The sequence below is a fragment of the Calidris pugnax genome, unplaced genomic scaffold, assembly GCF_001431845.1.
Source record: "Calidris pugnax isolate Ruff unplaced genomic scaffold, ASM143184v1 scaffold32, whole genome shotgun sequence".
Classification (NCBI taxonomy): Eukaryota; Metazoa; Chordata; class Aves; order Charadriiformes; family Scolopacidae; genus Calidris; species Calidris pugnax.
This window is the reverse complement of record NW_015090783.1, coordinates 4724853-4779637: the sequence shown is the minus strand read 5'-3', so window position 1 is coordinate 4779637 and position 54785 is coordinate 4724853. Positions and strand designations below refer to the sequence as shown.

General features: G+C 38.9%; 2 protein-coding genes across 5 annotated transcripts; one reads left to right on the top strand and one right to left on the bottom strand.

The window, feature by feature from the left end:
• Positions 1 to 12358: 12358 nt before the first annotated feature.
• On the bottom strand, positions 12359 to 17953 carry RAN (RAN, member RAS oncogene family). The gene is made up of 7 exons (XM_014962550.1): positions 17836 to 17953; positions 16858 to 16900; positions 15923 to 16007; positions 15704 to 15829; positions 14468 to 14655; positions 13744 to 13914; positions 12359 to 13638 (listed from the first exon to the last, which is right to left on the bottom strand). The coding sequence occupies exons 2-7, from the start codon at positions 16891 to 16893 to the stop codon at positions 13594 to 13596; spliced, it is 651 nt and encodes a 216-aa protein (XP_014818036.1). The 5' UTR covers positions 16894 to 16900; positions 17836 to 17953; the 3' UTR covers positions 12359 to 13593.
• Positions 17954 to 21483: 3530 nt separating this feature from the next.
• Positions 21484 to 39570, top strand: STX2 (syntaxin 2). 4 transcript variants are annotated; one of them, XM_014964517.1, is made up of 11 exons: positions 21484 to 21734; positions 28118 to 28189; positions 28672 to 28771; positions 30101 to 30175; positions 30788 to 30861; positions 31064 to 31172; positions 32871 to 32944; positions 33055 to 33192; positions 34561 to 34671; positions 35945 to 36072; positions 37481 to 39570. In XM_014964517.1, exons 1-10 carry the CDS (start codon positions 21705 to 21707, stop codon positions 36026 to 36028), a joined length of 867 nt encoding a protein of 288 aa, XP_014820003.1. In that variant the 5' UTR covers positions 21484 to 21704; the 3' UTR covers positions 36029 to 36072; positions 37481 to 39570. The 4 variants fall into 4 exon arrangements, with proteins under 4 accessions (XP_014820003.1, XP_014819992.1, XP_014819995.1 ...); XM_014964506.1 differs by having other exon boundaries at positions 21484 to 21740; XM_014964509.1 differs by lacking the exon at positions 35945 to 36072 and having other exon boundaries at positions 21487 to 21740.
• The last annotated feature ends 15215 nt before the right edge of the window (positions 39571 to 54785 follow it).

Genomic DNA, 54785 nt, shown 5'->3' with positions numbered 1-54785 from the left:
GAAGGGGGGCAGACTTTTGAAGACAATAGTTCAACAAAAAAAAACCCCACCAATCGTTATGATACGTGTTGGTGTTGGTGGTTGTAACGTTCACAGCAATGCGAGCATGACCTATCATGCAATAATTAAAGTTAACTTTCAGTTTCAGCTTTCCTCGTTCACCTCCTGTTCATTCAGGATAATATTATTGAAACAGAAAATTAGCAACTGCTGTAGCCTAAGTTTACCAGGAAATGAAAAATAACCTGAAGCTAAAAATTTTATTGCTAACTATGCAAATATAAGCAGAGAAAATGATCCTTTAAAGAATGTTTTATACTGCAGAAGACAAATAATCTGTAATAGAGTTTTCTTCCTTTGTTTTCACTGGAATCATTAACTTCCCACAAAAGAGCTGGTGCATAACTGGGATCGAAATGTTTTAACAAGCATCTTGGACAGTAGTATTTTAAGAATAAATCTAACAGCTAGATTTTGTAAAACTTCTCTAATATCACAGTCTCTACTAATAAACAAGTAAATATTCTGGATTAAAATGACCCTCAGTCAAACTATTCCTCTGCCAGTAATAGACGTGATTTACAAGGTGGTTACAGCTGATATATCACCACCCATCTGCTTAAATTAGAAATTTTAGTGCTAACTTGGCATGTCATGGCCTTGCAAGGTGAGCAGTCAGAGAACTGATTTTATTTAACTTTGCCTAGACAAAACCACCAAACCCAACCCATAGTTTTGCAAACTAATTCATCTATCCTTTGCTACAGGGAGCAGCCAGGGCAACTCTGCCAGCTCTCCTGGAACTATTCAGATGTACACAAGTGCAATTTGATTAGATTTGCACAGCTGCAAGGAACCAAAACAAGATCTTGTGTAAAACTTACCACCTTCTCAATACACACCTTTGGGATGAAAAACTTTTTCTAAACCTATGAAATTGGCCCGGACTGTAGCAGTGGGAAGGACTTGCACTAGCTCTCAGACAAAGTCTGATACTGTCACTACAAAGGCAGCACATTGTTGGTGTATTTAGAAACTCTTGCTGTGAACAGCAAGGTCAAAGACTTGGTGAACAGAGTCCTTTCCCTCTAGTTACTGTAAGGGATGAAATACAGTGAGGGACAGGGTGAAGAAGCTGTCCCTGCAGATTGCTTCTCCATCAAATGTTGGGAGTGCAGCTATCTGTGTCATTCATCTGGTCCTTCTTTGACTTGTGCATCCCTGTCCCACAACTTCTGTCTGGATTCTGCAGTCACCTTCCTAAACATCAGCTGCTCCATTAGCCTTTTCCCCCCACATTGTAAGGTTTCGCTGGATGGAACCGAAACAACTTTACCATAGTTTAAACATAAACACTCAGGACCCAGAATTGAATTGACAGTAGTTTTCAGACAAGAAAGGGAGTTCAGAACTCTCTTTCTCCATGTGTTCAAAGGCTGTGGGTATCAGTACCTACAATGCAGACTCAAAGCTGCCTCTTCCAGTGTGGCTCATTTCAGCCTTTCCAAGGAGCAATGGCTTGGTCTACACCAGCTCGACCCAATTCACCAAGATTAGGACTTCTCTGGTTTTTAGAAGAAGCTATCCCCATGTCGTGACAGACAGATCCATCTTGCATTTGGCAGCACTTAAACGCTGTAGTTTGAAGGGCTGGGTTTTGTTTTTCTTTTCCAACCTCTCATTTTTCTTTGAGCAAGGCAACTGGAAAAGATCATTAGAGTGAATTGGCTGAAACTATTTCTCTCTAAGTAGTTTGTATGTAGGCAATGCCTTTTAGCACTTAGTTAACTAGCTCTCATTATTATAATGTGGGCAATTTATCTCTATATTGTAAATGAAAGTTTAAAACAGAGGCAAAAATTATGCAATTGAAAGAGAACTGTCCATCCAGGTGAACTGTTTTTCTAGAATAAAATACTATATATTGGTTAATATTTTGATTAGTGGTTCCAGCACATTTGTTGTATTCTCACAATTTTTGCTTATTTAAAACAGCTACTGCAGCAAATAGACAGCATTTGCTACAGTCCCTGTAACATTCTTTTAAATGGTAAGCATCCACTGAACTGTAGATGCCTTTATGTGAACAACAGTTTGAAGTACATTGTACCCATTTTCTTGGAACATTAAAAAAATTTAAATATCTGATCCCTTTTCTTTTAGCACTTTCCCAATCAAACAGCTAGCAAATTTAACAGAAGGGGTTGGGGGTTTTTTTGGTCTGTAAGTTTTCTCTAGGACTGCAAAAATTGGCCAGCAGCATTAGTTACTTCTTTGTACATCAAACCTTTGAAATTAATAAATCATGTGTGAAAAGGCATTTTAATTAGAAAAGAGGGCTGTATAGTTGACATTAAGGATAGGTTTTCATAACAGCAAAAGTGTGGCTGTGGCCCTTATATTAGCAGAAACAAAACTATTATGGGTGGCACAAGCCAGCAAACATGATCTATTATGTCCATACCTACCTTAGGTCATATATTACAAAGACATTGGGGTGGGGTTTTTTGGTTGATGTTTTAGGCTTTTTTTAATCAGAAATTAACTCATAGGCCTGAAGTTCCCTGGAAAAAGCCATCCTTTATAAGTTTCATACACTACCTAGACAAATAACAGTCTCTTGTGGATTTCAAACTTAGGTGCAACTATCAAAATAGTAAACATGAATGGATGTGTGTTCAGTATTTACACACAAATAACTCACTACATAAATGCAGGTTAAGAAAGATGGCTTAGCAGGCTGCCCTTGAGGGGAAAAAAAAAAAAACCAAACTACAATTTGGTGTGCTTAATGGGAGTCACCAGCAAAACAGGAGTCAAGAGTGACAAGCCAGGAAGTACAGAGGGATTTGGTCATGTGAAAAGAATCAAATCTGTTTTTCACACTCATTGCAGAGGAGTAAGAGGTAGCAAGGCTTGGCATTAATGTAGAACATATTGCAGGAGTGAAGGACAGAGAGAGCTGTGCAATTTCCGTTATTGGCTGTCTTGAAGGACAGGCAGGACAAACACTTGTCAGGGATACTATGAAAACAGTCAGTCTTACCTTGCAGCATGAGGATGAGCTAAATTAGTTCTTTTGGTCCATTCCAACTGCATTTTACCATGATTCTGTGATTTATGAGATCATTGATATATTTCTATATTATCTTTTTTCCTTTTTTCCCCCTCACAGTTAAACAATATTGACTTGAACTACTAGCAACACTAAGATTTTCAGTGCAAGTCCTGAAATAATAAATTTGAATTGCCAATAAATAGCAAAAAATATCTAAACTAAATCCCTCAAGGCATTATAAAGAACAGTTTTTATTAAAAAAAAAAAGCAAGACTTTCTAGACCTCGTGGTAAAGGATTGTGTATAAAGATTTTGTACAGGCTATACAAACTAGTACTGCCTTTGAAAAAATGCATTATATGGGAGGGACATAAAAGTTTTACGAGCATGAGAACCGGTTATAAATACATATGGATTTTATTAGTATCTGTATTACTGTGATTAATGGCAGGATGATTCTTGACAAAGTGCAGCTTCTCAGAATTGTGACCTTCACAAGCACAAACAATGCTGAATGAGCAGCTATCAGGTGTGATGGAGCAAGCTACTTCATGAGGACTTAACTGGGCCCCTGTCTGTGGGAGGAATCCACCTGCAAGAGAGCTGCTGCTGAGCCACTCAAATGCTTCTCAGATCAAAGACGTAAAGCAAAGGACCACAGAAAAGCTACGAAGAAGGCTCCATAGGTAGAAGACTTTCAGGCACTACAGTTATTTACTCAATGCCATCCAACAAAAGACAATCAAAGTGTGGCAGTGGCCATTGCATGACTCCAGTCCCTAGGGCACATGGAGAAGTCAATGATATTTTGGCAAAATTACTGAGAAAGTAGAACACACTTATCAAAAGAGTGCATGAAATTTTCTTTTAGTTGATTATACTAAAAAGGACAAACCGAACAGTTCAGATGGAAGAAAAAGCAAACAAACAAAAATCCTGGAGCTAATTCAACAAGGCTAACACTATCCTGGAAAAATATTTTTCTAATTAAGAAAATGAGAAGTTGCTGGTCAATGCCAGAAAACAAAATACAGCTTTTTGGCAACACAATTTAGACCTAAATCAGATGAAAATACTTTTATTATGCTATATAGGCATTGTTAAGCTGATATAATTTATATATTATTTTCTGAAAACATAAAGAGCTTGATGACTCAAAGACCAAGTAAGCAGGTGAATAACATCACACAAAAAATTATAGACTTAAGTTTTCTTTGGATGAGGTCCCATATGCTAATTAAGAGTTGTTGGATTACTCTTTTTATTGTTTATTTACTGCATCATCCCATTCATTAGACTTTTATTGTGGTAGTGCCTTGAACATCTCGTTCCATACAGTGAAGAAAACTTTTTTTTTTGCAAAAATAGTTTGGGCTTTTGTGTAAATCCCAAAGATTTAATAAAATCAGATCTTTGATTATCTGAGCCTTAATGTCAAGCTTACATAAAAATGGATAATTGGATAAATAAAACATTATAGAAATTCTTTTTTATGTGATTAAGCCTAATCTTATTTGCCAAAACACCCCTGCCTGCAACTACATTTTTTTTTTATCAGTTAGGTAGTCAGGTTTTCTTAATTACAGGACTATTTCACCATGATGAAGTTTTGCCTTTAGAATTCATGCCAGTTTTTCTCTGAAAGTCTTGCTTTGTTCCCTCTTGCTCTTCTGGGTAAAAGCAATTCCATGAAAAGTTTCACTGAATGGCTTTGTGAAACAAGTTTACTAGCACAAATGGAGAATACACCCAGAAGCCAATCTGCAAATTACTTCTCAGTAAGAACATCTGAGCCTATTATAGATGTACATATTAAAGACTTTTCGTTCTACAGTGAATAACAATGTTCTTGTCTTTTGTAGTTTTTTTACTTTAGATCTAAGTGGCAAAAGCAATGAGAGGATGGGGACAGAAGTCAGGGAGCTGGCTCAAACATTGGCAGCAGCTTCCAAATCTGTGCTCTGAATGATCTGAAGAGTCATCAAATCTGAAATGCAACCCAATAATTTAAAAGCATGAAAACCAAATTCCAGAATGAAGACCCAGACTAAGCCCCACGTTTTCAGGTATGGAGTCTTGGAGATTGATAGAAAAGTGCCAAACCCTAGCATAAGTTCTCCTCCATGCACTTGACCACTGTGACTGCTATTAGTTTGTTCCTCACTCTGCTGTAATGCTTAATAATCTGACTAGAGAAATCACATCTGTTGGCTGCAGCAGCCATCCCGGGGATCCTAAAATCACAGGACACACCCTGGAATCATGGAACTGGCTAAAAGCTTAACATCTTCATAACAATAAACAAAAGAAAAAAATAATCACATTTGTACCTGGCACTGTTCTTAGTGCATACTGCAGAAAAGCAAACTAAGATAAAAATCAATCATTCAAAATGTGATTTTGACTATGAAAATGTATAATACAGAGATAAAAAATAGCCTTTTCTTTTTCTAGAGGATTTGTCAATCTCACAGTGATTTTCATAGGCTCCTTAACTGTCATTTTCAGATGTCACTTGCAGCTAAAGGCAACTGATGTGACCTTCTTCAGATCCTTTTTAATTAGTTAGAAATACTGACTTTTCAAGAGATTATTTTAAGTATTTCCCTTCTTTCTCTTGGGCTCTAAGCCTGTTTTTAGCATATGCAAAGTCAGCTGGGGTGAAGAGCAGCTGACAGAATCATCAAGGAATACTGACCATATCAACATTCACACGTGCAGAATTAAACAAGGAAGGAACGGTTCTGTAATCAAGCCAGTACCTGTGAAAATGGCATTACAAAGCTGAGCATGTCAGATTTTAAATAGCCAGTGATATACACCATGCATTTAGAAGTAGGATTTATCCACCAGAGAGTATAAAAGTGTTAGTCCTCTGCTAGCAGTAAACCACTAGTAGCAAGTATCTACTCCATAGAGGCCAGCAGTAACTGAAATACAAATAAATTTTGAAAGCTAACTAACCCAAGCAGATAGCATTATTTTCTTCTATCAGTTTTACCATTACAGAAAAGTAAGTTTTATACCTGTATGTTTCCATTTTCATTTATTCTGCAAGGCTGATATAGAGTATTGAAATGAAAAAGAAGAGTATCACTTCACATGTGTTGTGCTGAAGCTTCCACAGGCATAGTTGTACAAGACACTATATACACGTGTATCAAGATGACAGCACCAACCCTATAACCAAAGCACTTGAAGAGCACTAGTCAATTGAAGTAACTGAAAGGAGTAATAAAAGACGTAATAGAAAAATTCTTGCCCCAGGCTACAAGTCTTTCAAACTGCAACACAGAATGTTATGTGCCTAGATCATATTTATCCTTTACATGTTACTAAGAGTCTCTACTGTTTACTGAAGTACTGCCTGATCCAGAAAGATCCAAGTTATTCATCTACAAGGATGCAGCAAAACACTACCTGACAAGTAATCTTCAAGTCGCAGAGTGTTAAGGTAGATTTTCTCAGACAGCTTCCATTTAAATCCCAGAAGTTCTAGCAAAGTCAACTGACCTGTGCACGACAAAGATTAGTGGTGGAACAAAGTCAATTATTTTCAGTTGGGTCTATTGCTTTAAAGTTTTTTGCTATAGCATCCCGTCAGCACTACCTGAAGTGCTTTCCAGCAAAGCACAGGAGAGATCAGCCTCTCTCATGGGTAGGCACAGGAATTCCTGCAACCTGTTGGGTACCAAACCGGTCTTATTTTAAAGTTCTCTGTAGTGGAGAACCATCTAGTGAAGTTCTCAGTCATGAGGAGAGTTTTGGCATTTTTCCTCCCTCTCCAATCTACATCTTTTTTTCCCCACTACTGCTTTCTTCTATTTGGTTTGATATCTAATAGCAACTTCCATTAAGTATAATTGCTACTAATTAGTTATGCTTTGGAATGTTGCAATCACTATCATATTACTAGCACATGAGCATTTCACTAAGATGCTAAAAAAAAAAAAATTGGTTGTTTTACCTCAAACCAGGACAGTTCTCTAGTCATAATTTATGTCTCTTCATCTATTCTCCATACTTTTCCCGGTGGCCCAACTTGTGTGCATGCTTTCTTCTTCCTGCTTTTTTGTTCTCTCATGTTCCTTCTCGTAGGCTCAGCCCCTTACAACAGAGGTGTCATCTCACTGCCTAAGGCAACATTTTGCTTCTTGCTCTGCCTTATTGACAGTCTAGGCTACACTTCCAAAGATGCCACGCTGGTTTTGTGCCAAGCCATAGGCTTCTCCTATGCAAAAGCTGCCATGAGTCCCACGAGTAGAGCATCAGCCAGGGATTTGCCTGCATAGAGAGTCAGAATTGGGACCTCAGACACAGCACAGATGCAGTTTATCACCTATGAAACCTGCAGATTGCATTTAAGGAACTTTTTAAAGTTGGTATTCTCCAGCATAACTAGAGAAAACTGTCACAGAGCAGTTCTTCCAGACATCCTAATTTCTATCTCAGAGTCTTAAGTGGAAAAATATCTTCCTCCTTTATTTACAGCTCTCCACATCAAAACAAGAACTGTAATACTCAGGACACCATTCCACCATGCTTTCTGCTTATCTCAGTATTCATACAGTAACTTGACTGCAAGATCAAACCATGAATTACACGACTGTGCTAGATGCAACTACTGCATATTCCTCACCAGTTTTGGTTTGCATCAATGTTAGGTGATCAGTACTTAATACACTTCCCCCCCCATAAAGTTATACTTTAATTCAATGTCAGTTATCAAGATGTTGACTGGTTCCATATAGTAAGATCTGATTCTTAATTTTTATTTTTTAACCTAAATTTACTGAAGAGTAGGAAAAAATTGTGAAGTACATGATGGCAGTGCCTAAGCTTTGCTATGCCAACAACATTAGGATGACAATCCTCCTGCAATTTAAATTTACTGTCTTGGTCTATTTTGCACTTAGTGGATTTAATTTAATGAAAAATTAACCCTATTAAAAGTCCGATTATTTTTATTTTGCAACAAATATTGTACAAAAAACCTAACCTGCCCTAAGTTTTTATCACCTAGGATCAGTACTGCACGCGCATTATAACCATTTCCTACTATTAATAAACCCAAAATCATCCACGCTGCTTCCTTCTTGAATACACGACTCTTGTGCAACCCCAAGAGGTACCTTTCAGTTTAACACCCTCTCCCTGGTGCAAAGGCGCTGCACGGCCGGGCTGCGCCACCCTGTGACTGAAGCTGGTACCGCAAAAGCCGGCATTTCACCTCCCATCAGGGGAGTTTCATTCCAGCCCGAAATTACCCCTTTTCTCACAGTCTGGTCTCTAGCGAGAGAAAAGAGAATTATGTAGTAACGCCTCGGTTTCCATTAAAAAAAATAATAAGCTGTGTAAGATTCCTTCAGCTGAGGAGCTAAGAACTACTCGCTTTCATCTAGTTAAAGCCTTACGTACCTGGCAAGAACTTCTGCACTTCTGAGTGGCAGATGATGTGTCTCAAACAGCTCTTTTATACACGATCCTTGAAGAATTACTGTACTCATCTGCTACAGCTTGAATTAAGTTTTATAAGCAAACATCAATTTAGGTATTCAAGCGAAACAAAACACCCAAACAAAATATATAAATGAATGTTAAAATGAATAATGCCAGAAAATGTAGAGATTTGTTTATTATGACCCACCTTTTTATTTCTAAATAAAGTAAATCTCTGAGTTAAGCTATTTCCCTAAATACTTGCCCTGTGAACCCAACCTGATATCTGGAAGTTTTAACACTTATTTTTTTATAATGTAATCCATTGAAAAGACCTGACAGGAAAGTTAACTTTCTTTTATACTCTCAATATAAGCAAAACATACATTAGTTCCCTCCAGCACTACTTTCAAAAGTCACTAAAACACAAAAAAAGTCATCAGCAGTTACCACTGGGTTTGAGTAGTGAAAAGCTTATGAAGTAGCAGCAACAGGAGCTGGCATTACAACTGGGAAATCAGGCTGCGGTGCTGGCTCATGCAAGCTAACTCTTACCTGAAAAAGAAGTTCAAAGCAAACATGAACCATTTAGTATTAGTCACTTGATTTGCTGTCTTAAGCTTAACACTTTGTACAGAAGAATTGAATAGCTGTATCAAGAGAGGTCTTGATGCTTCAGAGCATAATCAGTGATTTTGTCCCTTAGACAATTATAACAGGAAGGACACTGGTTAAAGTGTTCTTAGATGTTATTGATCATAACAACCTTATAAGCTTCCTGGTTTTGAGTCTACTTTACACTTTTTTTTTTTAGCTGCCCTTTTCAGACCTCATAAACAGTCAACAAAGAAATAGGCAGAGCAAACCAACCTCCTTGCCTCCTAGTAACCTGGAACTATATTAATTAAACGCCATTTTGAATGCTTGCATTAAGCATAAAACCCACGACTTCAGAGATAGTGGCTCAAACATAAAAACTTTTGGTAGTATTATATAAAACATGATATTATAACACTATTTTGGGAAATCTGTCCTCACAGTTTCAATTTTTTCCCCTCCCCTCAATCAAGGATTAGAATTATGGGAATCCAATTCTTTTAATCACAAAATTCCAAGATCACAGCAAGACAGACATCAATTATGACTACCCAAAATAAACAACCTGTACTGAACTAGTGCCCTAATGTGAACAGTGGCCCATTTCAGTGATGCAGCTTGTAGCACGCTAGAATTTTGGGGAAGTGTCCTTCACCCATTAAACAACTTGTTCACTTTGTGAACTAGAAGTTACCCACACAACCCAATTAGAAGTATTTGTCTTGTACACAGAAATCTGCAACCCAAGGAGATTCAGGCTCTGTGCTAGAGCATTGGTATAACTAAGATGCCTTATGGTTCACTATTCCTACAATTATTCAGTAACTAGATCTCTAAAGAGGTTATGGTTTGGCTCATGAGTAAGTCCCACTAAGTCTGCTAAAGAGGTTATCATCTTAAGCCTTCCTTTCGCATGCAATATTACTCCAAGTTTAATAGTACATTGTCAGGCAGCCGAGTGAGCTCTAAAACAGAAAGAGAAATCAGTCTTTTTGCCTTCTTTGCTGGAAAGGCAGTTGCTTGCACCACAAGGAGTTACACACAAGCCAGAAGGCAACAAAGACTCAAAATCACTACAGCTGTTCCCAGCGTTATGAGCCAAGTGTGGCCTACTGGCCCAGGACAGCAGTCATCTTCTCCCAACCTGAGTTTCCAGCTGAAAGTGTCTCCCAATTTTGGGCACTCGCAGAGAATGTTACAAGACACATGCAAGGAAGAAATCCTTCATGGGACGTTCACAGAACAGCTTCAGCTCAGCACAAAAAAAAAATAAATCAATGCACACACAAACAACCTACAAATTGTACCCAAATGAAAACAAACTGATCAAAGCAGCAGCAGATTTAGCTTTTCAATTACTTGTAAGACATTGCTATCAATCCTGGTTTAAGAGGGCCCAATCAACTGTTGTCAAAACTCAGGTGAAAAAGTGACCAGTACTACCAATCCAGGTCAGGAAAACAACTGGTTTCAATTAAGTCATGTATTTGTTTCAAGGTGGAAGGCAGATGAACAATTTGACTCAGCACCATTTTCTCCACTAGTTCAGACTAAGACTACGTATTAGCAACACAACCGAACAATTTCCAAATGAAAAAGACAAAAGATAAATTGAGGCACAAGGGTAGACTTCAACCTTCTTGAGATACTGATTTCCCATTTCCAGCTGCAGAGAGGTGTTCTCCAATCTTTCAAAACACAACTTTGTTGAAATCCTGAGAGATCCAAAGGCAACCCCAGCTTTTCTAAAGATGCCTTAATACTCTTTCACTTGAAGGCTCAGTCAGAAGCAACAAAACATTTCCTCCACCAGTTTCTTGAACTAATGCTTTTGCCTTGCCTATTTTGCACATGCACTAGCTCCTCAACTTTAATACAACCCTCTGGGCTTGGACACTGGAAAACTCACAGCTTTATCCATGGAACTAGGAACAGTAAATGGCCCAGCACCTCATCCTGCTTTTCAAAGTTAAAGCTGAGCATGGTCTGTAGTGACAAGTTACTAAAAATGAATCTGAAACCAGAGACCTTAATGTGGGAGAACTCACCAAATGGCGTGCAGGGAACACTAGAACTCCTACAATTAATCTGATCCAGCCATAGATCAGTCAAGCAAGTAGAACCAAGTATGTATTGCAACAAAGGATTTCAGTCTCATCAATTCAGCCCTGAGAATGGTAGAGCGCTCATACAGACCAATAGGACTATTTAGTGCAGAGGTTCTTAGAATACAAGTTTTATTTTCCTCATTACTTGACTAAATAGATAAAATTATTTTGCCTAATCCCAATTAGTGAAAACCTTCTTAGTGTTATAGTTCAGGAACTTCAACTGAGGAATTTGCACATGCATACTAAGGCCACCCGCACTATTTATAATCAACAATTAACAGGGACTAGATGTGACAAACCAAGCATAATGCTGCAACAAGAAGACTTAATTCCACTCCCAAAAATATTTCAGGTTGGCAATTACTTTAGAGCAGGACTAGTATTACTGCCTACTTCAGAGATGAGTTTCTGTGGACTTCGAAGTAACACCGATAATTACAAAGCTCAGCTCAGAACAGTCTTCAAACAGCTATTTAACTTTCCATAATCTTTTCAGCTCTTCCATAGGAATTCATACCAAGGCTAGTACCTGTGCACAGCAAGCAAGTTGTAAAGATAACACCATACGCACACTACAGAACAATACAACTGTAACTTCAGCACTGCTCTTTCATCTTAAGGCACATCAATTCTATAGAACTATTGATGCTTTCTAAATCAATTTATGGGTGTTGTATGTTTTTTCTTTGAACTAGTGCATTTTCAGAAGTGAGACAGCTTGAAGACAAAAAAAAAAGCTACCACACCTAGTAAAGCAGCAGCAGACAGTCAAGCTAGCAATATTAACCAAGATATGCACAGGTAAATTAGTAAACATTACAGGCAAGAACCTACAATATGAAGTTAAAGCAAGATTCATTGGAATGTTAAGTGGGAGTTTGTCTTTTTGCAAACTAAGTGTATGACATTGCTTATTTTCATTTAAGAGTTTCAGGTCCTAAATACCCCAATTCAGCTTCTCACTGACTAGCTACAAGAAAGGGAAAAAAAAAACCACACACCCCACCCTAGAACTCTTGACTTGCACTCACTTAAAAGTGATTCCTTTACACCATATTGCAGAAAAATCATAGTCCACACTTTTTGCTATCATGTACCAGAACAGCTGAGTAGTTAAATATTCAAGTAAGAGTTACATACACAAACATGCAAGTTAAAAGGAATAAATGAAATGCTCCACTTTATTAAGAAACCAAAAATACAAAACTGAAGAGTTCAAGGCTTCATGTACTCAAACACTACTGAAAAATGGTATCTTAAGTTTTGTTTACTAGCAGTACTAATATTGACCAAGATTAATCTCTACAAGATAGTGTTAAAAGTTGATGTTTTCCACCATTTGTGCTGTAATAAGCCAGAGTTTCAAATTAAGAACTTGGTGCAGTTACAATAAAGTCTAGATATTTATTAAGTGTGGTTTTGGTTAATATGTTGTTTTTGTAGCCAAGAGCTTTTTAGCTCTAACTACAGCTGTAGTTAGTGAACTTTAAGATTCTTAGAGAGTTTGTTTTATCAGCTATAGCTCTACTGAATGATGTTCCATGCAAAGATACAGCTTTAGAGTCACCTAACAGACCTAGATGCAATTTGTTTCTGGCTACTAAAAATACAGAGCTCTGTGAAGGCATGTTGTATGAAAAGTTAAGAGTTGAGATCTTATCTAATGGTAGCATATGCAAGCTGAACTACACACTTTTCTCTCAAGCCACCCTGCAGACCACAAACATTCCCATTTGCATGGGAATGCTAATCCAGTCACTTACCAGTCAAGTGTTCACTGCTTTAGTTTTACCTGGCAGTTAGTTCAGCTTTCCTCAATTATGCTTCTGGCAATCAAGAGAAGGTTAACTGTTAGCTCTGATTTAGCAAGAGGAGCATAACATGAGAAGCAGGAGGGAAGACAGAGAAAGGCAGTAGACAACCAAGTATTAGCCTCGACTGAAGAACAGAAGACACTTTGAAGAGTTTTCCTAACAATTCATGAAAGTTCGCTTGCTTAGAGATACTTGAAATACAACTTTATTATCTAAACAAAAAAGAATGAAAATGACAGAAACAAGATTTACCACTTAACACTCTGATGTGACTGCAGCAGTCTTATATTTGAAACTCAAAAGGGGAAGTAATTGCAGTCCAAAAAACAGCTAAATATGCAGGTCCAAAATATGAAGTTTTTTGTTTTGGTTTTTTTTTTCATTTTGTTTTGTTTGTTTTTTTTTTAAACTGCCACATTCACTCCGAAGCCCATTCATCTCTTTCAGCATCCCAAAGATTAAGCACATGTTCTGCTCAGCTAGATAATAAAGTGGCAAACACGCTGCACCACTGACATCACAGGACAGTTGCCTATAAAACTAGACTTCTGACGCTGGGCTCCAGCTTCATCCCTCACAGGTCATCATCTTCATCTGGCAGTGCAGTGGTTTGAGCAATCTAGAACAAAAAAGTTACACTTAAGAACTGTTCAGTTATTTGCCCCAAGAGCCAGAACACTAGTTACCAGTCAGTCATTTGACCTTTATGTCCTTTTTCACTTACCTGTAAGTCTTGCTCATACTGTGCTGCCAGTGCTGGGTCCATAACAACTTCAGGCGGTGCAAGAGCAGGCATGGCAACAAACTCCAAGTTAGGGTCTCCAATTAGCTTTCTAGCAAGCCAGAGGAAAGGCTTCTCAAAGTTGTAGTTACTCTTAGCTGAAATGTCATAATACTGCAAAAAAGTATGTATTATAGATTAAAAAGACATCTGTAACTGGTGTTTAGGGCATACAAAAATTAACATGCACATTATTGCTCCACTTTTACCTCTGCATACCTTTTGACCACAGGACTTCTGTTTATGCTTTCAGAAACAGCTATGATCTAAGTGTCTAGAATTGCGGAGTTTTCAGGCATATAGGCAGAAAGTGATAAAAGCAAAGCATCCAGCAGTCTGATCAGATGTAACTTTCAGGAGACAATAGTGCATCTCTCTTTCTCCTGTGACTTGATCTACCTTAGTCTCACTTCTGTGTCGTCTGATGAGATTCTAAGCAGTGAAAGTAATACGCATACAAGCTCTTTTATGAACTTAACACAGTTTCTGCTGCATCTTTAACGTCATAATTTCCCCCTTCCCTAAAGTTAGGTTGAGACAGCCAACAGAATGTAAAGTTGAAATATTCTAGCCTGCACTGACAAAGGCAGAAAACTCCATTACTGCACAGAACCCAACTGCAGTCAGACCCAACAAGTTTGACTCCCAGAAGTTCACACCAACATACCTGGAGATTCTTCTTCCTGTGGAAGACAATGGATTTTGCCTTGACTTTTCTGTCCTTAATATCCACTTTGTTGCCACACAACACTATAGGGATGTTTTCACATACTCGTACCAGATCTCTGTGCCAATTAGGTACATTCTTGTAAGTAACTCTTGATGTTACATCAAACATAATGATGGCACACTGAGCTGCAAGGAAAAAAGACATCAGAAGTTACATCAGGAGAGTAAGCACTTGCTTTTAAGATAGGAAGAGAGAAGAGGTACCCCTAGAAATCCCACATTAGGGTTAAGCCTCTGCATTAACTTTTCCCTTCTCAGCTTCACAGTTCTGAGATCGCACATTAACAAATTCAATGCACAGCTCCACAGAACTCAGCCCATGGGCACGTCATCTCACCTCTTTAGTGCTCAATCTTAAACACCAGCTACTTTGACCAATGCAACTATCTCACTGAATAACATGGTGTTGCACGGTATTAGAATATACAAGGATTACAAAAGCCAATTTTGATTTACACAAATATTTGACAGAAGTCAGCTAGCACCTATTTAGCTAATCTCAGCAACTCTGCTGAGGCTTTCAGGTAAATTAAGAACTTGTAGTCCACATCTCAGGATGCTTTCGTCTGGAACAGTTTTTTAAAGAACACAGGGTCTTGACTCAATCCTGGTACTTCTAAGGGAAAAGCAACAATGTCAAAATCTAATAATCCCTTGCAAAATTTTAAAGATATGCAGGTGACTGAAGTACACACAGAACTCAGCCTGGAGAAGCAGAAGTTAAATGACATTATCAGTACTTCTCCAGAAAGACAGTCAGACTCTGGCAGAGATGTACAACTTCATCACTGTACCTAAAATTTTAAAGTTTGTGTGCTTCAAGTCCTTACCTCAGCACAGTACATTAATACAGATATAAACTTATACTAACTGAAGCACATACTTTGACTTACTGGAACACTAAATTTCATCAGCAGTATCTTGATAGATATAAAGGTGTACCACTACTCTTCATTAACACCAAAACCTGTAATAGCATACTGAAACACAATCTTAGAACATTTCCTACATCAGCACAAGGTGCCTAGCAAAGGGAATTACCACATCAAGATGAAGACTGTGAAGACCCAGAAACCAGCTCATCACTGACAGCTTTCGGAGTGGTCAACATGAATAGAATGAAGGATTGAACAGTGATAAGTAGAAAACATTCTCAAGTATACATACATCTTACCTTGGATATAATAGCCATCTCGCAGGCCACCAAATTTCTCTTGGCCAGCTGTGTCCCATACGTTAAATTTAATAGGGCCTCTGTTAGTATGGAACACCAGAGGATGAACTTCAACACCCAGCGTCGCTATAGGAATAAGAAAAAGCAATGTGCTTAGCAAGTCATGAATTGCACTTCTCATTGTAACGTCTTACATCTCAAGTGTTTCTTCAGACATACCTACATACTTCTTTTCAAATTCACCAGTCAAATGACGTTTTACAAATGTTGTTTTACCAGTGCCACCATCACCAACCAGGACAAGCTGTTAATAGATAAAAGAAACAAAGTCAGGAATAGCCTTCAAGAGACATTTATTGGTCATTTTAGTGTAAATACTAGTTATTTGTTGCAAAGAAAAGACCAAATTCTCCATGAAGTGACTCACTGGCACCCAATTTGTTAAGCCTACAACTCTAGTCAGACCTTTCTAGTTCTATAGCTGAAAACTACAATGCACTGTGAATAGGGTTCTACTAAACAAGTGACTGAATTACAAAGATTTGAGGCTTTCAATCTAAATGTGACAAAATTTAGAGGAACTAAATTAAGCATGCAAGGTGGAAAAACAAAACATACTCTTACAGTTAAAAAAACCACACAAAAAACGCTAAACAACTGCCCTACTAACAACTGGATTACTCTAGACAAGTATTGTAAGAAACACCAGTAATAGCCTTTCATGAAGCAGTCTGAATTGCTTCTAGCTGTTATCACAAAAACCCACACAAAACACCAGAAAATTTTGTTCTGAAACATTTTAATGTTCCCCCCCCAAACAATTAGCACACAACAGAAAACTGACTATTCTAATTCACTCTGAGCACTTTTTGCTGTGAACTTCATTTCTGAAATTTAAAAATCATTCTTCAGGCAAAGCATCACTAAGATGTATTACACTAAACTAAAAATAGCACCAGATTCGCACAGGACAAGAGAATCTCTTTGTATAAGTTATATACAGTATTATAATAAATTAACTGCACTGTTAAGGAAAGACCAGCACTTCAAAACCTACCATCGATGTTCGCACTCGAGTCGCTCGTGCTACTTTTCTACTGAAGGAGAGAAGAAAAAAATAAAAGAAACAAAAAACCCCCAAACCACTCCCTTACCTTAAACTGCACTTGGGGCTCTCCTTGGGCGGCCATGCTGGGTCTGCAGGGGAAATGGAAGCATGTGAGCTCACAACAGGCGAGCCGACTCAAGGCCCAGCCGGAAGGGGCCGGGCGCCCTTTTCAGGTCCCGAACGCCTCCCGAGGCGCGTGTTCTGCGCCCCGTTCGGCGCCGCCGGCAGAGGCAGAGCCCGCGGCCCGGCCTCAACGGCCCGCGTGGTCCCGGGCCCCCTCACGGGGCAGGAAGCGCCACCGCCTCTCCCCGCATGCGGCGGGAGCGCGCGGTAATGGCGGCGGCACCTCCCCGCCCACTCCCGGAGCCCCGTAAGGGTAGGCCGCCGCAGCTCTTCGCCTTTCGAGCTCGAAGGAGACGAGGCAGAGCCTCGGCCTCCGGCGGACTCGCCAGCAGAGGCCGACCCCCGCCTCCCTCCACAGAGCCCTCCCCGACCCACCCGGAGCAGGGCCCCACCGCTCCGGAGAACCTATCTGCTGATCGCGAGAGCCCGGCACGAGTCCTCTGGGGCTCCCGAGCGGAGCCTTCCCCCCAGCCAGGCCTCAGCGCCCCCCGGGCCCGCCAACGGGCCTAGCGCCTCTACCCGCCATCGGCCACCATGACTGAGCAGCGCGCGCCGCCTCGCCTCCCCTCCCCCGCCGGCTCGGGCCGTTGGAGGCCCCGCTCCGCTTCCCCTCCCTGAATTCGCCCGCTCTTTTACCCGGGACGGAGCGGAGCACGGCTCCGGCCCTTCCACCTCCCCCGCTCTGAGGGGTGGAGGAAGGAGGGACGCGACACAGGTCGAGCACCACAGCTGCAACGCTCGCTCGGGCCCGGCCTCACTGCAACCCAGCCCATCTCCTCCCGCCGAGGTGCGGCAGGAGCTAACGGTGACCGCCATCCCCGCCGCTCACGCTTCTCACAGCGGCCACGCTACCCCCCCACCCGCCCCTGAAGGGCGGAGGAGGACGACTCGGCGCCGTTACCTCTCCCGAGGCGTCTCTCCGCGTCGCTCCCCTCAGTGACTGGGCGCTGGGAAGATGGCGGAAGCGCGGTTCAAATACCCGGAGAGCAACGCCGCGCGGCCACGGCAAGGGGAGGGGCCGTCTGTCACGTGGCCAGCGGCGGGCGGGAGAGAGGCTGCTGGGCGCGAGACTGCTCGGCCGTTGCTCGGCCGCTGGCCTTGGGGGGACCGGCCTCCTCCTCTGCCGGCCCCAGGCCCGCGTACCCGCCAGCGGGGAGCGAACGCGCGGTTCTAAGCGGCAGCGTCGGCATAAAGCCTGAGGTCGCTGGGGAGGGCGGAGGCAGAGCCTGTAGGCCGGGCTGAGCTGCCCAGAGAGCTCGGCAATCTCGCTGATTAGTCATTAAAATCAGAAATCTCGGCCTCAGGAAGTGCTTTAGTCTGCTGGTGATGCTCTTTCTGCCGATAATCTTTAAAAATCACGTGTGGTTACTTCAAAAACCTATTAAACTGCCTCCAGCATGGTTTAATAAAGTATTTCAAAGCAGCAGGAGAGTTTAATTGAACAGCTTTCAGGTAAAAGTAGATGTGTTCAAAAGGACATTCCTTAAATGCACCTTATGACCGTTCTTTTCAGTTCTTCATACAAACTGATCTGCATTCACAGAGAGCGCACATATGAAAATAGAAGTTGTTTTGGAAGCTCTGGATTTAGAATCTCTAACCTCTCAAAGTCCACACTTCGGTGGTACAAAGTTGTTCAAAAACTGACTTTCAAAGAACCTAGGTGTTTTGCATAGGTCTATAAATACCAAGGTCATGGGTTCACGCTGATTTTTAAGGTCTCTGATTTTTTGTTACTCCAGTATACTTCCACAGCTTTTATGTAGTCTGCATGCTGCACCCCATAATCTAGAATAAATACCTGATTTCTTATAATATCTCTTGACTGAATTAACATAGAAAATATTTCATGGCAGGTGACATATACATACATAGCTTATTTTTTCTTAATTTTCTACAGACATAGAGGCAATGTACACAAAGTTTTACAAAAGTGATTGCATTCTGCTGTAATTTGTGCTTATTTGATAGTGCAATGCCAATCCAAATGTTGCATAAGATTTTCTTTGTTGGAAAAATCAGTGGCTTTTTGAACTTGCTTCCCCTTTTTTGGACGAGTTTTTGGACGAGTGGGTTTTTTAGCATTTTTGCTGATGGCCTCTAGGTGTCAGGAAGGATATTTTTCAGAATATGTAATTCATCTTAAATCTGCCTCAGCACGATGCTATCTTTATAAAACCCTTGTGAATTCCACCTCTCTTCCTGACAAATAGGCATGCGTTTATAAATAGGAGCCCATAAAGCCACATTAGTGGAGTTTGCCAATTTTCAAGAATATAAACACCTCCAGGAAAAAAACCCCAACAATCTGTAACTGTGTATAGAACACTCAGTGTACTTTAGAAACTCCTCAATATTGTTACAAATTCATTAGTAAACCATTTCTTTTTTTCTTGCAAACAAAATAGTAATACTACCTAATACTTTATTTTGGAATAATTAAAGTAGATTTCTAATTAAAAAGTCCCTATGATCGCATTTGAGTGCCTGGCAAATATTTATTTTGTTGTTACCATGATGTATTACTATATGGAATCTAGTTTTTATCACCTGTTTTATCATCATGTATAAATGTTCAGTTCAGAGGATCCACAAAACATCTCCACCAGATAACCCCATTCAGCAAAGGCAACAATACACTTCCAAGCACTCATCAGCAGTGTTAGATCACTATCTAAAAGATTAGAGTCCGTAAGATATCTCTAAGTAATCAGCAGATAATTACTTTTAAAAGATCTTTACATTTCCTCTGTCTTGACTTCACCTGTGAAGAAACTTAGCAACTCAAGGATGCAGATAAATGCACAAAGTAAAAGCAGCCCTTACTAAGGAAGATGCAAATGGAGAATGGCACAAAAGGTAGTGCTGGAGATAAAGAGAGTCCTAGAGCTAAACAGCATGTTTGGATATAAGTGCAACAGGGTCACAGAGCTAAACTGCATGTTTGAATGTAACTCCTATATTAGTAGGAAGCAAAATTATTTTGTAAACTGCAAACAAAGGCAACAATATACCCAGGAAAGCAATGAAAAGGAACATAATTGTACTTCCCAGTTAAAGCCGAGACTGCGGAAGTGTCTCTGGAACATGAGCTCAGGAAGGAATGGAGGTCTGCACGCTGGTGTTGAAGGCAACACAGGAAATCACACTGAAAGGTTTGAAGAGGAAATTAGTCACTTTCAGCATGGATAGGTAAATGGATCCTACAGAAGCAAAATTCAATCAAAATATATATTCAGAAGACATTTCTCCATGTAAAACAGGTCTGACTGCAGGTTTCATTAAGAGACTACACTCATGATGTCATTGATGAAGGGCAGATATAGATCTAAATTTTTTCAGAAAACAAAAATTCAGCAATTTACTGTCATTAAAGCAACATACACTGGTAATTCAGGATCTTTACACTCTTGATCCAGCAGTGGAATAAAATTCTTTAACTATATGAGGCAAATTATGCATTGGATTATTATGCCTAGTATCCAAAAGTAACATTTTTAGAATTTACAGTTACTGAACATGTAGTCTAGAACATAAAGCCTGTCTGTGATAGAACTGAGATACTAATAATTAGAGGTAATTGACTATAGTCTGAAGTAGCACGCACTCCAGAACACAATACCATGGAGGACTTTCTGCCTCCCATATTACGTGCATGCTCTATTTCCTAGAACCTCCCAGCCCTCTAAGGCATACCTGTTGTACAGTTTTCAGACTTTGGCAAAGTTTTGGTGGGTTTACTACAGCTCTAAACATCACTAACAGGCAGCGTGTATTAACACATTTTAGTTGGAAGAGTTAAAGTAAGTCTTCTGCGCTGTGGGATGGGAGCGTGCAGCTTTCTCATGGTGTCCAGTCAGGATGCGGGCGGCTCTCAGCGTTCTGGGGGCACACAGCAGACTGCAAGCCATCGCTTCATGCTGTGCAATGGGGAAGGGATGTGTCTGTGGCCTGTGAGGAGCAGAAGTGCCAGCAAAGAGAGGATGCCACCCATGCACTTTTTAGACTGAACATGAATTACACGAAGTCCGATTGAAGCCTGCCCACATCACGTCAGAGAAAAGCTGAATAGAATTAAACTAAAAAAATAACCATGTCAGAATTCTTTTTTTTTTACAACTTTTTCTCTCATGACAGCCTCCCGAAACTGCAAGTGTTATAATTTCGCTCCCTCAGGGTGGGGGTTTCCTCACAGGTACCTGTGGTACCGTCCAGTCTCCTCTGTTCTCCAGCACTCCCTCTCGCGAAGCGCCCCTCTCAAACATTTATTTTTCTTCTAAACATTCTTAAACATGGCCCCAGTCTGCTCATCCATACCTTCCCGCCCGCCGCTTCGCCAAGCGGAGCGCAGCCGCCCGCTCCCTCACGGCCCCGCCGTCGGCAAGGCGGGGAGTTACCTCAGGAGGGCGGCACCGCGCGCCCGCTCGAGCCGCCGGCCTCGCCGTGACGTCAGCAGCGCTAGGCGGGCTCCCCAAGGGGATGGTTGCCGCGCCCGCCCGTCCCTCTCCCCGCATGCGTGGCGGGGTCGGTGGTTGCCGTGAGGTTGGGCGGGGCGGGGGGCGCGGCCGCCGCCCCGGGCACGGCGGAAGGAGCGAGGGGAGGTGGAGCGGCCCGTCCGCAGCGCCCGGCCGAGCGGGGAGGGAGGGACCCCGGGGGAGGCGGCCCCGGTGACAACGGGCCGGGCGCGGGCGGCCCTCAGCGGCTGAGCGAGGAGGAGTAGCAGCAGTAACAGCCTGGGGAGCCGCGGTGGGGCGCGGAGCCGCTGCGGGGATGAAGGACCGGCTGGCCGACCTGGCAGAGGTGAGGGTAAGCGCTCGGGGAAGGCCGGCAGCGGTGGGGAGGCGGGCGGCGGGCTGGGCCGAGGAGGGAGGGGGCCGAGGCGGCGGGGTCCGAGGGCCGCGCGGGCCGTTATCGCCGCCTGAGGTAACGGTCAGCGCAGGGCTGGGCCGGGCCGGCGCCTCGGCCCGTTCCTCGGGACAGGGAGGGCCCCGGCCGCCGCGGGCCGCCTTCCAGCCCCCTCCTCGGGAGGGGGGCGGCTTCCTCCCGGCAGCTGGCAGCGGAGCTGAGGCTGCTCCGGTTTTTATAGATCACCTTCCCCTGCTTCCTCCTGACCTCCAGCGCCTCCCGAGCCCCAGCGCTTTGAACGGCAGATAAACTGGGCAATAATGCCGTTTTCGAGCTGTCCGGGGTGTAGCTGGGTAGATTTGTCTGTTGGGGAACCGTTCAACCAGTAATGCGTCAATAAAGCTATCTCCCGATGTTATTTTCCGTGTGTTTACAAAATGGTAGCTGGTTATGTTTATACGCTCCTTTCCTTTCCCTTATTTGTGCTTTGGAAACGGTGTCCTAAAAAAGAAGGGAGAGTTGGAGGGAGGTACCATCGTGTCTGTCTTCAACAGGATATGGCTTGGTTAAAAAAGAGTGTTTGACTCTTTCTTTTCCTGAAACGAAGTGGAAATGGAGATCCTGTGATAGTTCCAGGACCCCATATTTACATAGAAGTTGGTCTGTGCTGAGCTCCGTGCAGGTTTGGGGCTCGTTTGCCCTAAAATTGAGTTTGTATCTTCTGAATCACAAAATGCATTTTGGAAGCCCCGTCTCTAAGTGAAGGAATTACCAGTCTCTTCGTCTTTTTCTCCAAAAGGATGAATTGGCATCTGAAAAGTTTTTGCATTGTTAGATTACATATCTTTACTGGGAAAGATGTTTCAGAGTAATGCCAAAGAAATGTGTCATTTCTTTCAGGTATACTTACTCCCTTTTTTTATTTCTAAACATGCCCAATGTTGTGAGAATAAGTGCCAAAGTGCAGTGATAGTGCTTGTTTCACAGAAAGAGGAAGTAGCAAATGGTGATCTAAATTTGCTTTTTAATTTATAATCCATAACAATTACATGTCTTTCATTCTGACTGAGGGGAAGCAGCAGCAGTCTGTTGTGTGGTCTGTTTGTGGTGGGTTTTTTTAATTTAAAAATAAAACAATCCCTAACACGCCCCCTTAGATATTGCTAAAAGTTTTTAAAGGAACTGTACACAGGGGTTTTTAAGCCAGCCTTAGTATTTGACATGAAAACATCTCTGTACTGCAGTGAGCTGCTACTTTAAACACAATGGTCAGTATTGCTGATTTTACTGCCTGTAGAGTTAACTAGGTTAGAGTCTCAAAGTTTTCTTCTTTTGAGAAGAAAATATTGAAAATATTGCTGATTTTACTGCCTGTAGAGTTAACAACTAGGTTAGAGTCTTAAAGTTTTCTTCTTTCGAGAAGAAAATATTGAAACATAAAATGAAGGTAGAAGTTATTGACGATCCAGTCTGCGTTTTCTCACTTGAAAGTGTGCAGTTGACTCGAAGTTTTGAAAAGTTGCATACCCACAGGAGATGGGTTTCATAAAATTTGATTTCCACGGGGAACTCATGGAAGTAGCAACTTCCATTTTACATCTTTATCTGAAATGTCGAAAAAGATCATGTTTTTGTGAAGCGATTTTTCCCTTGTAAGTGCTTTGAATAGTGATCCTTGGTCACACATAAAGATTGCTTTGAAAAGGAATGCGTAATTTGAAGAAATGATGCATTAACGTTTGTTTGCCTGTTTCTCAAACTGCTTCAGTTTGATTAGTGTAGTTCCATTGTATTTTGTTTGGCTAAACCATTAAGTGAAGGGTAGAGCATATACATTGTGGTTTTGAAACAGGCTTGGGCCTGCAGAATCTTCAGGAATAACTCTGCCTTGCCTTTCCCTTAATATCCAAATGCCATTGGGTATTGCCTTGGTTGTACTTGACATGTAAGTTGTATCCACCCCGTTTTCCCCCAATGTGACACACAACTAGTTTAAGAGATCCCAGTGCTTTAGCTAGTCTACACTGACTCATTTTAACTAAATACAATATTCCCTTTATTAGAAATGTGAATTTAAGTTTATATGTCCTCATTTCTGTGTTCCTGGATTTTATTTGACAGCAAGCAAACTATTTTGTCATTAAAAGTTGTAATGTTTTCCTAGATTTCCCTTTATAAAGAAGAGGGAGAAATGTTACTTATCAATGTTTGTGGGCCATTAATGTCAAATTATCATAACTTTTTGATAAGTTTATTGATGGGGCTGTATTAAGGCAGTTAAACAGCACTAAAATGATTGCTGGAAAAGTTGTTGAAGATATGCAGGTTATATAGCCTTCAGATAGCATTGCTTCCTCTTATTTTCAAGATAGAAGAAGTCTTGTGAAGTACATACTTTTTCAGAAGATAGCAACTCTAACTGTATTAGGGGATTATTTTAATTTAATTTCTGAATTATCCCAAGCAGGCCAAAATTATTTCAGCTGTTTGAATCATCCTTTAATACAATTAATTGGACAATTGGCCAAATCTCAGACTGGTTTTAGTTATTTTGAGAACGAATTCGTGTAAAATTAAAGGAAGAATAAAAGGTTCTTTTGGATCCAATACACTGTTTTGAGCAGTGGTTGACAGTAGATATTTAGGGAAGAAAACCCAACAGGGCAAATACCTAGCAATGATTGTGTACAACATTCTCCCAGCCTTCAGTGGCTTGCTGTTCTTGGTTGCAAGTCCATCTTAAACTGACTTTAAAAAAGCTGAAGGATCTGTGCTCAGATGCTCAGTTCAGCACATTCAGCCAGTGTCAGATACTAAAAACAGATGTCCTTTTAAAGGTATGTTAGTAAAACTCAGTCCAACTTTTTCTGTTATTGTTGTTAAATCATTTATGAAAGAGGGAGGATATAAACCTCTGGGTAAGTGTGATGTTTTAGATCTGAAGTTTGGGGTGCGTTGTTCACGTGGCTCAAATGACCATCTTATTATATGCTGAAATGAATGAAGAGCTGTCTATTGAAATTTATTTTTTTGCTTGATAGGTGAATCATTTTAAATACAAGCTTTCTATATTTCTTTACTCTTGAGTGTTAACTGAAGATATTGTAGACGTAACCTTTGAAAAATACATTTGATTGTAGCTCTTTTTTTTTTTTTTTTAAACAAGGAACTGTAACTATTAACTGCATTGACTTTTTGTATGCTATTTCTTGGACATTCACCTAGTGCCCCCAGAACTATTTAGAAATGAGTGAAGAACCACAGTCACAAAAGTTAAAACAGGCAGAATTGGGTGGTATGGAAAAAATGCAAAAAGAACCTTTCCAGAAGGAGGAAAACATTACTGAGTTCTCTTTTTTCCTGAGTTAATCTCTTGCATTAGTCTGTGTTCAAACATGGAATTTTCTGAAGATGAGCTGTATGTTTCCCTTGTCACAACAGCATAAAGTAATTTCTTGTAGACTGTTACCATATGATTTTCTGGTTGTACAGTAATGCTACTAAATACGTGTTAATGATTGACCTGCCAAAGCTGCCTGACAGATCTCCTTGGCTACTCTGTTATAAAATAATTTCTCAAAATGCTGATGTTATAAGGAGAAAGTCATAACGCTCTCTGGTCTGATTGATGGGGATGGTGGTGGTCAGGTGCTACCCTCGCAGCCCTCCAGAGGAGTAGGCCTGATCTGGGCTGAGAAAGTACTAAGTTTGATTGGAATTTCAAAGGCAAGTAATAGTCATGTTTTTAGGTCAAAAGTGGTTTTCAGTTTGAGAGCCCAGCAATTAATTTGGTGAGACATCTCAAGCTATCCTTCTTTCTGCAATTCTATAAGGTGTGGGAAATGTCAAAAGTTTCATAAGCCATCAGGATACCTCCTACTTCAGGCTGAGAAATAATCCTGTCTGAATCGCTTGATTCTGTCATACAAACTAGCTTTTAGGGAACTTGATATATTTTATAAGTCTATGAATGTTTATGGAGTTGGGTGGCCCAGACTTTAAGTCCCAAGGTCAAGTTATGAGCTGCAAACAGACTTTATTAGCTTGCTCTTGGCATTGACGTGAAACTTTTTGTGATACTGTTTATACTGAGGAGGGAAGGTCTAGGAGAAACAATTTGTCTCTGCTAAACTTGATGTGAGTTCTTGGTTGAATTGTGTGTTTGTCAAAAGCAGGTGCATCACTTAATTTGAAGGAAGTTATCAAAAAGGCTGAATGTTAGGTAAGTGATGATTTAAGAATGTAGAGAACAGAGGTTGACAAGTCATTAGGTGTCTCGAGTGCCAGTGTTCAAGGTAGGCAGCCCTTAAATCCTTCAACAAATTGTAGACAGCAAATTGGCTTGTCAATGGTGCCATTGTAACCAAATGTGAAAGTGAAATGAATGTTGAGCTGACTGCAGGGTGGGAATCACGATTGCTTCCTTCCAGTCTGGCATCCCCAAACAAGACTTCGAGTAAGATTTTTGTATCTTTCATTTGTTTAAGATTCACCCCAGTGTTTAGTGTTTTACTGAGGTCTTTGAACCAAACTAAAAGCTGACATGCTGAGTCTCTTAGCTGGTGCTATTTTCATTATTTTTAGTTCAATTAACTAAATACAGGATGTGGTTATAAACAGAAAGATTATTCTTTACTCAGTAAACGTAAGCGGAAGGTGTTCTTTTACACAGATAATAAAATTAAATGTCTTTAAAGTGTAGCTCATTCTTAAATATGAACTTAAAACTGGTGGTTTGTAGCACTGCAGTCTCTGGTGCGGGTAGAAGCTGGGTAACTTCACTTAGGCACAGTCTTCCTTGATTATTTGTATTAAGCAAGACTGTTAATTGATTACAGTCCCCAAGGGCAGATTCTTTAATATTGAGTTCTAGCAATCATCTTCCCAAAATGCTAACTGCAAAAAGTCTTCAATGACACACAGCTCATTGTGAGTGATTGGAGGGTGGTCCAGGAGAGCAATAGCAACTAAATAGCATCTAAATTCCTTTATTTCAGTTGAGATGTTATGTTTCCCCTGAGCAAAAAAACCAGATGATTTCTTAGAAAAATATTGTCATAGGGCTTTATGCACTCCCTGAATTGTCAGGAAACGAACTGTTACAAAGTATAAGTAATACCTTTCCTCCAAGATTTGGGGCAGTCTTAGAAGATTTTGATGTGTAGGTCATTGTTGAGTATATCCTTCTTTATTAGATAATAGCAATGTTTGACATTGGATTAACCTGCAGAATTGTCATGCCAATAATACACATCTCACCTAGTTTAATAACACCAGAAACAAAGGGCTTATTGGGTAATAGGGTCAGGGATTAGGAGCAGAAAGTGAGTGCTAGAAGGTCAAAGGCAGAGGGGCTTGTAAGAAAAAAGGAGTTTTGAACATGAAAATCCCTTAACGTTACCTATCTTGTAGGTGTTGGGTGTTTTTGTCACAGATAACTCATTGACTTTATGGTAGAGTAATATTTTGTCCTAATTTTGATTCAAAGCAGTTCAAACAGTGTGTACTGTACAGACGGAGCTAGAGAACATGGAAGCTGGGAGTCTTTGCCTTTATATGATGCATGTTAATTCTCTTCTTTTGAGCAAATTTGAATCTCAGTTATTGTTAAGTTCCATATGTTCTACTGGGCTGGCTCAAGGGTTAGGGAAGTGTGACTTGAGGGACATACTGGGCTGTGAGATCCTGTCACCATGAGCTGCTGCCTCCTTGGCTTCTGTTCTAAGGGTCTGTTGATGATGTAACACACGTATAGTTTAGCGTAGCATAATTATGTCTAAATTGTTTTGGAACAACCACCTCGAAAACACCCAAGGGTAAAACTAGTAAGCAGATGTTGATAGCTTTTTATTCTAGGTTTCATTAGATGTTTAGCTTATTTCACCACAGTCATCAGCACCCCTTAGTATTTCTTTGAGAGGGTTTGATTTACTGTCTCAGGGAACTGAATAGTATTTTGAGTTTATGTGGGACTCGCTGTGGAAGCATCCTTATGATATGAGAGAACAATTATATGCAAAATTGTATTTTAATAATTTTTTAACAGGTAATGAAAACTGTGGCATCACTCCCAGACTGGTTCTGTCCTGAAGTTGTTTACAGAGCAGTACATGCCTCAGTATTCATAACTGTGTGGGAGTTGGGTGACTTTCTTTGACTTACCTGCTTATTTGTTTTTAGGTTAGAGTCCTCAGAAGAGGAAAACTTACTTTTTTGACTTGGTGGACTATTGACAAAAATGTGTATGCAGTAGTAATGCAGAGGAAGTCATAGTTGTTTCAGAACAGTATCCTGAGTTTTATTTCATAGATTATTTTTTTTTTTGTTGTCTTTTACAGTGTAAAGGAAATGAAGATGGGGAGACAGTTATTGTTGAAAAAGACCATTTTATGGATGACTTTTTCCAACAGGTAAAATCAGAGTTTTCACCATGTATCAAATCTTACAGTTTTCTCTCTGTGCCTTTTAATTTCTGTAATTAGGTTTAACAATTCATCTATACACACCCCCCAATCTGCTTTGCAATGGTCTGCCAAATCGAACAGTGGTGACACTTTTGCTTGTTTTTTTCAGGGTATTTTCTGTCTTTACTGCATAGAAGTGTTTTTAACTCCCTGTCAACAAAAAATTTGCATATAGAACTTTAAAATCTTTTTTATTAAGAATAGTAGCACTTAAGTTTTTGGTTATACAGAATATAATTGCTGTTAAGAATACCATTTTTTCTTAAAAAAGAGTGCAAGCTATTTAAATGTCAACATTTCTGTCAGATACTTATAAATGTTGCAATCAGATACTTCACAGTTTTTACTACCAAAGATTTATTTTTTAAAAAAAAATCTTTACCTCGAATTACTCTAATGTTTTTATTCCCTTATTTCTCCTTCTCCAGGTTGAGGAACTTAGAAATAATATAGCAAAAATAGCACAAAATGTGGAAGAAGTGAAGAAGCAGCACAGCATTATCCTGTCAGCACCGAATCCTGAAGGAAGTGAGTATCACTTTTTTTTAGATTTCAGATATGTGTAGCTAGATATTTTGAAATAATTTTTGTTTTAGCTACCTAAAAGAATAGAACTTCAGGTGTTCAGAATGCAAAATGTAACACTATTTATTTAAATATATCCATACTTAGTATTGAATTAATATTTTCAATTGCTTATTTTTACCTTTTTCAAGTCTCATTGGAGTAAATACATTTTCAGAATATTTGTTGCATCATCCAAACCTTTGTTAGATCAAAATTCAGTTTAATATAGTATCTTAAAATTGATTGTGTCTTCAGAAACTTAGGGGTTACTTGCATTTCTTTTAATTAGTGAAAATGTTGAAGTTGTCAACTGAAGCTCAAGTTTAGGGAACTCACCAAGAAACGTGGAACCTTCTCTGTTCTTAACACTTCTTAGTTCAAGGCCTGTCTGGGTTTGTGAGCAGGGTTTAAAGAAAAAGGAAGAAAAGATGCTGAGATATTTTTGAGGAATGTTGCAGTGTGAGCTTAACATCTGTCTTCTCATTGACGAAAACTGAACTTTGGATGTTAGTTTTTCTTTTCCCCTTTTTTTCTTTGCTTGTGGATGCACATATGTTTGTATTCTTAAAAATTATTTTGTAGACTGTGTTTTGTGCTAACAATCATATACAGTCAACCTCAGGTTTAATTTCAGGGTTCATCTGCATGTTTAAAATCTGTGGTCTTGGCTCGTTTATCAGCTTGTGTTTGTGTTAAAAATTGTGCTCGAACTGTGCGTTGAACTGTGTAGGAACATGACATGGTTTGTAACATATGCTCTACTGAATCTAGTGTCTTCAGTAAGCCCAGTGACAGAGATCTAGCTGTGTTCTTCATAAATACTCTGTAGAGTATTCCTCAGAAAATATAGGTAGTGCATGGTACAGTTATGGTAACAAGGGTAAAAGCAATGAGTCTGTGATAAATAACAGACATAAAACCACATGAGATAAGTCTGTATTTTCACTTGAGAGACTTCAGTGAACTTTCATTTTGACCAGCAAATTAATATTACCCTGAAAGTGTTAAGAAAAAATGTGGCATATTTTATCATCTGTTTTAATTGGTGATTTGGCAATAACATTTCCCAAATGTAAGGGCCTGTCATAAGAAGCAGGCGTCTGGTAGTGTGCTGTTACAAAAATCATACTTAAAATACTTAAGAGTAGAATAAACTTCTCTGCATGGTTGTATGAATACCATTATGAGATCGCAAGGAAGAGTTGTAGATGGTTACTGGCTTACTGACTTAGCAGTCATTAACAATTCTTAAAAAAAAAAAAAATAATCTTTTTTTGTTTGTTTTTAAAGGAACAAAGGAAGAACTTGAAGAGCTAAATGAGGAAATAAAGAAGATCGCTAATAAAGTTCGAGCCAGGTTAAAGTGTAAGTTGTGAGGAGAAATAAAACTACTGTTGCCTGTAATGATTCGGGATGGTAGCAGTGTTACAAATTTAATGCATTGCAGCTGAACTTCTAAACTATAAAAGCTCCATTATGTATGCAGAAATTCTATTGTGCAGCTCATTTTTTAAAAAGAGAGAACCCCCTCCCTGCCAACATGTACAGCCCGTGTCAGTAACAGTATCGTCCTCTAATTTATTCCTCCTTGGCAAGCTTCACCCCTGATAAATACCAGGGTATGGTGTTTATTGTTTAAACTGTAGGAGCAGCACAGTTTGTTATATCTTTGAATTTTTTCCAGACAGTAGTGTTACTCTGTTAAGAGTATCGAAGTAGGTTTTGTGCTTTAAGATCTATGCCAATTATCAAAATTATTTTAATTTCTTATATATAAATATATATTAAAAAATATATAAATACATATATATTATATATATATATGCCACCCCTCTCCTTGTCCTGAAATGTTAAACATGTACGTGGGATCTTGTACATGAAAAAAGTAATAATTAATAGTATTTACAACGTAACTGAGCTACACTATTAAATAATTAGACTGAATGTTGACTCATAATATTCTTGTCTTGCTCTTAGCTATTGAACAAAGTTTTGATCAGGGTGAAAATGTTAATCGGACATCAGTGGACCTCAGGATTAGAAAAACACAGGTATGATCATTTCATAAGCTTAAAGAAAATAAAAGGATTCTAGTAAATTGGAGAATGAGTTTCACTTTTTTGAAATAGTTTCAGAACTTCATGTTCTGTTTTGTTGGAATGTACATACCACTATCAGTTGTTGTGCAGGAGTATTTGCTGTATCACAAAAAATAAACATTTTTGTTCCACGTTTTTAAATCCTCAAAAACAGCACTCTGTGTTAGCTCACAAGTTTGTGGAGGTCATGACGGAATACAACGAGACCCAAACTCTTTTTCGAGAACGCAGCAAAGGTCGGATACAGAGACAATTAGAGATAAGTAAGTGACCTGAATACACTTTTTAAAAAAAAAAATTGTTAGTACTTCCCTTGTCTCTTATTACTTAAAGATGGTACAAAGCATCATACATCTTGGACATCTTCTTGAAGCATGTGAGGTAAAAATGGCATAAATTTTTTGATACTGCTCTTCAGAACAGCTGTAAAGAAAACAGAGAAAACTCACTTAATTGTTTCTTTTATGTTGAAAGTGATTAAAGTATCTTTTTCTTTTGTTTCGTTTATTTCCAATGTTGCAACTTTCAACGAGACATTAAGAAAAGCTGTGTTCTGAAGATAGCAAGTGTTAGTAAAAGCCATTCCAAAATTAATATGCTAGACAGGGCAGCATCTCTTTTTATGCTATGCTGTTTTTTGCAGTAAGTACATAATACAGCTGACATAAAATCAGTGCTGCCGCTAGATTTACTCTAAGCATTTGTTGATTGGTTCATGTTTGACTTATTTCATCATTATTATGAGGAGCATTCAGAAAGGTACCTGACTCTACTCTGAACTACAGTATCTACCTTGGAAGGTGTCGCAAAAAACCCTATAATGTCTTATATCTAAAATTAGCCTTCTTGAATATCTCCTGTAAAAGCAAATACATATATTGTTGAAATAGGAAATGCAAGCAGAAAAGTTGGCAAATTATAAGGAGACTTTGCTTTTCTTGTGCTTCTCAAGTTTGTCATTGGCCTTTCATGCTAATGGTTCAATTCAGCATTTCAGTGAAGTTTATTGGGCAAGTTAAATTTTTAACCATACATTTGAGGGGAGAGACCCTAATACCTCAGTACATGGTTCTTTAAAGTTAATGTTGTTATGACCCTGCTACAGCCTTCAGCTTTTCCTCAGCACTAAAAATTCTGAAGTAGCTTTTGCAGCATTCTTGGGTATTAGCATCGGAAAGTAATATTCAAACTGTAACTTCCATCTGATAGGACAGAATTATATAAGTTATTACAGATGTTCAACTTAATTTACATGGGAAGAACAGGGATTTGATATGTAGTTTTTAAAACCATACGATACAAATCACTTGAACCTGTTGTGTAACTCCTAATGCTTGCATTTGTCATACCAGCATGATCAATAGCATCCCGTTTGCTTAAGCATGCAATAATAAACTACATAAATTGTTAGATGTATTATTAAAAGTGAAGGTACTCTATGGGTAATCATCTTCTCTGTGGAGTATGAATGCAATCCTGTGTTGGTAAAACCAAATTTACGCAAAGACTTTATTGCCCACATGGTGGGGAGTAAATTAGGTGCCAATGTGACATGATTGAATAGGTAAATATTGAACGTCATATAAATATACTCTGTATCTCAAGCTCTTCCTTCCGAAGAACACTCCTCTTTACAATACTTCATATGTACGTTGTAAATGTTTCTGATCAAACTTCAATTTGACAAACAAAACCCCAAAACCAAACAATAAAAAAACTCTACCAACCAGGAATCTTTCATTGCAGCTTTGAATCTACATTTTTCTGACTACTACTTAATATTTTCTGTTTTTTTCATATGCAAAATGGCACTTGGCAGTGGTGAAACACTACATTGTTTTATCCTGAAAGATGGTCAATATAAGATTGTTGTTTGAATTGTCATCCTTCTGGTATGGTAAAATTTTACATTCAGTAATGAATAAGTGATGTTATGTGACATACTGTTGTTTTTATCCTAGCTGGAAAGACCACCACTGATGAGGAACTGGAAGAAATGTTAGAGAGTGGTAACCCTTCAATCTTCACTTCTGATGTATGTATTTCTGGTCCAGTTATGTCTCTCTCCTCTTGCTTCTGCTATTTAGAAATGTGTCAGGACATACTTACTGCCGTTTTTTTTTTTTTTTTTTTATTCTCCTGAAGATTATATCAGACTCTCAAATAACTAGGCAAGCTCTAAATGAAATCGAGTCACGTCACAAGGATATTATGAAACTGGAATCTAGCATACGGGAACTACACGAAATGTTTATGGACATGGCAATGTTTGTTGAGACTCAGGTAAATGAACCAATTCAAACATGTTTACGTAAGTGGGATTTTTTTTCTCTAGTCTTCCTCTTTGAAATAATGCAGAAACAATTGCTTATGTTCAGATAGTACAGACTTAGTGTTTTTTTTACTATGATTAGAATATGAAAGTTAATCACTAAAGGTTTGTTGGTTTTAGACAAACTTACAATCTAGATGTACCACAGTATATGCTATGAATAAATAAGCATACACTTTCTTTTCAGTTGGCGTACTTAGTATTTTCTTCAACATGCTTATATTGCAATATGCTTGAACATTTTGTGCATGTTTAAGATCAACTCTCCTGGAATGTTGGCTAACATCTAGGGAATTTAGGATTCTCACAGACGTGGTAAAAGACTACTGTGGTAGAATAAAATGTGCCTTAGCAAGGAGGTATGCAATTTGCATATAATACAACAGTATGATTACCTTTATAACCTGAACGTAAAGGGATTGACAAGTCATTCAAGTCATCTCTTATATTCATAAGCTTTGTATTAAAATGTACATAAATTCGTTCTATTGTTAGTCTTTATGTACCGATTATCTTACAAAAACATTTTTAACTTCTTAAAATTCTTTGATTTATGCTGGAAAGTGAAAAGAATAATGTTCAGGAGATACATTTTCCTGGAAAGAACTACTTTTTTTTTTTAATTGGGTTTTGTTGTGGAATTCTTGTGTTGCTTTGATATTAAATATATAGCCAAGGCAAATTGGTAGCAGCTTTCTTTTGAATTAGAAATGAATGAAAGTTACTTGTGCATCATTCTTTAATGCTTTGCTGTTTACTGCTGCTGCTTATTTCTTCTGATGGACAGAAACACAGGTAATAGACTTACTGTAGTTTTTCACCAATCCTCCATTTCATTACCAAATTTCATTCATCATAATTAATTTGAATTTTTCATATGTTGACATTCTAAACCCTTGATTCTGAGGAACATTTGAAGTTGCTATTATATGTGGTTTTTTCCCTAGATAACAGTTGAACCTTGTGTCAAAATAGTCAATATCCTTCCCAACTTTCAGGCACATAAGGGATTTCTGATCTCTTTAGATGTCTCTTTTAGTTTTGGCTGTTAAAACATACCTTGCATTCAAAGGTATGTTTTCAGGTGTTCGGTATTTCTTCCTGCAAAAGGGAGAAATGCGCCTTCCCTGCCCATGAATATTCCTTGTTTGGTTAGAACTTTGAGCCTGCCCTTCTCATTCCCTTGTCAGCAATTAATATATACATTATTCACTTGTTTAAAATAATCATTGATGTTCTATAGCCTTCTCTTAAGTTCATTAAACAAGGATCCATGGATTCCAGTAATATTTTTTTTTTCTTCAAAATTTCATTTTAAGGGTGAAATGATCAACAACATAGAAAAGAACGTGATGAATGCATCAGATTATGTGGAACATGCAAAAGAAGAGACAAAAAAGGCAGTTAAATATCAAAGTAAAGCACGAAGGGTATGCTATCTATCTGTAATTTTACTAGTCAGTATATTAAATTAGCACAGTATGAAGCAACCTTCAATTTTAGTTGATCTTGTTGTTCTATTCAGTCCCTCAAGGTAGAATTAATATACACATTTTACTTTTTGTAGTTGTGATATTTAATACTGGTTTAGAAAACATTGTTATAAATAAGTATAGGACAGACGAAGATTTACCAAGGGATTTTACAAACAAACAAAAAAAACCCATAATCCAGAAGAAATCAGAAAATTTCCAATGTGAATTAATTTGTTATAGTTGATATTGAAAATTGATTTTACTAGTAGAGAGTAGAAACTTCTACTATAGAAACAGATAAGCAAGGCTATGTTTGCAATTCTCCTTTTAAAAAAATGTCATTACAGAGGTAAAAACTCCAAAAGAAAAATTAATATATTACGCTAGTAGATAAACTCACAGGTTTTTCTTATCAACTACCATGATACCTTAAATTATTTAGACTCTAAATAAGCTGAAAGGTTTTTGGATCTCTGTCACTGGTAAACTTACCTGGAGTAAAAAAGCAGTAAAATAGGCAGGCTTACTTTTTTAGAATTCCATCTGTAATTATTCTTTTTATACTCTTCTTTTGTACTTTTACAAAAGTAATAATAGATTAGGGGGATCTTTCCTCTGGAAAGACGTTAAAGCACAACATCCAGTTTTGTGAATGAATTGAGTTCAAAGTGATGTTCAGGCATTTTCCATTAACATGGAAATTTATTCTATGCTTCAGTATATTTCTTCCCATTAGAAAATAATGTATTCTGAAATCAAACTATGAAGTAATTTATTTTTATATTTTTTAACTGTATGATTGCCGAATGAAGTGTTCCTCTGATGTTACAATTCCCCCTTTTGAGAGGCTGTGCAATTTTGTGAGGCTTTTTATGGCAAGTTGGATTTGAGGGAAATAATGTATCTTTATGTATCTACATATATATAACATGCCTGTTACATTTACAAAAAAATACTTAAGTGCCAAAAGAGGCCACTTTATGTATTTATAAATTCTAGTTCTCTCATCTTTGATAATTATGTAGGTATTAATCAAATTAGTTTACCTGTAAGCTCTTTTAAACTGTTTATTCTTATGCATGCAAGAGTATACAGATAAATTTCTCTCAATTTGAGAATACTATAGGCTTTAATAAAAGAGTGAATTGGAAAACTAAGTACTTTAAAAATTGATAATAAATACAACTCTTAATGTGCTTAATATTAATTATACCTTGTTTTTTGACAGAAAATGTGGATAATTATCATTGTGTCAGTGGTGTTGATTGCCGTAATTGCTCTAATTATTGGTTTGTCTGTTGGTATTCGGTGATGCTTGGATAACCTCAGCATGCATGACTTCCTGCCAGAGTGGCAGTAAGTAACTAATCAACTAATTTTGCTCCTGTTTTGCTCTGGTAACTTGTATTGTTCTACTAACCTTTAATATGGTTACAGTTAGTATGGGGGGGGATATAGGCTTGAGAGATACTGATGGATCTTCTCTCTGCATACTGTACCCGTGCTGTGCCTGTGAGTATTGAAAACTGACATCTAGTGGCACGCTGCAAAGCTTACAGCATGCAATTGCTACCCAAGACTCGTAAACACAGAAGGAAATGAGACTAAAAAATCCAATTATTGTCTCTCAGTCCTTTCAGTGCCTTTTTCTTAATACTGAAAGTTCACATCAGCAAACAAGTTGCACTAAAATACGGAGTATTAGGTACACTTGGAACTTCATCAAATGGCATTTTCCATGGTTCTAAGTAGAGCTTTCTTAAAAGTAGGTGTCTACAACCATGAAGTTTGCCATCATGCCTTGCAGAATATCCAAAAATTTTTTACGTCAAAGCTGTTAATAATTAATACTATTCTAAATGTAACAGTGGGAAATAACAATATATTTGCAAAAAAGAAGTCTGCAGAGATTCCAACTGGAATTTTGGGACGTAAATTTGAGGATTCTTTCAGTCTTCATGGTTTTGCTTTACTAATCTACAATTTCCTGTCAAATTAACACCTAGCTAAGACTAAGTAGAAAATAGCAGTTAACTCTTCTGAGTCCAATAGAAACTTAACTTTTTACATCTTCAAAGTATATAGGAAGCGCTATGAGCGGGATGTCATTTCAGACAGCTAATTTCCTCTACTAACACTCTTAACATCGAAGTTTTTAGTTTTGATGTTAACAGTTTCTTCTCAGATTTGGTTTATGGGCAGATAACAGGATTTACATTATTATTGCTTTTAGTCAGAAAAACCTGACCTAGTGTCAGACTTTGCATTTATATACAACCCATCCTTTCTGTGTTTTCTTCCCAGCCCCGCGCCCCCCAGCCCTTGCAGCTGTTCTATTAACTTACACAATGTTTTTACTGACATTTTATTGAATTCCACTAAGTGTGCAGTTGTAAAGGTTTGAGCAAGCTACAAATATTTATCCAAGGAGGGTGACAGTAAGCAGTGTTACTGTACTTAGACTTCACCTTGATAAGTAAACATTCACTATTGCATCTGTTTCTATACATAGAGGTATTTACGGAAGTCGGTGTGAGTAATAACAATTATTCCATGAAGCAAAATACAGTCATGTTACACAGATAACTCCATCTCATAACTATGGTGACATGTATGTTAGGAAAGAAAGCAATCTAGCATTTTCTTTAGAAAGAAAATCCACTCAGATTAGGTATCGGTATTATTAATTTTATGTATTTATGCATGTATTTAAATAGTTCTGTATCTGACAAGGTATTTCAATCTCAACTTTTCTTTTTTGCAGAAATTGATGTTCATAATTGTATGTGTAACTGTACTGCTTGTGATCCTTGGAATTATCCTAGCAACAACACTATCATAGCAAGCACATTCCAAGAGTTACGAACCTGCAGAAACTCCAAACTACATCTTCAGTAAAACCAAACCTTTTTTCATAAATGATGCCTTACACTGTTCCATGATGATGACCTATCACTAATGGTTAAAAATGAAAACAAAATCACTCTTAAAGGAAGATCAGAACGTATTAGGATACGTATGGATTTCCATCATAAACTATACATTTGTAAGACTGAAACTTGCTCTCAATTGTTTTGAACTAAAGTAATTTAGGATTTTTTTTCATATCAGTGTTACAAACAATTTAAATAGGGAGTTGAGAGACTATTGAGTTTTGACTGTTTGTTTTTTTTTCCTGTTGCTAATATAATTCTAATAACGAATTTTAGTATGTTACCAGTGCTGCTTTTGCTAGCACTCTTGTGAACATTTTTATGAGATGCAGCCATGTCTTTAAGGGTATTAATTATTTAGTCACCTTAACCCATCTAAGCTTTATACTTAAAATAATTTTCTCCAAGAAGTGCTAAAATATTTTATCCTGAAAAGACTACTTATTTAACTGTCTGCCTATTGCATTACACTTGAGAAGAAAAACAAAAACCTTTTTTACACTTTCCGGGTTTTTTATTTTTTTCTTTCAGTGTGACTAAGGTTAATTGCTTTACATTTTTCCTTGCCTTTTATACTAAAAAGTTAGTTGCAACAGTTCTGATAAAAGAATGCAGTAATGAAGCACGCTGAATTTCAACCTGAGCAGATAATTTTACAAATAATCCTTGAGCAAAGGAAACTGATGAATTGGTTCAGCCTTGTCATTCATATGAATGTGACAAAAATCACGTTTTCTCTGTAAAGCCAAGTCAACATTTCTTACTCAGAAGCTTGCTAACGTGGATGTGTGAATATAGCACAGAGGGATAAACTCCCTCGGAAAAGCCTGAAACATAATACAAACTAAGACACTGATTTGTTATGAAATGTACGTGTTAAGTAACATATATGAAGTGTTTTAGTATATACATACCTGTTGTAATGCTAGCTTGTGAGACTTGAAAGCTTGAAAGACTTCATATTTAACCAAATAACTGCATTTAATGTTACAGGTTATTTTTATATTTTGTGTGTAAAATATTTGTAACGTGAATTTTTGACTTCTCATTGTTTAAGGATTTCCATGTAGATATGTAGATATATTTACACTGTAAGAAAATTAGAGGGAAGTGTAACGTGTGCCTTTTAAACACAGTCAGTGTTTCCAAATATTCAACTATAATGTTAACTGCAATAACTCTGTCCTAAAAGGTTAGAATCCTTAAACTGATGTTTTCTTGAAAATGTCTGAGATCAAAGTTACTCAGTAAACTATAATTCAGTATGTTGACTTAATGAAATTCAGCAAAGTTTACAATTTATGTTGTATGTATGAATATTCCTGCTTTGCTGTCCAAATACACTGTGAGCGTGCTGGAGCTATTCTGATGTCAAACATGTTTAAAAAAGAAAAAAAATATATTACTGGTCTTTTTGCAAGTCAGCCATAAAGAAGTCACTTCAAGAAGTTCGGCTTCATTAATGAACAAATTTCTTTACCTCTAAGTCCAGAACACTCACCAATGTTTGTGGGGAAGTTTACATGCAAAGTAAGGAAAGATTGATTGCCTTAGTACTCATTCTAGGTAAAATGTATTTTTATTCTATAGTTTTCTAGATTTTTATCATAAATATTATTTATACAGATACACAAATTGGATTGGGGGAGTAAAATCAGTTCTGCTGTTTAACAGCTGGTTACTTAAAATGACCCCCAAAATCCCATCATGTTGAATTTTTTTATTTATAATGGAATAATTTGCCCATCAAGACCAGAAATTTGAATAGGCCACTTTGTGCTTTTTACCTGTTGTTCTATAGCTGCCTCAATGAGTTTGTTTTAAAACAAAACAAAACTTGTTTTTCATGTGAACCTCATTGTTAATATTGGAGGGGAATAAATCTCTAACCTATGCACTAATAAATTTATCTAAGCAAGTATCTTGTGGCTATTTTTATGTTTATGATGTTATTGTGACCTTTGTGAATATTTCCGGCAAGTGTTTGATTAAGGGTGGTATGTTTTTGATCAAGGACATACATCAAGCAACCAGTACCTAGGTCTTGAAAGTCTTAACAGTGTAGTTCCTAAATCTTTTTACCAAAAAAGATGTAGATGCCATCCAAGTAGGTGTAGAGATAATTATGAAGATATTAATAGGACTTACTAATTTTAAGCTATACCCATGGAATTTTGCTTTACTATTAAACTTGAAAAATACAGAAATTGTTTATTTGAATAAAGGCATTCAAGTATTCCCAAAAATTCCTCATAAAAGTGCATCTTTCACAATGCAGAACTAAAATAACTTCTTACCTGCCTACCCCCAATTGGAAATTCTGGAATAGATTCAGGATTCCAATGGGCAGGTGGTAACTGGAGTCATTCTGCCAGCTGAGATGTGTTTATATTGCTGCTCTGGCAGCTCTTTGCCGGGGCAGTGGTACCAGTGCTGTGCCCACCCTCTGTGGGTAACCCGGCTGCCCCGGCTGCAGCAGCGGTGCTGGGCAGGAGCTGCCACCAGCCTGTGACACACAGCACCAGTGTCAGTGTGGTGCTCTACAAAGGTGAGTTGTGCCGCTCTTGTCATGGGGGGGCTGCTTTGGAGACATTTTGAGGAAAGAAACGCCCAGGGTTTCGTTTGCTTTCATTTGAGTCAGTGCCATCTTCATATAGGAATAAAGCATCATTATCACTTTTGTAACAGCCCAACAGCCGTGAGGGTGTGTGTGCAGAGCTAATGCCAGGGCACTTAGGAGTTGGGAATTGGCCAATTTACGACTAACAGTAAGAAAATTGAGCGGTTATGTTTAGACCAGTATTTCTTTGTGGTATTGGGAAAATCGAATAGGAGTGGGAATGTTGAACTTAGCAAATTAATAAGGCAAACTTGTCCATAAAGGCAAATCAAGGAAGTAAAATCTTAGCGTGTTAATGTTAAACTCTTACAGAGGTCTGTACAACCAAAATGCTCAGATTATTATTAAGTGCAGGTGCTTCTGCTGCTTCTCACACTGATGCCCTTCCACCTGTGGAAAAAGCACCAACTCTGAACGTCATTCAATAGAATAAATCAAAGCCATTTCAAAAATTAATCTCTCTTTATTGTGCTTCTCTTTGCTGTGCAGTGTAAAACACAGAGCAGAGACTTCTAGGCAATGCAGGATTTGTTTAGCATATGTGCTTCTCTTTGCTGTGCAGTGTAAAACAGAGCAGAGATTTCTAGGCAATGCAGGATTCATTTAGCATGGCACTGAGGTTTGCTGAATGCAAGCCTGATAAATAAAATTTAGAAGACAAAGGGAAAAGAGGGAACTGCTGCATATGAGGAAGGATGTTTTTCTGTATGAAAATAATAATATTAAAAAAATTAAGAACACCAAAACCAAACACCACCCTTTCAGACAATTGTGCTTAATGTAGTTTTGAGAGAACAGTTTGGATGTGGTTTTAGGGGTTTTTTGTGGGGGTGGGGGAGAAATGGGGTTTTAAAGACTTATGTTACCTACTGTTAAATTTGATGTGATGTGTTCATGCAGCTTGTATGCAGCTTCTGAAAATAACCGGGGCGCTGGTGCTCCCGCTGCAGCCAGTGGGGCAGCCCCTGCACCTGTGCCCTGGCTCAGCCTCCCCCACACGTACAGTAACCGGCTGCTCGTACGTAGCGCCGTTCGCAGCCGCTTGTAGCCCCCTCTGTCAAACGGGAAGTCCTTCTGTCAGTAGTAAAGCACTTACAAATGAGTGTTTTGGAATAAAAAAGAGCATTCTTTAAGCACTTACAACTAGGTTCTGAAGAATAGTACTTTCGGAATAAAGGTTTTTACAAAGGAAAATACGTAGAAATGGTAAGTAATTACAAATCAATTGTGTTTATGTGTTATAAAGAATGTTTGCTTTTATTGGCTGCATTTGGGTCCATTTTACTGCAAGGAGGGGGGAAAAAGGATTTTGATATTCAAGAGTAAATAGTTCTTAGAAAATAGCTAAGTTATGATACAAATAGCTAACAATGTACAGCAGACTGGGGGTTGGGAAGAAAATGAGGATTATCTTGCATACAGACTTGCATTTCCTGTATCCGTACTGGAGAGAGAACATGAGTATTGGGTCGGGCCATGGTGGTTACTGGCCACTGAAAGAGAACTGAGCTGGACAGCTTTAAAGTAACACCGAGTGAATCTGGGTTAGAGAATGGGTGAGAATGGTGATGGACTCAGCAGAGGTGCTGTTTATCCAATAGCTCCCTTCAGGGTCCTTTAATCTTACAGAAACAGGAGAGGTGACTTCAATATACATTTGACAGGGTTACTTGGTAGTATTGCACAGAACGGTTAGCTTTCTGTAGTTAACAAGGTTTTTACCATTTTGAGTCTGGTATTACATAATAGCAGACATGTTTTTAACATTGGGTGAGTCTGTTAATGTCTGAAATGAGATGTGGTGGCTGGTAGACGAGAAGGCATGCAAGAACTAATGTGTGCATAATAATATTGATGGCTTGTGGTAAAGAAATCTTTGGCTTCGTTTTTAAGCTTCCTCCTTTCCTGAAATGTCACAGAAGCCTATGGAGAACATCTGTGCATCACAGGATCAGAGAATTACTGAGGTTGGAGGTGATCTCTGCAGATCATCTCCTGCAGCCTCCTACTCAAAGCAGCATCACTGGTGAGATCAGACCAGATTCTCATATTGTTCTACATCACGGAATGAAACACCTTTGATTTTTCACATGAAATTTATTATTTTTTTTTAAACCCAACCTTTTTCTGTTGTGACTGTTCATACAATAGAACAGTATCTCTTGATGTTCTATGGATTAATTAAATTGATTTGCTACAGGAAGTCCATTTAACAAAGCAATGTTTTGCTAGTCTAAAAATTCATAAGTAGAGAAACTGGTCTTGAGAAGAATTTTTTCCTTGGCCTGCTTGTGGAACAAATTTCTGTGAACTGAAGGATATAAATGGTTATTTTGAAGGACATACTCTAGACTAAATGCAGAATATATGAGCCTAAGACAAGGGGCGGGAGGGGACTATCATGGTATTTCCCAACAATCATAACCAGGCTGTGGTTTCTTCACTGTGAGTGGTTCTGCACGACCTGCAACATGTCTCTGTCCAGTCGGGTGTTGCTCAGTGGAAGTGGAGCAATAGCAACTCTGCGAAAGCCTGTTCAGGACTTCACTTGGTTCCCATTTCTGGGTCACTGTAGCATCCAACACTCACCAGGGCTCTTGCAGAGCTGTTCTGTTTGCGTGTGGAACGGGAAGATTAAGTCCTGGTTTGTCCGAGTCCCTGAGGTGCCTTTGCTGGAGCTCAGGCAGGGCTGTGTGACAGCACAGCACCGCGTTTGTACCCGGGAGCCCCTTTCAGCCTCCAGGACTGTCTTTGCCTTTGGTGTGTGTGAAAGAGCACTAAAAGAAATACTTCTAGGAGACTTCTAAAGGTTCATGCTATGTGCTTACTGTTATTGTAAAATAATTTAAATGGGGTTCATGTTGTGCCATCTTTCTAGACAGTAAAACTTTATAAACTTTTTATCTGAAAGAGGCATCTGTGTTTTCCAATTATTTTAGCCAGAGGAAGAAAATTACCTGTAAAATTTTCTAAGGTCAGTAAGTAGCTCTGCTACAGCTGTGATTTTATTTTTTCTCCCAAGAGCTATCTGGCAGTGTTGGATTGCCTAGCTCTTATCTAGGGCACGGTTAAGTAGCGGGTGTCCAAATTGGTGAAGATAGTTTAAAATCTCAAGTTTCAAAGTGCTTTAGAGAAATTCACAACACTACTGTGGAAAACACTGCTTGCACTTTACAGATGTAGGAAATGAAAGTTCAACTGAAAGAACCAGTATTGACACCTCCATCTTCTGCACATTTTGTTACACTTTGGCCTGTGTATAACCCTTTGCAGTCATGACTTACATCCGTTGCTGTAAATGAGGCCTAAACTTGGTTCCTCATTAAAAGTGACAAAGGATTCCTAAAGAAGAGGAGAAATGCCACTGCAAACATGCGCTCCAGCATTTTAAGTAGCTCGGGAGTAAGAGATGCCCTGTCCTCCCTGCGGGGTGGAGCCTCCTCTCTCAGTTGTTGTAATCCCTCATCAATGATGCGTGCAAAAGTGACAAAACCCTGTACTTAGTCCCATTCATTCAGTGGGCTGGAAGAATGCTACTTTGCTTCATAGTCCATCTTCTGAACAATTTTATGCAATTGGTTTAATCTTCTTAATCAGCATTTTTCTGCAGAGCTTTTTATGAAGGTTTTCCGGTAGCACGCTTTGTACACACCTCCAGGAATTTTGCCACGTCGTCGATGCTGTGCCTTGGCCAGAACATTGACTGCCTTGGCAGGTTGGCTTCTGTTCTGTCACTGTTCCAGAACAGCAGGCTCCTGGTCGTGAAAGGTGCTATCTTTTAAAAGTATGACTAAGCCCTGTTTTGTTTTTAATTTATTGCCAGGTTTTATATTGGGAAAGTGGAAAGCAAATCCTTTGAATGCTAATGATGGGGTTGACAAAACCATTTCATTTAGAGTTGCCTCACAACCTTGTATATTTAATGCTGTAAATTTCAGCTGGATAGAAATGCTCTCAGAAAACACAATTAACTCCAGCTTTATTCTTTCAGGCGATTCCCTGGGGTTTCTGATTGAAGCACAGCTAGCAATCTGGACCCGAGTCTAGGGAACAAATCTGATACCAGGAGTCTATGTAGTACGAGCAATTCAGCTACACTGCCCTCCACAAAATCAACTTCAAGCTCGGAAAAAACATTCCCAGCAGCTGCCTTGGCAGAAGTGGGTCTCTTGCTTCATTGCTCAGACTTATCTGAGAGGCTTTGTGGTTGTTGCTGATCTCCTTTTCCAAAATTTCAGTAATTGCCTTTGTGACAATTTATTCTCCTTTCTCAGTTTAAAATATTACTGATTTGTCTGCTGTGCCCCTTCTACCTAAAGGACTGGATGATTGCTGACCTGCTCTGCAGACTTACCATTTTCTTCTTGCTACTTAATTTCTTTAATGGACTTTTGGCAAAGGCCTTTTAAAATGCCCTGACTTGTTAAGCATCAGCCTTCTGGAGTGCTAGAGTGACTTGGGACCTGACCAGGAAAATATTTGCCACTTTGTCATGCCATTGCTTTAATTATTGTCAGTATAGACAGAATGATGTTGAAAAAACCATACTTTTCCAAATGCAGACTTTCTTAGCTACTGAGCCTTCTAATTGCAGGTCTTGAATTTTCTGTCCACTTCTTCTCTTAGTGTCTGTCTTTCCTTTTGTTTACGTTGTTGCTTTTAGAAGCATAGTCTCTTCTGTTACTGCATCTGCCTCATGGTGTTTCTAGTGAAGAAAAATGGCAATATGTGTGTTTAGTTCAGGACAGTCATCAGTGATACAGAGTGATCTTGGTTCTATCCATTTTAGATGGCTAAATACAGCTGCTAGCAAACGAACCTAACTGAATCTGAAAGCAATCTGAAGAAAACCACGTACGTTATAGAAAAAACAACCCACAGACCACTTTTAACCTTCTGGAAACTTGCAAAAAACATTTCAAAACATCCTGGGTTTAAATCAGTTCATACAACAAGTACACATTGCACTTCCAGCTCACATGCTTTCTCTGCTTTTGATTTTCCCTTTTGGCAATTTATTCAGTGTAGAGTTAGCGGATGGAATCTCAGAGGAGAATAAAAGCCAGTGTTTTGAGAACTAATGAAGTAATTATCTAAAGCATTATTTACAATGATTATTTAGAAGATAATGAGACCCTTTAATTATGTTTGTTCTGCATAGCTAGCCTTTCAATAATTCAGGGTATTGCTGTACAATTTCCTCTATGTTCACTTTGCACATTCTTGTCTAGAAAAATGTCACAGCTGCCTGTAATGCACAAATATGGCCCTCATTCTGGGTATCATTTGTCCCATGAGAATCACCTGCTCACTGCGGCTGGAGCAGGAGGCTCTTAGGTTCAGGCTTCCTCAATGTGATGTGGAACAATATAAATTATGGGTGAAATAAAGCTGAGCCCTATTAAAGGCTGTTATGGCTTTAGAGGAGTACTACTATAGTATTAACATATATGCATTAGTCTAGTAATGTTTCTGCTAACACTTATTGGAGGTGAAGTTTGACTTGCCGTTTGTTTTCATTTTAGGAATCATGATAGTTTTGTTTCAAACATAAGAGCTGCACTCATTTGTGTATAAGAAATTCAGAGCATGGTTAGCATTTTAGTAGCTAATAAAAATTTCATCTGCATTTTCATACACATTTGTGAACTTGCTGCTAAAACAGACCATTCTACTTAAGCTCATCATTAGCAAAGCCTAAATAGCATATAGTCCCTGAGGGGATGCATCTTTTTTCACTGGCTGGATCTTCATTTAGTACCTCAGTGAGGCACTGCTTCACTGACTGCAGTGACACTACTCCAGGTTACAATGACATACGGTCTAGTCCTTGACGATTAGAAATTGGTATGAAAAACCTTAATCTCAGAGAGAGTCTAAAGGCTGGGAGTTTCTGTTCCAGTATGGCTGGACATTTATGTAGAATCGAATCAAATAAAATCAGCTCCTATAGGAATCTTTCCACTGACTTCAAGAGATGCTGCAAAGGGTGGCTGATCTCCTACCTACCTTCTGTTACTTTGAGGCAAGCAGACAGATGAGGAGGAGTATATTTTAATTTCACTGGAGTATATTTAAAATACATAACACAGGACCATCCTAGAATATGGTAGAAAAGTTCAATAGGCTTATTAAGTTATATAGTTTTCAATTTAAGTAAAAATAATGCATCTAAAGTTTGGGGAAGACTGTAAGTAATTATGAATAAATAGACAGCGAAATGAGCTTCTGAAATACCTGTGTGTGTACAAATGAGCTGCTTCAATCTAGTTTCTCTGCTGGACTATTTGCCTGCTGAAGGAGGGACTTCACAGCCTCTCTCATTGAAATGCACAGCAACACTCCTGTTAGCTTCAAAGGTACTTGGTTCAGGCCTATGTGTGAAGTAGACTTAAACCTGTGATTCCCGAGATGAGTTTGTGCATTGATCTATTGTGCCAGTAAGCACAATTCTAATTTAAATCTGCTAAGTCTCCCCAAACATTTTCTTCCTTTTACCCACAGAAAGCACATCTTTTGCCCTTCTGAAGTGTGTAATACAAGTACAGACTGCAGATGAATGCCCGTAAGGGTATTCACACCATCGTTAAACAAGCAATACAAGCATTAGCAAACTTGCATCTTCAGTCTGAATCTTTTAATTTGTATCCTGTAGACACCAGCTTTTCTGTCCCAGCTGGACAACCCAGAGTATGAGACAGAAAGCTCTGTGTGGCGCTCAGTAGGAGCAGTCATGCTTTCGATTGCTTTCTCTCTTTAACTGAGGCAGGAATCTTAGATTGAATTCCTCTCTACAAATATTGCAAGAATAATTTCTCTTAATGTGGGCCTTAGCTGTTACTTCAATATAAGGGTCATAACTGGATGTGTATGGCTCAGTGGCTTGGTGCCTGACCTGTCATTTTAGATAAGGGGAGTGATTTTACTTTTGGAACTGAATCATTGTTTCAGTACTGAATGGCAGGAATGTGTAGCCATTTTTTTCCCCAGGAAAAAGACCTTGTTCCTTTCTTCTTGTTCAACTCTCAATTTTCCCATGCACTTTCCATTTTATTTTTGGATATGTTTGCACAATAAAAGAACACTGAATTTCAAAACTCCATGAGTTTTGAATGTTTTCCATGTAGTTTGCAGATATACTTTCCTTTCAATCGCTTTTTGATGGATTTGTAAAGAGTCTTGCAAAAGGCTCTTGAAACTGAGCAGTCTATGAATTCACTGCAGTGCAAGCTGGATACTTGCTTCTCAGCATATAAATGCATCTCAACTGATTGGGAGCTGCATATTGTACTCTTCACTCTTGAGCTCTTTCTTAATTGAGGAGAAACGTGATGCTCTGCCTGTGCAGAGACTTCTCCTGCAATCTGTTCTCAGCTTTTTCATCTCAAATCAGGGCACTGTGCCTGCAGTTCAGAACAAACCAGAAAGGTAGGTGGAAAGCACCTGCTCCTTTTGAGGGCAAAGCTTGCAGCCATCAGACTACCCCATTCTGAACCTGTTTGAAATATTGAGTGAATGTTTTCAGTAGAAATTTACCTTTAATTTTTAAATATTAAAGAAAACCCCAGAATATGCTGCTAGGCGTTCATGCACAGCATTTTGTTTCACCTGATACAATCTTTTAGATTGGCCTGAGAAAACGTTATTTACCTCTGTCCCAATTCTGGATGGGAGGAAAATTACTCCCTTTCTAAAATATGACTGAAACGGTAAGATTTCCTCTATGTACGACTGTGCCTTTAGCTGGCACACACTGCCCTGTTGTGTGGCCATTATACTCAGCTGATATAAATAGCAAAGTAAGAACAATCTATTCTTACTGGATATAAAGCACGTCACTGTTCCCGTTGGGTGGAGAATCTCTGAGTGCTGACAGGAAGCCCCTTGCTCTCAGAAGGCACAGTACTGCTGCTGTTAAGGAGTTGGACCTGCTGTCCCTCAGTACCTACCAAACGTTTGGGAGGCTGTCTGACTAAAAGGACCAGCTCCCAAGTTCAAGAGCATTTTAGCTGCTCATCTGCAATAAAACTCCTTAGAGGAAAAGGGAAACTTTGAGCCATGCTCATTTCTCCTGTGACTAAATATCTTGGTTGTCTTTAGAAACTTCTTGGGAGGAAAAAGGGAAAGGCAGTTTTCTTTACAGGCATGTCAGAATACCTGCCCAGCACCTTCGAAACCTGAATTAAAGATGCATGACAGGCCATGAATGTTTTGGAAGGGAAGGAGACAGAAGTGTATAGAAAGGAAAGAAGATATATCCAAGTAATATGCATGTTACTTTGAAGTTGTTGTAACTAGTGAAAGGGTGCTGACTGACTTTTAATGATATCGGAAGTCCTGTAAGCCAATTTAGCCTGCTTTCTATACAGTTGAAATGCTCTCAGCCACTTTTCCCTCTATTACAGGAGAAGGCTATTGGTCGCATTCAAGATCATGGCTATTCTGTACTGGATTCCCCCAAGGCAAACCAGTCATTTTCAAAAGTGGATAAGCCACTGACTAAAGAACAAGAGGAAGACAAAGTGGTGAGTAACCATTTTCAATCCAAGACATGCCAGAATCTTGCTTGGGTTTGTTTTTTTTACAGGGGTGAGGTTATAAGCAAGTGTTTAAAATAAGCATTTTTATTTTTTTTTTTTAAATTTTGCCATATAGAGGAACTATGTAAAGCCTTATTAATAAAAAGGTTTATATTGTAAGATATGCCTCTAGTATGCAAAATAATTAAAGAACTAAAATGCTACAATTTGGTAGACAGCTTGGAGAGTGGAAATGTTTTTTTAAGCAGAAAGTAGGTGGATGATAAGCACAACCAGAATGCAGCTTCTTTGTGAGCTCTGAGGTCATAACATTTACACACCTCCTTTGCTACAAAGACGGGGTATTTTGGTTATGCTGTGGCTGTAATCACGATGCCAATTCTGTCAAAGAAGAGCTGCTGTAGAGAGAAGTGAGTTGCAGATCCAGTTTTTGAAAACCAAGCTCATAGCCCCAGAAGATTGTGACTGCTCTTTCAATCTGTCACTGTTTCTTGCATCTCTATTGAGGAAATATTTTTATCCCCACAATGAATAAATCACATTAAGAACTGTAGTTTATTATGTCTAAACTAGTCATATACTCTAAACCCAGCCTAAACTATGTCTAAGGCCGGTAATCTCCTGAATTTTCCACGCAGCATCATAATAATAGTTTATACAACATGATTGCTTGGTCTGTGTTCAACTATATTACCCACGTGTGGTATCACCATCCGTGGTGAACTGATGTTATTGTCCCCAATACATACGTTTTTAGGCATTTGTTGTTAAAATAATTGTAGCTCCTTTTCACATTCGCCACATTAAAAAGTCTCTGCTTCCTAAGCTGCCTATCAAGTGGTGCATTTATTTTTAAAGAAATTGATTTACATGTGTAAAAGAGTACATTTAGTCTACTTTTACTGTATAAAGCTATTTCTCACCACGTATTTACACAGTTCCTCGGTAGTTACTGATGGTAAGATTTTTTAAAAAGTTCAACTAAAATTAGGTTCAGAACCATTATAGGAACTATTGCAAGTTTCAAAGGCTTTCAAAGTGCTCAGCAGAATATTGTGTGATTGGCATTTCTGAAATGAAGTTGGATAGTTGACAGCCTATGTATGAATTTAGGAGGCTATTTTTAGGTTACAGTAATCTTGCCCTGTGCCTGAAGACTTGATCCACCCCGGAGAGTCACCCACTCTGTCTGCCAGGACAAGCTGGGAGAAAAGCTCTGATGTTCTGCTCAGACCCAAATCATGACAGCTGGGCACACTTGTGCTCACTTGACTTTGAAGCTATTTATAGGGGTTTTGTCAGAGTACCCATTTATACAGTTTCCCTTAGTATATTTCTGGGTATGATTTTTCCTTCCAATATGAGGCAAATAAAACCATGGAACGAATCAGTCTTAGAAAACAGATAAAATCACAGGATGATAAAATTCAGCAAGTATTAAAATGTATTTTTAATTACAGATCTTTTTTTTTTTTTCTTTTTTAATCCCTAGAGGAACAAAAATTACTGTAAACTTCAAGTGTGTTAGAAGAAAATAAAGGCAAAGTCTCTGTGTATCTCTGTAATCCAACTGGATTCACATATCCACATACAAGAGTTGTTTTTAAATGATATATTTGCTGTCTACGTTTTCTCTCATCTGAGTTGGTTCGTTGCTAAGCTATAGACAGGCATGTGCCACGCAGAATGACTCACAGACTTGTAGGCCAGGATGCTTTTCTTGGTTTTCCATTGAGCATTCTTTTTATCCTACACAGATATAAATAAGTGCCCTCGTTGACTTCCCTATCATTTCGTACTAGGAAAGAAATCTGAAATTATTTTAATTGCACTAAAATATGTTTTCTGTGATTAAAGGAGAACTATTTCATTACCATCTGTTACAACCTTAAGAGTTCTGTTCTTACATAGTGATATACGTAGGGCCACAACAAAATATAGTAACATATGGAAGAAAAATAAAAACTGAACTTAATTGCTGTAAAATAGTGGTTATTTAAAGAAAAAAATGAATACGTATGTAATGTTCTTATTAAAATGAATGACTCTATTGCCTTTTGAGAGAAAGCAGACAGCTTTAGAAGGACGCAATGAGGTTTCACAGACTTCACTGGTTTGAAAATTGGAGCTTGGAAGGGAAAATAGTTTTTCTGTTTTTTCCTTTACTCTTGGGAGGTGAAATAGGAACAGAATGGGAAGAAGGAGGTGTGAGCAAGACCAAGAAACAGGAGGTGCCTTGGAGCAAATCCTCACTTGTGTTTTTGCTCAGGCTGGTAGTCTATGGCATCAGTGGCAGCCGCTGCTGCTGTGCAGATTGCTCCTGTCAGCATCAGCAACATCCCCCTCCTGCCCTCGCCACTACCAGTCACAATGAGCTGTGCCAACTTCATCCACACCTGGGGCCAGCTCAGGGGCCAGCCAAGAGCTCGTTCAGTTTTGTTTCTATTTTAATCTGGTTTTATTGTCCAGGTACAGTGGTGAATTAAAGAAAAGGTATTAATACTTGTCTGCTGTACCAACTATGTTTATATAGATGATCTTACTCGGGGTCCCGGAATGACAATTTTTAAAAAAATGTTCTATTTACATCAAGACACTTTGACTATTTCACTTGCAGTAAGTTTCTTTACGTATAGCCCCCTGTGCTCTTCACTCTCCAGTATGTTTGTATTTGTTGTGTATATTTGCTACTCTTCCAGTTTCAGTGTCTTCTTTGATGTGCTGGGTTCCCACCAGAGGAACTTCAGATGAAAACAGGAAAAATTCAGAGAATATGGGGAAGGGGACATATTGATTTATTTCTTCAGAAAAGACTTGTGGATTCCTCACAAGCATCCTCGCCTGTAGCACAAATCATCAAAGCTAACGCTGTGACAGATGGCTGGTGTTTGTAGTAGGAGCAGTACTAATGACCACCTTTGGTCCACAAACAGTGACAGCTACATAAAAGGTTTTTTTCAGATTCCAAGCAGCTATCTGCTTCATCAGAACCAATTCACTTTTGCTTTCTCTTTGGCTTGTTTTGTTGCTTTTTCCTCCTGCTGTCTTCTGCTGGTGGGTAATGAGATAATTTTGAGGGCTGATTAGAGGAAAGAATACAGTCTAAAGTTCCTTTTCCGAAAACAGCTTCTTGCTTGGTATTCCCAGGTTCAACTTTTCTCAAATACGAAATCCTCACCTCAAATGGTACAAAATGCCAAGTCATGCCAGCCAAATAGACAGCCTGACTCACCATCAGGAGAGAAAGGATAAAAATAAGGGTAGTGATGTCTGGGAGAACAGAGATCTCAGTCACTTTGTTTACTCTCTGGGAGTGGTTTTGGTTATCCAAGATTAAATGTTATGTAAAGTAAAAAAAAAAACAAAAAACCAGCTGCTTTGCTGGTGCTTATAGACAACACACAGAATGAAAGACCAGAGGAAACTCCATTATGAAAATTTCCCTTTAATCAGAGGAGAAAGAGGGCTCAACTTTCCGAAGAGTACCAAAGTACCTTGAACTGACCAATATTGTATGAGGCCAATTCCCTAGCTGCTTTTTGTTGTTTACTTAGGTTTTGTAAGTTCTGGGAGACATGACTGTCTTACATTGAATGTAGCATGATGTAAAATTGGCATGTGATTTTAGCAATACCTTGAAATTTAAAAAAGGAATGAATGCTAAAATCTCTAGCACACTTAAAATAATGCTGTACATTTATTCTCTATCCTGTCATTCTGTATTGGGTAACAGGAACAAAGAAGGAAGGAACAAAGGTCCCTCTTTGTTTGCTTCTTTATCCCACTTAATTCAGATGGATGTAGCAGAAAGTGCCCTGCTTTGACTGAGTAAACTGATGAAGCAGTGCCATTTATCATTTAACTACGTGCTACTTATGTTCCTGCTGTTTTACCCATCTTCCACATAAACCCCATATGAGATTCTTCCTGAGATTGACAACCAGACAAAATGCCATGCAATGAACAAATTGCTCCTAATAATATTACTGATTTGGACTGCAGGGGTATCTTTAGTCTCCCGTTCTGCAGCATTAGCACAGTCCACGCCAGGCTGGGCACTGCCCAGACACAGGGCTGGTAGCAGTGCTCTGCCTCAGAGATGTTCTGTCCTCTGCTGCTGACCAAATGCCACATCTAATTTGTTCCATTAGCCCTCTTGAGCTTCAAGTCTATACTTTGAAACTTGTGCTTTACCATGCAAGAACGAATTGATTTAAAGCCAACAGGATCACTGAGACATTTTAGATGTGTTGTAATATATTTTAATGAGCTATTGATGAATTTTGATCCACAGTCCAAAAAGGGCAACAGGAAAGCCAAACAAACATCTGAAAAGCCTCCACATCGCAGAGCTGAGGGCAGAAGCAAACAGAGAAGTAGCTCAATAACTATTAAGGAGAGCAAGGTGAGTGTTATATGCTCTAAAATCTTCCAGTGGCCTTACTGCCAGTTGCTGAAGCAGCTGTCACAGCATTGACACGAATCCAAACTGTGTAAATGTCGGGTGAAAACACTGTCTGCACCCTCCCTGGCACCCAACACACTCATATTTATCTCACATTTTGCTTCCATCATAGGTATGTTTTGAGTTTATGGTCCAGCAGTTAACTCTTTGCAGTTTTAGGAGTTATGACATGAATGTTAACCAGTTACAGGACTACAGCACTATGATTTTTTCTTTTGTTTACTCTTCTAATTACAGTTACTCACTGCTTTCAAGTTAAGATACCCAATTTAAAATATTGGTCAATTTGAAGTAATCCCCCAATAAAAAAAATTACATGCTGATGTTAAATTCCTTTTGTCATGGGTACAGGATGTCAGTCTGCACACAAGGCTTGTGAAAAAGGGGGATTAATCCCTCTCCAAAAAGCACTGAGTCCGAGATGGGCATAGAAAAGGCAGCAGTGAGGACATCCTAAGGAAGCGGTGAGGACATCCTGAGGATGCGGAGACAGAGCACCCTGTGTATCATCCACGGAGAAACTGCTTTTCCAATGGCACTGGGATGCATTAGCGATAAGGAACGTTATCTGATGTTTACTCTGATTCATCTTTTCTATTCACTAATGGATTCTCTCTCCAGAGCTTTCAGTGCTTCTTCCTTCCGTAGATACAAACACGATAAAAAATGCTTTAAAAAAATCAATAAACACTTAAGTGTTTGACAACTCTAAGACTTTTTACTGTATCTTTTACTCAACAGTTTAATGCTTAATAGAAGAAACTTGCCTGTTAAATATTCATGTACAGATTTAGCAGATATAACACACCACAGTTTGATTCAGTTTTTCTTGCTCTTTTCATTCATGACAAAATTAATTGTTTCAGAGCATGAAATTGCATTTGCCGGAGAGTAACACCTGATCTACTTGTCTGAGGTCAGTGTCAGGATCTGGAGAATCTGCCAGTATTCCAGTTTGGGGCAGTAAAGTTTTCATCATTCAGAATTTGGAGCCTTTTTGGAGCAGACTGCCCAGGGAGGTGGCGGAGTCACCATCCCTGGAGGCACTTAAAAGACATGTAGATGTGGTGCTGAGGGACACGGTTTAGTGCAGGGCTTGGTAATGCTAGTTTAACAGTTGGCCTTGATAATCTTAAAGGTCCTTTTTCAACCTAAACGATTCTATGAGTCTATAAAAATGAAAATTCAGTTTGAGTTGACCCTGTTTACACAGCTGTATCTCGTTTATGTTATGTAGTTCCCCCCTCACCCTGACAGGCTGACTGCTGTCCTGGGGACATACCTTGATATAGGAGATGAAGAATGCTGACCACTTCAGCAGAAGTTGTCCTCTGATGATAAGGCTATTGGACGATATTTTAAACGCATATACCGGGGGCCTGTGCCGGGCGCTGACAGGGGCTGCAGGGGCCGACGCTGTGAGGAGAAGCCGGGGCGGCCCCGCCCGGACACAGCCGGTTCCAGCCGGTTCTGGAAGGTTCCAGCGCCGCGCGCAGCCCCGCAACCAGGCT

Coding starts and splice junctions, on each gene's coding strand:
- RAN (XM_014962550.1), bottom strand. CDS start 16,893: ATGGCCGCCCAAGGAGAGCCCCAAGTGCAGTTTAAG. Junction 14,656..15,703: donor AGATGGCTATTATATCCAAG/GTAAGATGTATG, acceptor TTTTCCTTGCAG/CTCAGTGTGCCATCATTATG. Junction 13,915..14,467: donor ACAGGAAGAAGAATCTCCAG/GTATGTTGGTGT, acceptor ACTTTTTTGCAG/TATTATGACATTTCAGCTAA.
- STX2 (XM_014964506.1), top strand. CDS start 21,705: ATGAAGGACCGGCTGGCCGACCTGGCAGAGGTGAGG. Junction 21,741..28,117: donor CCGACCTGGCAGAGGTGAGG/GTAAGCGCTCGG, acceptor TGTCTTTTACAG/TGTAAAGGAAATGAAGATGG. Junction 34,672..35,944: donor ATCAAAGTAAAGCACGAAGG/GTATGCTATCTA, acceptor GTTTTTTGACAG/AAAATGTGGATAATTATCAT.